Source organism: Phyllostomus discolor, chromosome 7 (assembly GCF_004126475.2).
Source record: "Phyllostomus discolor isolate MPI-MPIP mPhyDis1 chromosome 7, mPhyDis1.pri.v3, whole genome shotgun sequence".
In the NCBI taxonomy this organism is placed as follows: Eukaryota; Metazoa; Chordata; class Mammalia; order Chiroptera; family Phyllostomidae; genus Phyllostomus; species Phyllostomus discolor.
This window is the reverse complement of record NC_040909.2, coordinates 114,144,582-114,206,903: the sequence shown is the minus strand read 5'-3', so window position 1 is coordinate 114,206,903 and position 62,322 is coordinate 114,144,582. Positions and strand designations below refer to the sequence as shown.

At 43.4% G+C, this 62,322-nt stretch overlaps 2 long non-coding RNA genes and 1 other non-coding gene across 4 annotated transcripts; 2 read left to right on the top strand and 1 right to left on the bottom strand.

Annotated features, from left to right (window-relative positions):
• The first annotated feature begins 31,812 nt into the window (after positions 1 to 31,812).
• On the top strand, positions 31,813 to 33,372 carry LOC118501752. Of its 2 annotated transcripts, none has more exons than XR_004904408.1 (2): positions 31,813 to 32,487; positions 32,737 to 33,372. It is a non-coding gene; the product is annotated as an uncharacterized LOC118501752 (long non-coding RNA). The 2 variants fall into 2 exon arrangements; XR_004904407.1 differs by having other exon boundaries at positions 32,734 to 33,372.
• A 6,142-nt stretch (positions 33,373 to 39,514) lies between these two features.
• Positions 39,515 to 45,252, top strand: LOC118501753. The gene is made up of 2 exons (XR_004904409.1): positions 39,515 to 39,585; positions 44,840 to 45,252. It is a non-coding gene; the product is annotated as an uncharacterized LOC118501753 (long non-coding RNA).
• A 9,805-nt stretch (positions 45,253 to 55,057) lies between these two features.
• Positions 55,058 to 55,162, bottom strand: LOC114514931. The gene has a single exon (XR_003686150.1). It is a non-coding gene; the product is annotated as a U6 spliceosomal RNA (small nuclear RNA).
• Positions 55,163 to 62,322: the final 7,160 nt, after the last annotated feature.

Here is a 62,322-nt window from a genome sequence, read left to right as displayed (position 1 = left end):
ACTGCAAGCTATCTAGGTACAAATCCCAGAGAAAATTTCTCACTGTGCTCAAGGAGAAAATATAGGGTTATATTCATTCAAGACTTCTAATAGTAAAAAATGGAAACAACCTAAATGCTCCTCAGTAAGGGAATAGATAAATAAAATGATATATTTATAAATTAGAACGCCACAGAGTTCGTTAAAACAAGTGACATATAATATATAATTTATAACTATATATCAAATTTCAATATCAATCCCCAAACATAATATCAAGTCATTGAATAGAAAGTTTCAGGATATATATGCAGGAATACCTCATTTTATTGCACTTCACTTTTATTGCACTTTGCAGATATTTTGCTTTTTACAAGTTAGAGATTTGCGGCAACCCTGTGTCAAGCAAGTCTATCAGAGTCATTTTTCCAACAGGACTTCCTCACTTTGTGTCTCCGTATCACATTTCTTGCACTGTTTCAAACGTTTTCATTATTACTATATTTGTTATGGTGATCTCCAATCAGTGACCTTTGATGGTACTATCATAATTGTTTTGGGGCAGTACAAACCACACCCATGTAATCGATAAATGTTGTATATTCTGATTGCTTCACTGACCCGCCTTAGCCATCTCTTCCTTCTGCTAGCCCCTCCCTATTCCCTGAGACACAACAATGTTGAAATGAGTCCAATGAATAACCCTTCAGTGGCCTCTAAATGTTCAAGTACAAGGAAGCATCTCACATCTTTCACTTTAAATCAAAAGCTACAGATGATTAAGCTGAGCGAGGAAGACATGTCAAAAGCCAAAACAGACCAAAAGCTAGGGCTCTTGCACCAGTTAGGAAATGCAAATGAAAAGTTCCTGAAGAAAATAAATAAAATGAATAAAATGCGTGCGACTCACTTTATTGCGGTATTTGCGCCATTGCAGCATTCTGACATTACAACGTCTCCGAGATCTCCCTGCACTGTGTCGTTTAGCTAAATGTTGAAATAATTTAAAAACAGTACTAGTGTTAATACACATGTAGAACTTTTAGAGTATTTTTAAATAGACTGATTAGATACACAATACACTCCTTTCAAGGATTCAGGTGGTAAAGAATACAAGCAGGAAAGATTCTTTGCTCTGCCGGAAGTTTTCTCGGGTTTAAACTACTGTTCAGGCTGCATTGAGAGCCACAAAGCTCCCATTGAATCATGCCTGGTAAGTAAGCACGGCCTGATTTCTTAGCTTCCAGCCCTTTTCAGAAACCCGCAGCCCTTATTTCCTTTCCTCCAGGGCTAACCCACCTCTTCCCACTCGGATTTCTGCTTCTGGAATACAATATGTTCTCTGTGAAAGTCTGAGAGAAAGGAATGCCCCTCACAACCTAACCCTCCTATTCCCCTCAGCCCTTCCGGCCCCCAACACAATTAGATTTAGTTCTGGGGTTTCAGTCCCGTGGCAGCGAGCACTAAGACTCAGCCCTCCCCTATGTACTTGGGCAGTTTTAGGGACTCTGTCTGCCACCCCCAGACTGTATGAACAGAACAGCTGGGTGGAGGCCCACGGAATCTTTCTTATTGAACGGAGTTTAGTCAGAACGGGAGGTTCACTGAAAACCAACCTAGAGAGTGAGAAGCATGCATGTTCGTGGCTGTGCACAGCACCCATCATCTGGGTTGCCGCGCGTATTTCTCCTGTTCAGCGTGGGCTGAGCATCAAAGTCAGAGAGGAACAAGAAGATACAAGAATTTCATCTTTTCCAGTCTGGACAAGGCAAGGAAAAGCTGTCTCAATGTGCCCTTGAGAAAGCCTTCCCTTTTTGCATAAACTGCTGAGGCATGCAGCACTGTAGGAGTACCCAGAATGCCTTCCAAATTCTCCAAGACTTGGCTCAATCTGATTTATCATCCCCAAATTCCACTTCATAGTATGTAGCTCTTGCAGTTTTTATTTTATTTTACCCCCATTGTAAACCAAGTGCTATTGAGTTACCTCTCTGTTCTCATAGGTTGAAATTTTTAAGGCATCTGAGATCTTTCCAGCTGTGAGTTTGCAACCTAGGAAACAAAGAGAGGGAAGAAATATAATGTCAAAATATTTTACATATTGAAACTCAAAAGAGATTATTTGAGGTTTTTAAGACACTAATGTATTCTTTATACCAACTTCCATCAAAGAGATCACAGAGAACAGAGAAAGGTGTTTCATTATTTAGAGTAAAGATCAGCTTTATTTCACAAAACTGGGACATCTGAGAATTAAGTAGGACAAGATTTACAAAACACTGGGTAGTTGATCCAGCTCATAGTAGGTGCCTGATGAACTGTTACCATTCTGTCCAGTGTGCATCATAGTAATGCTTCAGTGCATTTTAGGAAGGTGCAAGCACTCTCTAAGACAGCCCTTCTCACATGTTGTGTACAAATAAATTACCTGGGGATTTTGTTAAATTGCAGATTCTGACTCAGTAGGTTTGGGGTGAAACCTGATAGTCTGAATTTCTAACCAGCTCCCTGGTGTTGCTGACACTGCTGGAATGAGACCCATAGTAGGAGTATCAAGGTTCTACCTGCTGGATTGAAATTATCATTCTTAGTCATCTCTGCCCCTACATTGTGTGTACAGTCATCCTTCGGTATCCTCGGGGGATTGGTTCCACCACACCCAGCAGGTATCAAAATTTTAGGATGTTCAAATCCCTTACATAAATAGCACAATATTTGCATATAACTTACACACATCCTATTGTATACTTTAAACCATCTGTAGATTACATATAATACATAATACAATGTAAATGCTATGTAAATAGATGATATTCTGAGAGAAAGGAATGCCCCTCACATTGTTTGGGAATAATGTATTTTTCCTGTATTGTTTAGGGAATAATAACAAGAAAAAAAATACCTGTACATGTTCAGTACAGGTACAACAATCATAGGCCTAGTCACATAGGACAACTCAGTAACAATGTAGCTTTTTTTTCCAAATATCTTCCATCAGTAGCTGGTTGAATCCTCAGATCCAGGGCTAAGCCTTACTCTTGATTAAACTTTCTTCCCAAATTTTTGCAGCCCTAGATGATCAATATATGAAACCCTGAATCAAATTTAATAGGGTCCCTTTTATTAAAACTGATGAGAGCCCTGGCTGGTGTGGCTTAGTGTATTAAGTTCTGGTCTGCTAACCCAAAAGTTCCTGGTTTGATTCCCAGTCAGGGCACATGCCTGGGTTGTGGTCCAGGTCCCCTATAGGGGGCCCAGAAGAGGCAACCACACAGTGATGTTTCTCTCCCTCTCTTTCTCCCTTTCTTTCCTTCTCTCTAAAAATAAATAAAATCTTTAAAATATATATTTTTTAAAAAACTTACGAGAAATTAGTTAGGTAATCTAAAGGTTAGTTCAAGTGAGAAGATCATAATTTAACATACCTACTTAGAACTTTTAATAAAAACACTTAAATGGCCATTTGTTGCTCAAATTTTTAATGAGAGGCCTAGTCCTTTGTCCTAGTAGATCTCCCTTGAGGAGGGTTCCGTGTCATCTTTCCTACACAGCCATCCTTATCGCATATTGTTTATGTGCATATATACGTTCTTCTGCAGTCTAACTTCTTTTCACAGATATTTTTTTCTGCCTCACCTAATTTGACCGTATTTTTTAAATGGCCTTACTTCATTTAATTTATTTACCACAGACAGTGCAACTCTCTTTTTGCCTGCATATTTTACTGGTTTCATAATTTTTTAATTAAATTAGCTAGTTATAAGAATAAGCACAATAACAGACCCAGAAAACACCAATTGTTGGTAAGTGTACAATTTACCTGTGGGAGAAGCAGGAGATGGAACCTGTGAGAGATTGAATAACAGCTCCCCAGAGATGTTCAAGTCCTAATCCCAGGAACCTGTGACCGTTACCTTATATGGCAAAAGGGATTTTTGCAGATGTGATTAAATAAGGATTTTGAGATGGGGAGATTATGTTGGATCACCTGGATAGACCCAACATAGTCACAAGGGGCCTCATAAGGCCAAGCCAGGAGTGTCAGAGTCAGTAGAACAACATGTAACTGTAGAAGCACGGGGTCGGAGTACCTGAGGAAGGGGCCATGAAGGAATGAAGGCAGGTGGCCTCTAGAAGTTGAAAAGGCAAGAGAACGGATGCCCTCACAGCCTCCAGAAGGAACCAGCCTGGCCAACACCTTAACTTTAGCCCCATGAGACTGACTTTGGACTTCGGCCTTCCAGAGTTGTGGGCCGTAGGAACCTAGCACAGGACCCGGGTGGAATGCTCCAGAGAAGCACTCAGAACGCTGTGGGCCAGCTGGCACCAAGGGACTGCGTCGGTCTGTCTGGCAGCTGCAGTAAGTAAAGAGTAATTAAAAGCATTTCTACTGTAATTAATTCAGAACTGCATTTTGTTCACCAGTTCTTTCGAATGTTTTGCACGACAGATGGTAAGTTTTTTGAGAGCATCAACATGTTCTTTGGCTGGCATTGCACCTTAGAGATAGCATTTGAAGTCAGCAACGAATTGTTTTATTTATATAATTAAAAAACAGTCTAAGTGGAATTTTTGAGGCTTAATCTTTAGATGAGTATATTTAAGATTTGTTTTCCCTCTCAAGAAAATCAAATTCTCTATTATGCAAAAAACCTTGAATGTAGGAACCATGAGATGGAGAAAATATGACAAAGGTTTTGGAGTCCTACTGGCTTGCTTTCTGCTGTTACCAACTCTGTGGCTTTGGACCTGTTAAAGGAACTTCTTTCAATTTAGCTTTTGCGTACGTACAATGGCAATTACAATAGTATCCACCTAATAGTCTCATTGGGAGCAAAAAACAAAGTACCCACAAAAAATTGCTTTGGCTCCAGGGTATACAAATAAGTGGTAGTAATTCTTCCCACTCTATTGTCAATTGAGACAATGCTCCGGAATGAGGCAAAGGAATGAAAGGACACTGATAACAACAGTGTAAATCATCAGACCTTTCATATTTTAAAGCTAGAGGTCTCTCCAAGACCATTTAGAATAAAGGTTGGCAAACTGTGGCCCACAGGCCAGATTGGCCTGATTTCCACTTTCATCAATAAATGTCATTGGAACACAGCCATGCCCATCCATTACCTATTATCTATGTCTGCTTTGGCACCATGATGGTAGAGCTGAGTGGTTGTGACTGTATGTGGCCTGCAGAGTCTAAAACACTATCTGGCCTTTTCAGAAAAAGTTGTTACAATACCTAATTTTACAGATAAGGAAAAGGCTCAAATAAGCATAGTAACATTGTCCACAGTCACATGGCTAGATATGGGCAGAACCAGGACCAAAATTCAGATGTCTTGAGTCACCTTCAAAGCCTGAATGAGGCAGAGGAAATAACAGTTCTCTGAGTTCAGCTCAAAACGGGGCCACTGGTGGAGTCTGGCTCCGATGTAGGCTTCTAGGAAAAAAACTGCAAAGGGCTTCGACTCGGTGCTGCCAGGTTAGTTCACACCTCCAGGTCCTGACAAATGCAGCTTGTGGACCTGCCCTACAAGAAACACTAAAAGGGGTCCTTCAAGTGAGAAGGAATGGATACTAGACAGCAACCTGAAGCCATGTGAAGAAATAAGGGGGCACTGGTAAATGAAACCACAAAGTATTATTATATTTTATTAAGTATTAAATATTATATAATATATTATGTATTATGCATACATAGGATATATGCAATATATTATACAATATGTTTATATTATGTGTAAATATCACATATATAATAAAATTATATGGCATACACTTACATATCATATGTTTACATAAACATTAATGTAACGCATTTATATTATATAATATAGCATATGTTTATATTATCTAACATATTAGGTAACATGTTTATATTATGTAATATAGCATATAATATGCTTGTATTATATAATATACAACTTATATGTGTTTATATTATATATTATTTTTTTGTATTTTTTTAGTTTGTAACTCATTTTTCTCCTATGTGATTTAAAATACAAAGGCATAAACAATCATTGAAGATCTATGTTAATGAATATAGAATGTATAAAGATATAATTTATGATGACAACAACATAAAAGGGAAATGGAATTGTATGAAAGCAAAGTTTTTTTATACAATTAAAGCTAAAGTAATAATTCAAAATAGCTTGTTACATGTTTAGGAGTTGAACGCCCTCTCTAGGGTAAGTACTAAGCATACAATTAAAAAATACAGAAGAATAAACAAGGAAGGAACCCGAACAACACATACAGAAGAGACCAAACACAGAAGAAAGCCGTGACGGAGGAGCCAAGGAGCGCTGGTTCCCTTCCCAGGTTCTTCTCCTGGTGTAAATTTCGTGTCATATTATGACTGCCAAATAAGATAAAAGGGGGGGAAAATAAAGTGAAATGCTGCCTATATAAGCTTATTTTGAAACGCTTCTCAGGAAGTCGTCACAAACAGAACCCACTGTCCTTCCTCTTCGCCTTTCGATAGCTTCCTGCTTCCCGTGACTTCTTGCAGGGCGCTCCTGGCCCGCTGGCTTCTCCAGAGCAGCTCTGCAGAGCGACACCCACCGTGATCGAACTCATTTCTTTAGGTCTTGTTACGCTGTTTGGCAAATTTTCAAGTTACTATTTTTGTATTATTTTTGACCATGGTCTTCGTGTACTTCATGTAAGAAATCAAAATTTCTGAAGATGATCAGACAGTGAGTGAATGAGGAGAAACTGCCGTGTTATGTCAGGATATAATAGCTAACGTTAACATTTGAAGTGATCGAGTCCTTTGAAATAAAATTGGGTGCTAGTAAAACAAGATTCGGAAGCTAGGATTCTTTTTGCACATGACGGAAAAGCTAACGTAGGTTCAGCCAACAAGAAAGGCTGTTGGTTCAAGGAACGGAGGATAAGTCCGAGGCTTCAGGCCTCGAACTGTGCTGTCGGGACCTCTGATGTTTCTCCAGCTCTTGGCTCTTCTGCTTCTGTGTCGGCTCTCTTCTAAGACAGACACTCCCCCGACGATAAGAAGGCTGCAGCACTGCCGACCACGCCCTTCCAGGTTCGGGTGGAAGGCAGAGTCTCTTCCTGACACAGCAGAAGCCCTGGGGTCACTCTGATTGCACTGGTCCTAGGCCCTGGGGGATTGGAGGCACCGAAGTCCCGGAGTCTGGGTCAGAGCGCCACTCAGAGCACATGGGCAGAGAGTGGGGTGACACTGGCTCCCCTGAAGGAACTCAGAATGCCTAGCCAACCAAAGGAGGCATGGATGCTGGGTGGCCTCCACACCCCTTCCTCACATAGAATGTCCACACCTGCTTCACTCAGATGCTCTAGGAGGGACAGACTGGTCAAGAAGTGAGTCAGAGACCCAGGATGTCAGAGGTGACTGCATCCAAAGAAACTGAATCCAGCAAAATTCATGACTTCCACTGGGTTATAATTTCTTTGCAGCATGGAGTGGGGGGTGGGGTGAGGAGAAGTCCAGGTACTCTGGACCCCTCATGTGGACAGTTCCACTCAGGAACCCTAGGAGAAGGGAATAACTAGTATCTTAGAATAAAAATATTTCTCAGGAATAGGCAAAAATCGTAACATATTTTCTCTACTTCCTCATATACCCAATAAGGTGTTAAAATAGATATCTGTATATTTATATATGTCTATATAGAGAGATATATTGTGTACAGTATATAGATATATGTATAGCTATAGATCAATGTGTATATATATGTGTACAGGGGAAAGTAGGTTTACAGTTGTGAGTACATGAAACTCAGAGTTTACCCCCATATTATTTTCCACATGAACAACTGTAGACCTACTTTTGCCCCACTCTGTACTCACACACACGTATATATGGCAAGAGAGAGGGATTGATTGCATTTCACACTCATGCCTGACTAACACAAAAAGGGGTTTTGCCTTTTTTCAAATGCAGAGAGTTACAGGATAATTATTGCTCAACACCAGGGAGAAGAACTAGATCATTGCAAGGCTCCCCCACGGTGTGTGGTATTTTTATTGATTTTTCTAAAGCTCATGTGCAAACATCTGAGTAAATACGCCAAGTAAATATTCTTCTTAAGTCATTGTTATTGTCGCCCTTGCATCTGCCCCCTTCCCACAAGAGTCAGTAAAGTGCCAAAGGCACAGATGGGGCATGTTCTCGGTGACACATCTGGCAGGCCTGGGTGGTGTTTGGCGACAGAGTCGGACGTGTGGCCGGGTGCTGCAGAGCACCAGAGACTAATCTAGGCACAGCTGTGTGAGGCTATTACACAGGGAACAAAAGGCCGTGAACCAAGGACATGAACATGGGATTCTCACACTTGCCACAGAGGGGTGTGTGTTTTCCTGTGATTTAGAAACACAGAGAAATCTAATCAAACGTTGGTATTAGTCCCAACATTTGACACGTTTTCCCCTCTACGTGCAAGTGATCCCACCCAAATAAGCCTTATGAAGGCCCTCTTTTGTAAGCTGGCTGCTCACCTGGCCTTTTCACTGTGGCCACTAGTGTTGACTACAGTTCTCAGGTGTGGCTCACATGCTAGGTACCAAAAGGGGCTCTCTGACTTACAGCTTTATCAATGCATGTAAGGAGATGCACTTGATACAGCCACTTTGGAAGTCAGTTTGGCAATTTCTTACAAATTAAACATGCTCTAACCACATGTTCCAGCAATAGTGCTCCTTGGTTCTTATGCAAAAGAGTTGAAAATTTACATCCACGAAAAGCCTGCACATGGATGTTTCCGGTGGCTTCATTCGCAATTGCCAAAACTCGAAAGTAAACAAGATGCCCTTCTGTAGGTGAATATATAAATAAGCCATCCAGACCATGGAATATCATTCAGCACTAAAAAAATAAGCTAGAAACCACAAAAAGATATAGAACCGTAAATGCATAATATTAATACCCAGTGAAAGAAGCCAATCTGGAAAGGCTACATATGTATGCTTCTACTACATGACACTCTGGAAAAGGCAAAATTATGGAGACAGTAAAAAGATCAGTGGTTTCAAGGTTGGGAGGGATGAATAAGAAGAACGAAGATTTTTAGAGTAGCGAAACATATCATTTAGGATATCATACTGATCATACCATAACGATGGATACACATCATTATACATCCATCCAAGCCTATATAGAACATACACCACCAAGAGTGAACCCTAAGATAAACTATGGACTGTAGGTGGACTTTAGGTGGCTGTAATGTGTCAGTGTAGGGTCACGAATTGTTACAGACATACAACTCTGGTGGGGAATGTTGATAATGGGGGAGGTTGTACAGGTGTGGGGGAACAGAGTATATGGGAAATCTCTGTATTTTCTCCTCAATTTCTCTGTCAACTTAAAACAACTAAAGAAATAAAGCCTTAACACCATAAATGAATTAACAAATAAATAAATAAGTGAGCTCTCTGCAATAGCTGCCAGTTAACTTAAGCTACTTATAGTTCTTCATTTATTCATTCTAAAAATATTTGTGAGTGCTTCCTACATTCTAGGCACTGAGCTACTGAGCCAAGGGTAGAAAGCAACAGTGCGAGTAATACACAATGTTTTCTACGTAAACCCAGCCTTCCTCTCTGGTGAACTGGTAAAAATCCTTAGACAGCCTCGTCCAGAAGTCTGTGTGGTTCGACACAGCTCCTTTCCTTCTCTGTTGTAAATTTTTTCTGCCTCCCTCTCCTCAGGAGTTTGGGCTGTTGGTGGTAATTAACCCCAATGACAGAAAATTCTAAATCTCTCCGTTTGTACATGCGCGAGTTCATCCTCTAGGTTCAGCCATCACTTTGTCAATAATATTCGTGCATATTGGTTATGGCAGAAATCCACATGATGCTGGAATTTAAGAAACTTCCTCTTTTTCAACATATATTTTTCAGTGTCCTGCCAGCCCCTTTGCTTGGAAACTCTGCTCACACCATCCACCTGCACTTCAATGGAGTATTGAGGTGCGTTTCACAATCACTCACTTGCTGAAAGAAGTAGAAAGCTTCCAAGTTTTCAAACTTCAGGAACCTTCAAGAAAACAAACTTCAGGTAGTTTAATTACTTGGAAGAGTTTCCTCTGTTCCTCAGAAGTTCTGGAACTTCCTGTTCAACACCATTAGAAACTTCCTCGGAAGCTGGCATTCCTCTTAACTCCCTGAAATGACTGTGCTCTCTTTCACAGTTGCTGCCCGAATTAAGGGGTTGCTAATATTAAATTCCTATTTAGTGCGCTGCACAGGACGTGCATGGTCCCAGGCAATGGGTAATCGAGCGAAGGTCAGTGTGTCTCATCATGAGCTTCCCGTGAATCACTTCAGGACCTGAAGCTGGTGCCCCTGCTTCCCTGGCCTGCTCAGGCAGACTGTGCAAATCCCAGCTCAAGCCCACTTGCTTGATCTCTATGGTCTATTGTGGGCCATTTCTTTTCCTTTCTGCATTTTTAAGAAAATGTTTTCTTTTCAATAGTCCTATTTAAGGTCAAGGGCACAATCTTGAAAAGTGCAAAATGTTGACAATTTTGGACGGCAGATCTGGACAATCTGAGCCAAATGATTTTCAGTCCCTGTTCTAGCAAATTATCTGAAAGCTGCTTCCTCTTTTTTTAATTAAAAAAAATTTTAAATTTATTTTTTAGAGAGGGGAAGGGAGGGAAAAAGAGAGGGAGAGAAACACCAATATGTGAGAGATACAGCGATTGATTGCCTCTCACACGCCCCCAGCGGGGGACCTGGCCGGCAACCCAGGCATGTGTCCTGATCGGGATCAAGCAGGTGCTCAGCCCACTGAGCCACTCCAGCCACGGCATGAAGCCGCCTTCTTCTGAAATTCACTCTTCGTCCTTCTAGGACTGGATCAGGTCAGCTTGCCAAAATTGACCAGGTTATTTATTTATTTAATAGAAGAAAACGGCTCAAACTATTTATCCAGTAGATATCATTATTCTCTGTTCTCATCTCAAGACCCCCAATGCCACCAAACTTAGTGTCCATCAGTGGAGGAATGGATGAGGAAAGTGGGTGAGCTGCATGCTGTGGCATCTTGTGCTGCAGATAAAAGCAACAAGTGAAATGAATAGACAACAACAATCTTAGCTCTTTAGAACATAATGCTGGATGAGAACAATGTAGTAAGAAAAAAACTATAGCACATGCACGCAAAATGATATGCTTTATTTTATAAAATAAGAGTATATATATATATTTTAAAGATTTTATTTATTTTTAGATGGAAGGGAGGGAGAAAGAGAGAGAAAGAAACATCAATGTGTGATTGCTTCTCACATACCACCCACCGGGGACCTGGCCTGCAACCCAGGCACATGCCCTGACTGGGAATTGAACCAGCAACACTTCAGTTCACATAGATCAGTATTTAATCCACTGAGCCACACCAGCCAGGGCAAGGATATTTATTTTTAATTTATTTGTAGAGAGAAAGAGAAACATCAATTTGTTGTTCCACTTATTTATGTATTCATTGGTTGATTCTCATATTGGCCCTGTCTGGGGGGTCAAACCCACAACCTTGGCATATCAGATGACACTCTAACCAACTGAGCTACCCAGCTAGAGCCTAAGATAAGGGTATATTTAAAGAGATATAATGCACACATGAAAGTGGGTACTTAAGGTGCAGAGTGGGGGTTAGGAATGGAGGGAGAAATAAAATCAAGCGAGAGAAGCCCTGGTGAAAATGTGATCATAAGTTAGTATAAACTGAGAAGATGAATTTTTTTAAAACCTCAGAAAAGGCACAAATAAATAATAGTTTCAGAAACGTCATCCTGTAAATTAATATTTCTTGTTAGCTTCCATGGAACATGAACATTCTGAAAGATACATATTCCCCCAAAGCAGATTCTATGATCTAGCACATTTGGAAAACGTAAGTGAAATAAAGCTAATCAGGATTATTCACTTCAGGTGTTCTCAGAGCCTACGGTCTAACCTTAGACCTCAGCCAGAGATGAGGATATGGAGCATTTCCCAAACTTCTTTGCTCTTCAAAGGCTTTGTGCCAAATGCTGTTTTGCAGAACACCGAGCAGGAAACGATGCTCTAAACACTTACCCCAGTTACTTTCTTCCCTCAGGGCATTCTTTATAATCCACTCCAGCCTGCGCCAGGTCTCATCTCTTCCATGAAGCCCGCTCTGCAACCCACAATAATCTTTATTTTGATTGTATTGATGCAACTCTCTGGCCTTTCTCCAAAGGCCAATAAGCAATGAGATCAAAACACTTTACTGTTGCTGCAAAATACTTATTACTGCAGCAACAACAGCAGAATACAACAGGCAGACTTTACTGCTGCTTCTGCATAGACTGTTTCTTAAGGCGGAGTGTGACATGGTTTTTAATCTACATCCTAGTTTTTGGTTGACTTGAATAAATTACACGGGTCCTTTCAGCCAATCATTTCACAGCATCTAATCAATTGAAGTTAAAGTAATTTTTACTACCTGCCTCTCTGACTAGGAGGTGAGGGTGGATGGTTCATATGTATAAAGCTTCTCAACAGCCACAGAAAATAGCTTTCTTGGCAATGTTTTGATGCTTCAGTATATTTCAGGAAAAGTGAGGTGAGGCAGGGAAAATGATAGGCTTTCGAACACAGCTTCTGGTCAGTTGGTTTCTTAGCTTTGCCTAGCCCCATTCGTTACTAATATTCTATATGGACTTGGTGATGATGATAACAATGATGATGATGGAGGAAAAGGAAAAGAAGACTATGGAGGTGGTGGCAGCTACCTTACAAAGCCCGTATTTCAGGGCAGACACCATGCTAAGTGCCTCCTCTACCCTCACGGGTTTAACAAGAGTGTTCACCAAAAGGCCCCTCTGACGAACAATGCTTCCCCACCTACCCCCTCATAGACCGAAAATGTCCACCTTTACATGCCAGTTCCTAGAGTCCCTCCTACATCTTTAAACATGCCACCACATCACACTGGCAATACTTCGCATATATGTTTATTATAGACTCTTAAAGTACCCAACAGAAAACCTTGGTAAAATATTCAGCTTTGCTGTGGTGTGAGGGGATGCTCTCCGGAAGAACAGACGGACGAAACAAGGCAATGCAGTTTTTCCTCCTGGTTTTTGCCTTATTAAAGACTGGACATTGGCTAAGATCCCACCATTTATAAACAACAAATTCCAAGGTCCCAGGGGTTTTAGGGATCCATACAGATTGCAGTCCTTGCTCTTAGCATTTACCAGGCAGACAACCACAAACACACACGCGGTACAACTGCTTCGCTGGCGGCAGGAGGATTGTGTACGTAAAGTACGCAGCCCCGAGACTTAGCACAGAGGAGTTGTTTTCTTCTCCCTGTTCTTCCGTGGGAGTCAAAGACAGCTTCACAGAGAAGCCTGCTGTCTTGGAGGATGTGTAGGCAGAGTGGGAGGCGGCAGGCAGCGAGGTGCTGGTGAATGTTTAACAACTGGCACTGCAGGGGGTAGAAAAAGAAGGAGAGCAACATTTGTCATTTCCACAGCATAAATTCTCCTGCTGTGGCAGATTTCAAGCTATCCACGTGGTGTCACGTATCAGAGTTGGGACCAGATGTGCACGAGCTAGAAAAGAGCCCGCTCCAGCACACCACTGGAGGGACCCGGTGAAAGGAACAGCCCATGCAAAGGCATGGAGGTCTGAAAGTGTCTGGTGATTGCTGGGCTCTTGTCCTGCAGAGTGAGACAGGGGCTGGAGATGAGAAGGGCTGGAGGAGCATGCTTGGTCTAAACCAGGTAATCCGCAAGAAGGCAGGTGTCCCTGTGCTGGGAGAAGCAGATCGTGAAAAAAGAATTCGGGAAGCAGTTTGGGAAGAGATTGCAAAAGACATTGAATGTTTGCAGTTTTCTCTCTTATGCAATTGGTAGTGTTCTGAACCATCAGGTTTGAGAGGAACAACTCCAGGGCCAGTGTGGAGGAATAATTGAAGGACAGGGAGACTGGGAGCAGGGCGACTGGTTCATAAATTTTCAAAACGGTCTCGAAAAGAGATGTAAACTGCTCATGCTTAGTATCTTTGGGCCTCAACTCAGTCATTTCAGTCCTACTCATATATTTTCTACCTCAGTGGGTTCTTTCACTTAGGTCTCTGGAAAACAACAAAAGGAAATAATAAAAATAATTTTAAAAGCACTATTAAATATAAACTATACAATATAGCACTTGTCTTTCTCAAACATAAATGTGCATGTGTATATTTTTATATACAGTGAATTCTTGTATATCTGTTCCTCCACAACAGGGAATAGCTTGCCTGCTTCTACTTATCCTCTTATTGCTCATTCTTATTGCCTCTTCCTGAGTATCACACTGGTCTCATTAAGCTCTCAGATTGGTTCTGTATTTGGCTTGACATTCAGTTACACAAGTGCTCACCCCCTTTAACACCAGGAAAGTTTGTTTCTGCAGCTGCAGCACTCCTGCTGCTCAGGAAGCTGAGCCAGATTTCCTTGGCATTCAGTGTTGGACCTGAACTCCACATCTACCCTGGAGATGGCACACTTTCTCAGGCCTCAGGGCCTAAGCAACACTTCTGGCCACCTGCCTGAAATGGATGGCCGTGGGTCAGTATCAGCTGACTGGGTGGACAGCACCCTGCAGAGTTCTAGAACCCTGGTCAATAGTGGTCCATAAGATGGTCAGGTAACTGTGGCCTCGGTGGTTTTGCCACAGGTTTGTGATGCATTTCCCCCCATGGGTGGGCCGGCGCTTCATAAAGGGAGGTATGAGTGTGACAATGTTTGCAGAATCCCATACCAACTTCCCCTTGCATGCTTTTATTTTTTCCTGTTTTTCTTTTCCTTCTGTATCTGTCACCAGAACTAAGCATTTGCTCCAAAGCCTGGGATGGCATTGGCCGCCTCCTTTAACTCCTGTACCACCAGCAGGTGGGGACAGCAGCAACAGCAGCAGGGGAGGGGGGAGGGGAGCTGAGCGAGGGTGGAAAAGTACACTGCAGCTTCTCACACCCCCTCAATCCAACCTCAGAGCCAAGAAGGCGAGTCTACTCACTTCTTCCCAAAAACACTGGTATTAGGCCAGCCCACGTTTCCAGCCTCACTGGAATGCCATGGTTAAGAGTGTGGGCCTGAGTCTGATCACCTGATTCCAACCTTGCTCGATCCCCTGCTAGCACGTTGACCTCGAGTGGGCCTGCCAGATTTAGCAAAAACAAACAGATGCAAACAGGATACCTATTTAAATTTATCAGATAAACAATAAATAATTTTTAGTGTATGTCCCATGCAATATTTATACTGACGTATTATTTGTTATTTACCAAGTTTGACTGGGTGTCCTGTATTTTATCCTGCAATTTTAGACAGGCAAGTTACTTAACACATTGTTTGCAGGTAGTTTTTATATCGTGCTTTACTGCCAGTCAATGTAAAATGTATAAATACGTTTCCCGCATACAATGTGTTAATTTCTGTGTCTAAGTTTCCTTATCCAGAACTTGAGGATAATAATAATGGAGTTCTCTACCAGAAAGGGTTGTTTTGAGGACTAAATGAGATAATATATGTAAAATGTAAGAAACCTGCCTCCTGGCACACACTGATCAGTGTTACGTGGATATGCAACGGAGTATGGTGAAGTACATGGACTCGGGAGTCCTTTAGACCAGGTTCAGGATGACCTTGAGCAAGTTATTTAACTTCTCTGTGCCTCAGTCTCATCATTTACAGAATGGGGACTGTTAAAGGTCTACCCATAAGATGTTGAGAAGAGTAAATAAGACAATGTATGGAAATCATTTAGTACAATGCCTGGCTCAAAGTAAATGTGACAAACAGTATTCCAGGCCATAAACAGTCATAAGAACACCCTCCTCCCCTCCCCTCCTCACCCCACCCCCTGCTCCCACGAGCCATCTTTGCTGTGCAGCTTCTCCATCCTATTTCAGTGTGCACTGGTGTTGCTTCCTTCAAATCTCTGCAGTCCTTGTTGATGTCACCAGCTGCTGAACTCTCAACTATATTCTGTCATGCACCATGTGCTACTTGTCCCATTAGCCTTAGCTTATTGGTCAGATCCTAAAGGCCTTTTCCTCCAGCTCACCCCTTTGGGGCTGGGCACAACTTTCAGTACATATCTGTTGATTGATTAGCTTTTTAGTGCCATCGTCATGGACCCGAGGACCAAGAGAACGAGTCGAGCCTGCATATCCAATGACCTCCTTTGTGAAATCAACAGGCAGGGAGGGAGTCAGTGCAGAGTTGTTGGGGCATGTGGAACCCAGAGAAAGGATACGAAGCATGAGGGCTGCCATTGTCCCGATCGTGGCCAAGCAAGGGTTTAAGGAGCTTGCCTCCTCCAAGTGTCTGTCTAGGTCTGTGTCACTGGTAGGTTCCTTCTCTGAAATCCTGCTGGTGGACTTGAGACATGAAGATGTTCAGCACACTGTTACCGAATAGATCAAGGCTAATGCATGGAAAGCACAGCCTTAGACCTTAACAAGGCACAAAACCCGAGTTTTCAGTACATCCCAAACCCAATAACAATGGTAAAAACTCTATACCAGTTCTTCTCAACATAGACTGCATATTGCAGTCAGCTGAGTGAGGAACTTGAAAAACTACCCGATTCACCTTAGCTGGTCTGGGTGGGGGTTCTGGACACCCAGAGTTTCAAAATAAAACATCCCCAGGTGATTCTTTTTAAATTTTTTTAGTTTTCAATTACAGTTTATATTCAATATTGTTTTGTATTGGTTTCAAGTGTACAGCATAGTGGTTGGACAACTATATGCTTTAGAAAGTGTTCCCTCCTCCTCAATATTTCCAGACCCACCTGGCACTGTACATCGTTATTGCAATATTATCATATTCCCAGTGCCATACTTTACATTCCCGCGGCTCTTCTGTAACTGCCACCGTGATAATAAGTCCATTGTGGACTTCCCGATCCCTTCGTGGTTTTCACCCAGTCCTAAACCCCCTCCTCTACGCAGCCACCAGTCCGCTCTCTGTATCTATGTATCTGTTTTAATTTTGTTTGCTAACTTTGTTCTTTGGATTCCACATATAAGTGAAATCACATGGTATTTGTCTTTCTCTGACTGACTTATTTCACAGAACATAACACTCTCTAAATCCATCCATGCTGTTGCAAATGGTTAAGATTTCATTCATTTTTAGGGCTAAGCAATATTCCATTGTACATATGAATCACCACTTTTTTATCCACTCATCTATTGATGGGCACTTGGGCTGCTTCCATATCTTGGCTATTGTACATAGTGCTGCCATGAGCATAGGGGTGCAAATATTCTTTCAAATTAGTGTTTTGGGTTTCTTCAGATAAATACCCAGAAGTGGAATGTCTGAATCATAAGATGGTTATATTTTTAATTTTTTGAGGAACCTCCATACTGTTTTCCACAGTGGTTACATCAATCTGCATTCCCATCAGCAGTGCAAAAGCGTTCCCCTTTCTTCACATCCTTGCCAATACTTGTCATTTATGGATTGACTGATGATAGCTATTCAGACAGGTATGAGATAGTATCTCCTTGTGGTTTTAATTTGCATTTCTCTGACAATTAGTGACACTGAGCATCTTCTCATGTCTCTGTTGGCATCTATATGTCCGTTTTAGACGAGTGCTTATTCAGGTCTTCTGCCCATTTTTTTATTGGAATTTTTTTGGCTGTTGTATAGTATGAGTTCTTTATAAATTTTGGATATTAACCCCTTATCCAATGCATCTCCCATTCAGTAGGTCGTCTTTGTGTTTTGTTGATGGTTTTCTTTGCTGTGCAAACACTTTTTAGTTTTATGTATTCCCATGTGTTTATTTTTTTCTTTTGTTTCCCTTGCCCAAGGAGATACATTAGAAAAAATATTTCTGAGGGAAATGTCAAAGATTTCCCTGCCTAGGTTTTCTTCCAGGAGTAAAAGTTCCCCAGATGATTCCAATGGTCAGTGGTGGCTGAGAAGCAAGCTCTGCTTATACTGCTTTAAATGGAAATACCTGCCTGACCTGCGATTTTTCAAAACACGGAATACTTTAAAAATTGGGTACAGGTGTAACCAAACAAAGAGAATCCATTGCTCTCAGCACAGAGCAGAACCAAACACCAAGAACAGTGGACAAATGAGTCGCTTTATTGCTAGCGCCCTGCATGGCGAACGGGAAAGCTATAGCTCACATCCCCCCGATTGGTTGACAATGGGAGAATTTTAAGGAGTTGCGGGGAACACGTATGAGGAAAAGCTGGCAGGACAAATTTAACTGGAGGAACTTGGAACGTGGCCATTAATGGTAAGGGGCTTTAGCACCAGATATTCCCGGACAACCTACCCTTCGCTTCTGAAAGAGTTCCAGTGTTCAAGTTCTGGTCCTGTCCTGATCCATCAGTTCCCTGGGAAGAGGTGAGACTTTGTCTCCCAAGGCAGCTGGATAAGAGGGTTGGCACAGGCACAGTGCCGTTTCTATAAAATAACTCCAGGATGGTAATCACCAATCTACTTTAAGAGAGCAGAACCAGTTTGAAGCTGGTCAGTGTGATTTGTGCACTGTTTCACAGGTCGAGACCTAAATACCAACTGTTTTTCCTGCTTCTGGACAGTAGATAAAGCAAGTCTAAAATGACTTGATGTTCTTCCAAATTACTGTGTAATTAACTATCACTGAACAAACTTCATGGAACGCTTTGCCAATGGCACATTCCCATATCCCGTTCAGTGAGCAAACTGAAAGCCAATTTTCTAGTGTGGGGCAAACTCTGGTTTATGGGAACTGATTACTAAAATCACCTGGTGGCCCCAAAGGCAGGAACAGAAATCACAAAACTACAGACTGTGAGAGCTGGAGGAGATGTTGGAGCAGAGCCTTCCAAATTTCAATGCGCACGCGAGTCACCTGGGGTCTTGTTATGCCCAGGTGCTGCTGGTTCGGTGGGAGTGGGGAGAAGTCTGAAGCCCACATTTCCAACAAGCTTCCAGCTGGCCCCAGGACCACGTTTTGATAGCAAGGACTTGGAGTAAGTCTGTCTTACAGAGCTTTTAAAAATTTCCAGTGCCTGCCCTGGCTGGTGTGACTCAGTGGATTAAGTGCCAGCCTACAAACCAAAGAGTCCCTGGTTCAACTCCCAGTCAGGGCACATGCCTGGGTTGTGAGCCAGGCCCCCTGTAGGGGGCGTTTGAGAGGCAACCACTCATTGATGATTCTCTCCCTTTCTCCCTCCCTTCCCCTCTCTCTAAAAATAAATAAAATCTTAAAAAAAAAAAAATCCCAGTGCCTAAGCCCCAGATCTAGTGAATTAGAATCTCTGAGGGTGGGGCCTCAGTATCAACATTTTCTCAATGTTCCCCAACTGAAACTAATGTGCCGCCAAGACTGAGAACCCCCCATCTGGCACCTGAGGAAACTGAGGCCCGGAGACGTGAAGTTGTAAAAGAGCCAGGTGAGAGTCCCACATTTTGAAACCAGCACCCAAAATGCTGGCTACAAAAACCTTCTTCCTCAATTACATAAACACAGAAAGTAGATTAGTGGTTGTCAGGGGCCAGAGAAGAAGGAAATGGGAAATGGCTCCTAGTGGACACTGGGTTTCTTTTGGGGGTGATGAAAATACTCTAAAATTAGATAGTGCTGACGGTTGCACAACCGTGTAAATGTACTAAATGGCACTGGGTGGTGCATTCTAAATGGCTGAATTCTCTGGTATGTAAATAATATCTCAAACTACATAGAAAATGTTTAAACTCCTCACTATCATTTTGCTTCATCTGACTAAAGAAATTCTAAAAGCAGTGGATGGGGTATAGATGGGAGGAGGGGTGCAGGTGTGTATAAAGAAGCTGACACCTGGTTGGATGCGGGCTAATCCAAGGGTGTTTTCAGCTGAGATTTCTTACCTCTTCAAAGCCACCCTCCCCATACCCCCTTAGCTACCAGTTTTATGGCACCCTGAGTCTCCTCCGTTCCGCGCTGGCTTTCATCTGCAGGGTGACTGTGAGAGTTGAGTCTTCAAAGTTTCAGTCACTGTCAGGTCACAAGAATTTCAAAGGCAGACCCCCTATTTTTAGGGAAAAGAAGATTTTTTCCTATGCAAATTGGGGCTACAATTGGATTATTTCCCTCAGATGGCTTTTCACTTCAGCAACAAAGAAGTAGGAAATAAAACTTTTTCCGTAGAAGTCATTACTATCATTTTAACATATTTAAGGTTTGTGCATAGTTTTTTTCACTGATTCTAAAGAGGGAGAGAGAGACATCAGTTTGTTTTCCTACTTATTTATGCATTTATTGGTTGCTTCTCATAACCTCTGAACCTGCAACCTTGGCATATCTGGACGGCACTCTAACCAACTGACTCATGCATATTTATATTTCAGAAGATTAGATCCCAATAATAATTAGGTTGAGGGTGATAAACAATCAACAATCTATAGGTCATTGACAGGCAAAAGTGTTTAACAATAAAAAAGAAAAGAGATTCCACATTGTTAATCCTCTTCATAGTAAAGTGTGGAGAAGTTAGGGGAAAATATCTTCATAGGATTTGCTATCATCTCCTTTTTCAATTTTAGCCAAAAGGGTTGGTTTCAAATGACACAGGCTGATTCAGATACCAGAGCATTCCATACCCCATAGGACATTCTGTTCCTCCTAGTTAATTCCTGAAGTTCAACCATGGCCAATCAGGGAAGTGGTTCTCCCAGTCACTGGACTTGAATTAATTGTTAATTCACACAACAATTTCAAGGCCATTAACCAACAGAGGATTTCTTTATACACACTCCTCAAAAACTTTCTCTGAGGAACGGGAGGGTGAAAGAAGAAAGCTGTAATTATTCTTTCATTGCCTGAGTGAAAATGGGAAGTCTTAATAAATTGAAGTGAAGGCAGGTATTCAAAGCCCTTTGTCCCTGGGAAAGGATCACAATCCCTTTCAGCATAGGGGGGTGGGTTTCCAGTCCACTGAGGTTGCTTAAGAAGTCTGATATAACCACATTTGTTCTGTGGCATCTTTTAACCTGCCTTTAAGAGAAGATGAAAGACACATAGACAGGTTTTCTCCTCATTCTTCTGGGAGAGGCTAGGATAGATTCCTGTTACTCAAAGTGTGGTCCTTGTGTTCGTGGTGGAAAAATGGTACCAGGCATTAAACCTCAGTTCCCCAACCTTGGTACTTGAGCTCTGGATAAGAAAAAATTCAGAGCCAAGACTCAAACTATACGAGAAAGTGAGCCTAGAAGAAATAGGCTCAGGAAATGAGTGACAGAGGCAAAAGTAGGGCCCTTGGAGCTCAGGAGAAAGAGACACAGAACAAAGAAAATGAGCCTTGAGGGAAGAAGTGGGGGAAAGATTCCCAGCACTGGGGGTGAGGAGGGAGGGAGGCAAAGAGCCCTGGGGAAAGGTTGGGGAGGGGAAAGGCACTGGCAGGCTCTGAGAGAGCCTCACAGGGTCCCTATACCAAGGGCTTTTGTCTGGAGATCTCAGGGAGAATCCCAATAGAATATTCATCACTTTCCAGGTTCTTTCCTCATGCTCTCCACTGATTGGTTCGTGCCAGGGGGTCATTAGTCAATGCAGGTGGTCGTGATGTCATCTGCGGCCTCACTTCTTTGATTTTGTTGCTTCTCTGGCCCTGGAGCTGAAACAAAGCTGAAGCCTAGATATCATCTACTAGGGGTTAGTGCTTAAGGGAGTGGTTGTACAAGGGCTTGTAGTTGTGTGCGTTGCTAAGCACCCAGGGTTCTCCACCCTGGTAACTCTCTGCACCTGGCCTATTCTAACTAATCTGCTCCTGCCTATCTAGCTGCCTACTGCACTTGGACCAGCAGCCTTGGCACCACCTGGTAGCTCGTCAAACATGCAGAATCTGCAGTCTCCCTCCCAGGAGTACAGCTGTGCCTTGCCCTTCCCCCTCTTCTTCCCCTAGAGGTCTGCATCTCCTCGACTCCAAGCGATCCCAAGAGACTTGCAACCAAAGGAGCAATGGGCAGTGGCAGCTCATCCCAGGCTAACCCCCAAACCTGTCTCCAAGGCTCCCTTTTCTCTGACTTCCCAGTGAGCTGACAGCAGCCGGCCTTGGCTCACTTCTTTCCTATAATGATTCTAGAGAGCCAACGCAGTCCACCTAGTCTCTGCCCTGCTGCTCCTTCTGTCCTAAGCCATTCCTAGTCTCACTGTCCACGGCTCTAATAAATGTACTCTCAAAATTAAAAGAAAAAAGAAAAAGCAGAATCTCAAGGCCCTCCCCAGAACTACTAATTTAAAACCTGCAATGTAACAAGCCCACAGGTGACTCAAATCACATTGACGTTTGAGCAACTAGTTTAGATCAGCTGTTGTTGAACTTATCCACACACTGTAACACTCAGAGGGCTTTTTAAAGTCCCCGTCTTTAACAAATTCATCAGAATCCCTCAGACCAGGCATCAGAACCACCAGTATTTTTTAAGTTTCCCAAATAATTCTAATGTGCAGCCAAAGTAGAAACAAATGGCCTAGAGCACGTGTTAGCAAACTTTTTCTGTGAAAAAGCAGATAGTGAATATTTTAGTTTTCACAAGCCACACCATTGCCATCACCACTACTCAACTCTTCAGAACATCCAGCGACAATATGTAAATGAATGACCGTGGCTGTCTTCCAATGAGGCTGATGCTGGACACTGATCTTTGAATCTCATATGTTACACGCAAAATTGTTTTTTATTGCCTCAACCATGTAAGCACATAAAAACTATTTTTAGCTTGAAGGCCATACAAAAACAGGTGATGACAAGGCAGGATTGGCCCTCTAGTTTTGGTTTGCCTATTCCTTAATCAAGTCACTATCTTACCAAAGGGGGAAAATCCTGAAGATTTCCACTTTAATTTAGGCTGATACATCGTAGGACTTACTCAGTGCCAGCCACCGCATTACCAGCTAGCATTCTAATGTCCTGTGCTTGATGGGAGTCTTGTCTCTCTGCAGAGCACAGTGCAGTGCTCCCAGGACGGCTCCTGGTGAATAGAGAGAGCCTAAACGGGAGTCCTCCCAATCATCTGCCGCTTCCCACTGGGTCCTGAAGGTTTGGGTCATTGCCACTTGGTATCTATCCAGACTCATTGCCCTCAGGACATTTCATTGGTTACGTCAAAGAGTTTCAAAGGAACTAGAGAAAGCTAAACTGCCCGTGGATTTTGAAAGGTAATGGATGACAAGACAAGGAAACCATTGTATAGAACAAATGTATATTACAATCAATTATGCTTGCTTATTTTTTCTTGCTGGCATTTTCATCCTAAATAGGGAAAAGGTTATGTGAGCACCCGGATCATGTTGTCTACTAGATTAGCAATGTGCTTTAATTGGGTAACTTTATGTTTGTTTTTCTAAAGAAATGATTCACAGTTACATGGCAGTCAAGTGAAATAAAGGTCATTTAATTTTCCCTTTCCATCAGCCTTGGTGGTATGGTTTTGTGCATGTTCTTGTTCTTTAGGAATGATTTAAAGCTGATATGTGTCATTTAGCATTTACTTTTCCTTTAAGATTTAGAGCTTCCCCTGTCAACATATGGAAGCATCAAAACCTACAGAGAATTTTTATAGGGGTTTATATGAGCTAAAACTGAAGATAATTGTCGTGGAGCCAGATCTTAAATGCTCGGGGGAATAACAGTTTTTCGATTTCTCTTATACATTTGAAATTAAGGAGGAAACATAAGGAAGATTACATGGAGGTGGGAGAAAAGCAAGGAGGGGATCGGAATACAGGATGGTTAAGATTACATGCTCTCTTGAGGGTTAATACTTCCGGGACAATATTTCAAATGCACGTTAACCTAGAAGCACAAGAACCGTGGACAGGGTTGGCTTCAAACTTTTCACTGAAGAAGTTACAGAGCTGCAGCATGACTGCCCACCCTGACCTGCCCAGGAATTTCTGGTCAGGTCACCCTGTGAGGTTACTTTTCAAAGAGCCCCTGTTTTTTGTCCCCATCCAATCTGTACACTGCCTTCAGGAGCCCTTTTTTAAATTTCCTATTAGCATTTTTCTGATAACTTCTAAAAGGAAGTCTCAATTCAGTTCTATGCAGTTGCAATGAAGACTTCTCTAACACTTGCTACTCTTCTTTTTTTGGACAACAGTCTTGGGGCTCAGGGCCCATAATCAACAATGGTATCTAGCTGGAATTTAATGACATTATTTTATCTTTACTGTACTAATATTCACAGTTAGCTATAACCGTATTATCCATTTAGAGCAGTGATGTAAAGTTTTCAAAGTAAATATTTTATACGAATAAAATACAAGCAAAATGAACTGATGTAATAATAGCACAAATGTACTTAAGCTTATGAAAGTAAACTGATTTAAATGAAAACATTATGTCCCACCCTCCAAAAAAGAAATATTAATTATGTGACGAGATAGGGGTGTGAGCTAACACAGCAGGTGGTAATCATAGCAACATATAAATGTAGCGAATCAACACACACACACTTTGGACAATGTTATTTGTCAATTATATCTCAATAAAATAAAATACGTAAATAAAACATTATGTAAATATTCTGTATCTGTGTACAGAAGGTACATACTTACCACGAATTGTGACACAGTATGACAATAACTGAAACAGGGAAAACGACCTTTGGGAAGAAGGAACTGGCAGCTCCTGGGCCCGGAGTCGAAGAACTGGGAGAGCCCAGGATGCCAGCACGCCAGCAGCCTGTGGGGGAGGGAGTGGGAAGACGAAGCTGAAGAAGCGGGCCTGGGCCTGGAGTGGTGGCGGGGCAGGGCTGAGAGGTCAGTACTATTTTCTCCCAGACACCATTAGAAGGCCACCAAAATTTAACTCTTTAATTGCCCATGAGAAGTATTAAGCTTTTAAAAGCCTCTTTGGTAGTGACGATTTCAAAAGAGAAGGAAAATACAGAGTAGCAAAGGAAAATGTGTTTTCGTTTCTTTTCAAATCAGTAAGAGGAAGGCAATTTATACTCAAGGAATAAAATATGTGTTGTAAAGTATTTTTAAAATCAATAGTTAAGTACTTATTAAGAGATTATTAATACAATAGCTACTGCATTAACTATTAGTAAACTAGCATTTATCAGTTTACAAATAGTTTTTTACATTCATTCTCCAAATTTGCTTTATAATTGTTACGTAAAAATAACTGTTAGTAGTTTTCTTTTTTTATCTCTGTTACGTATTAAGCAACTCATGACCCAGAGAGATCATGTTTCTTTCCCAATATTGGCTAAAATTTGAGTCCAACTCTACTGATTCCAAATTACACACCTTCTTTTGGTTCTGCGTGCAACAAAACATCCACTATTTGGCCCAAAAGGTGAAGTTTTAGGCATGTTTTGATAAGAGGCAGGGACATGTTGTTTTTTGTGGGTTTTTTTTTTTTACCATTTTAGTAACTATTCAACAAATATTTCTTGAGGTCTTATTATGTTCCAACAGCTAGGAGAAATACACGCCAGGGAGTATGATGCAATTTTACAAACATAAGAAAAATCAAAAAAACGATAAAGAGGATGCTCTGGGGGCCCTGTGAACGGCCGTGGGGCTCCGCATCCCGTCTTTGGCGCCACTCCAGGCAGCCCAGCACTTGGAGGGGAAAGGACGTTCTCAGGTGGGAACCACAAAGGCTTTCAGAAAGCAATCTAGCAGTTCTGTTAAAATTTACAATACGTAGATACATAGATACAGAATGTGCCCTTTCAAAGTCTGCCACTTTGGCATACGGATGATTTTGAGCTGAAAACAAGGAAGACTCAGCAGATCAAAGAAAAAATATGAACCTCTCCTTTAACTACCTAAAAGCATTTAGAAAGAGGACCTGGCCTAGAGGTAAGTTTGTAGCTGAATGGCCTCTCTGCATGGCAGGGCAAACATCTACTGACCAAACGTACTCTCCTTACTGTCCCGTTAAGTACCCTTCTCTCTTATGAAGCCTCAGGACTCTATCCCATTCCTAAGTTCCAGAAAGCCCATGAGCCTCAACTGCCCGACTTGGCCTTGGGTCTCATATTCTTATACCCCCATCCCATGTACTGATTAAGTTTGTTTTTCTCCTGCTAATCTGTCTTGTGTTGACATGGTTAGACCAGCCAAAGACCCTAGCAGGGCAGAAGAAAACGTTTCCTTCTCCAATAATCCTTTCCACATGAGAGGAGCGTTTACAGTCTTGGCCATGCTCTGTTTCTTGCTCGAGGTGTTGGTTACACTGGGGTATTCAGTTGGTAAAATTTCATCAAGATGTACAACTTATGTGTTTTATATTTTAATGTATCTCCTTTCTATAAGACTATTTAATAAGTTAAACAATAAAAATATGTACTCAATCCAGTAGTCCTTTTTCCAAGGGAGATATTCCCTAGAAACACGATGTTCCTTGCATCATTCATAGCAGCAAAAATTTGGAAACAACATGAATACCCACTAATACAGTAATTGACGTACACCCATGTGAGAAAAAATATTCATTTATTAAAAAGAATGGAATAGGTGGATGCACCGTATCTCCTCGCACAACCAAGAACAGAACAACAATAATTTACAACAATGATTTGCAGTCATAATATCAGAACTGTCAGAGGATTTATCTAAATGGAAGTTGGACAGCCAAGAAGTTGAAGTAGACCCGTACATCCAGACTGGTAGGGGACGACTAGCCGAGCGGGCGCGGGGCTGGCGCTGGTGGCAGGCGCGCGTAGGTCGGGGGAAATTTGGCGCAAAATCGGCGACAGCCATCCAGGGCGCGGGAGCGCAGCGGTGCAGCGGTGATCCCTGAGTGCGCAAGCAGCGGCTGGGGGAATCAATGGGGCAGCAATTGTGGACCAGGGCAGAGCTCACGGCCCAGAAGCCCAGGGAAGTGTCTGACTCCAGGAGTACGGAACAGTCACCATTGATCCCTCCTGTCCCCGCTCCCGCCCCTGCCCCCACATCTAACCTCACAATCTAGCGACTGGGGCGCCCAGCCCCGGTGAACACCTAAGGCTCCGCCCCCCACCATAACAAGAGCGACCAGACCGGAGAAAAAATAAATAAATAAATAAAATAATAGGAGAGATAGGGAAAGACAGAAGATATGTTTCCAGCAGAACAGATCAGTCCCCCAGGACTCATCCTTTTGAGCGACCAAGAAATAGCCAATCTATCAGACGCACAGTTCAAAACACTGGTGATCAGGAAGCTCACGGAACTGGTTGATTTTGGATGCAAATTACATGAAAAAATGCAGATTACCATAAAAGGGATGCAGGAAGATATACGGAGGAGAGCCAATAGTGAAAGGAAGGAATCTGAGTCTCAAAATAACACAGTGGACCAGAAGGAAGATAGAATCAACCAAGCAGGAAAGCATGATGAAATAAGAATTCAAAAAATCAAAGAAAAGCTTAAGACCATCGAGGACACCTTTAAACGTTCCAACATCCGAATTATAGGGGTACCAGAAGGGGAAGACCAACAAGTGGAAAAGTTATTTGAACAAATAATAAAGGAGAACTTCCCCAAACTGGCAAAGGGAACAGTCTTCCAAGAAATCCAAGGAGCGCAGAGAGCCCCAAAGAAGTTGGACCCAAGAAGAAACACACCAAGGCACATCATAATTACTTTAGCCAAGGTAAAAACAAAGGAGAGAATCCTAGAAGCAGCAAGAGATAAGGGGACAGTCACCTACAAAGGAGTTCCCATCATACTGTCAGCTGATTTTTCAAAAGAGACCTTACAGGCAAGAAGGGGCTGGAAAGAAATATTCCAAGTCATGAAAGACAAAGACCTACATCCCAGATTGCTCTATCCAGCAAAGCTCTCATTTAGAATGGAAGAGAAGATAAAGTGCTTTTCAGATAAGGTCAAATTAAAGGAGTTCATCATCACCAAGCCCTTACTTTATGAAATGCTAAAGGGACTTATCTAAGAAAAGAAGATAAAGAAAAGACATGTATAGTAAAAGGACAACAAACTCACAATTATTAACAACCACACCTAAAGCAAAACCAAAAGAAACTAAGCAAACAACTAGAATAGGAACAGAACCACAGAAATGGAGGGCACATGGGGGGCTAGCAGTAGGGGTGGGAGGAGGAGAGAGGGGGAAAAGGTATAGAGAATAAGTAGCATAGAATGTAGGTTGAAAATAGATAGGGGGAGGGCAAGAATAGTATGGGAAAAGTAGAAGCTAAAGAACTCCTAAGTATGACATATGGACATGGACTAAAGGGGGGGAACGTGGGTGGGAGAGGGGGTACAGGGTGGAGGGGAGTGAAGGGGGAAATGGGACAACTGTAATAGCATAATCAATAAAATATATTTAAAAAATTAAAAAAAAAAGAAAAGAAAAGAAAAGAAAAAAAAAAAGAATGAATTACACTGACTTGGAAAGATTTCCATGTTGTTGAATGAAACCTAGAGAAGTGGATAAAATATAATTTCATTTAAAAAATAACATAAAATTTACCAGTATAAATATATAAATAAGCCTACATCATATTTTGAGTACTGAGAAATGAGTGGTGGATATATGAAACTGGAGAAGTCAGAGTTCATGCTGCCTGCTGCTATCAGACCCAATAAGTAGGGACAAGGATTGAATCTTTATGGACACTATATTCAGATGCTGGCGATCTCAAAGTACATTAGCTTCCAAAAGCTTCTCATCACAAGCTGAGTTTTTTTATAAGAAGAAGAAAGGGTAGGTAAGAGGTTTGGAAAAAAGGTTAATTGGATAAGAGTTGCAATTTTCCTAGTATTTCTTTATCTGTTGATCAACAAATTCTTTATCTGTATCACAAACATTCCCTCCCTGGAACACTTGGGCTCAGATACCATCTCCATCCCTTGCAGACCCCCTGGGGCACAAGGTTGAATTGCTTGTTGACCTCCTGGAGTCCTGGGGTCTTGCATTCCAGTTCCTGGAACAGCAGCTTCCCACAAGCATAAATCACTTAAGCCTATCAACTATGACTGCAGCTAAAATCTTTAACTCTTGAGTTCCCCTATCATATACACAAAGCTGTTAACATTGATTTGTGGGCAAGTAGAGAGGGCATAAACTTAAATCTTATATCCAAAATGAAGCAAGAGTCATCATGGAATTTCTTGAAAAAAAAAATAGACTTTATTTTTAAAAATGATTTTAGATTACAGAAAAATCTATCGATTACAGAAAAATTGAGCAGTTAGTACAGATTTCCTGTGTATCTCAGCCCTATTAGTAAGTAAACTGTTTCATTAGTATGGTACATGTGTTACAAATAATCAGCCAATATTAACACATTGTTATTAACTCAAGTCCATAGTTTATTTAGATTTTCTTACGCCCTGTTTCTGTTTCAGAATACTGTACTATACTTAGTTGTCATGTCTCTCTAGGCTCCTCTGGGACATTCTCTCAGGCTTCCCTTGTTTTTGATGACTTTGACAGTCTTGAAGAGTCATTGTCAGCCATATTGCAGGATGTAGCTCTGCTGGAATTTATTTGATGTTATTCTCATAAGCAGACCAGGGTAATGGATTTTGGGGAAGAAGCTCACAGACGTAGTGTCATTTCACATATCCCATCAGGAGGACATACGACAAACAGGATTTCTGACTGTTGATGTCGACACTGATGACCAGGCTGAAGTAGTGTTTGTTGGGTTTCTCCACTGGACTCTTCCCCCCACTTTCCAAACTATAGTTGAAACCGGAAAAGCTGGTGTTCATGCTGCCTGTCACTATCAGACCCAATAAGCAGAGACAGGAATTGAATCTTTGTGTGTGCTTTATTCAGATGGCCGGTGATCTGAGAAGACAGCAGGTTTATGCCCTAACAGACAGTCTTCAAGTCCATTTTAAAATGGCCCTTTTTATAAGGAGAACAAAGTGTAGGTAAGAGGTTTGGAATTCAGGGAAAAGTTAATTGGATTAAGAAAAATGCAGCATTCTCGCCCCAGGCGGTGGTCTTTAGCTGTGTCCTGGGCCGGTGGGCCTCTCACCCTGGAGCACAATATCTCAGATTCCATCTTGAATGACTCACAGGCCTCCTGGGGCTCACAGGTGGAACTGCTTATGGTCTCCTGGAGTCAGGGTGGGTCACATCTTCAGTTCCCGGAACAACAGCTTTTACATGCATTGATTACTAAGATTATTAGCTATTACCTAAACTAAAATTTTCCAACTTTTGAGTCCCCCATCATAGCCTTTGGAAGACAGTTACTATGTACAGCCTGCACTCTTCCTTTAGGGCAGAATGGCTATGTAAATTAGTTGAAATTCTTCTGCACAGGACAATTATAATGGAATTTTAAGTGTGGAGACCATCAGTGCATTACCCAAAGGTCACAGTTAAATTTCACCAGGGTTTCAACTCTTTGCTTCCGGCAAAGAAATACAAAGGTCAAAACACCTTTCTCCTCTCTCTGAAGTAGTAAGATTTGCTGCAAGTTCCCAGGGCCAACCGCTTGGGTGTAAATCAGGAGCCAACAATGCCCTGGAGGGCTGAGACAGAGCACTGCAAGCCCGAGGGGTGGAATCTAAAGTTTTAGCCTTAGCTTTGAATAGGGGAAAAAAAAAAAAAAAACCTGTGTAACTTGGATCACTGTTGTCTGATGATCTGATCAAAGGGCGAGGTGATTGGGAAAGGGGAAGTACCTCTAATTTGGGTATTTCCCAAAAAACTGTAACAAAAAGGGCCATTTTTGGCAAGGTTTCTTCAACTGGATTTCAGGGGGAAAAGCCTGCAGGGCATTGAGCTGGGTTACTCCAAGCAGAACAGGATAATTGTCTGAGGGAGTATGGTGGCCGTGAAAATAGAAAACCATAATTGTACGTCAGATACTGCTATCTATCACTTTAGATGCTGCATTAGATAGCTACTGTGATTGTTAGCAATGTGGCCAACTCTTCTCCTTGTCTGATAAGGATAGAGCTAGGTTTGAACCAGAGTGACTTTGGCTCCTAGGTCTGTTCTCTGTGTCAGTCTGCCCCACAGAATTACCATATTTTTAAAAGTATAAGGCACACCCACCCTCAAATTTGGGAGGAAAAGGGGTGGATCTTATACTTTGAATGTAGCTTACCTGGCTTACTGTGGGGGTGGAAAGAGACGGCGGCCTATGTTATTTATATTATTAAATATTTTACCACATTTTTTGCTTCAAAATTTTTTTCCTTGCTTTCCTCCTCTAAAACCTAGCTGCATCTTATGGTCCGGCACGTCTTATAATCTGAACAAGTTGGGATGTATAGTTCTGTAGTATAGATGTGTTGTACTTTTAACATCACATTTACCATGTATTTCTTGCATATTCCCGTCTCTTGTTGGAACAAATTAGGGTTCTAGAAATGTCTATGTTCCATAGCAAGAAAAAGATCTGAATTTTAACCCAATATATATTCTCACATAAATATGAGAAATTTTCACACAGCAGTAGTATCCTGCCTGTGTGTTAGTATACTCTGATTATTTTTCTTCTTTTATTAAAATAACAATAGTAAGCAACCTATTGGAATTGGTGTCACAGACCACAAACAAGTAGCCCCCAAATTTAAAAAGCATTTGTACTAAAGGAATGCCCAACTTTATGTATGAATTCCAATTCAATCAAGCAACCTTCTGTTTACTAATTCAGGAAAGGGGTAGCCTGGTTAGAAGACTCTAGTCCAGGATTAAAACCTCAAGTGCCTTCAAGGGACAGGTGTAACTTAAATGTTTGTAAGTCATTTGTCCTATGTCATTGGAATATTGAAAATGAAGAAGACTTGTTTTTTTGAAAGTAGTTTCTTTTTTTAAAAAAAAAAACAACTGAGGTTCTTTGTGAGAGATATATTTAGGTTCACAAACTGTGAGGTTTCTTCTTTTTTTTTTAGCAAGAATAAATTCCTACCATCCTATCTAAAGTTATCTTCTCTACTCCCCTTTATTTTCTGCTTCAACCTCTTATTTGTTTCCTTCCCTGCAGATGAAAGGTTGCCAATTAATTTGTCCACTTGCTTTACGACTGTCTCCCCAACAGCATGTAAGCCACACAAGGTAATAACCCCGATTCTCCTGTTCACTGTTGCATCCCCAGTACCAAGCAGTGCATGGCGCACACTAGATGCTCACTAAACATTTGTTGAATGGCTATTTGGGTGGATTCGTAGGTGACACATGAATAGATGAAGAAAGACAAAAATCAAGTTTCTGAATCTGCCGACCTGAGGATCCTACCTGGCAAAGCCTGGTGACCCTACCAGGTAATAACTACACCGCATTAAGACCTATTCTGAAATAGCTGCTATACACCTTTGCCTCTAAATTCATTCACTTGTAAAATGTCCCATCCATTAAAATTATATATTCCTTGTTAATATACTGCATCAGCCTACAGACTTAAGAATATTTCCTAAACATGGAATATTATCTCTCATTTGAAGGAGTGGTCTGCCTAGTCTCCTGATGTAAAACACAGCAAGCGAGGCTGGTCCTTTAGCCACACAAAGTAAATGTGCCACACTAGAAAGAAGCTTTCCTCTGCATCGGAAAATCGCATTTGTGTTTAGGTGAAGTATCTACATAATTAGGTTAATTCCTGCTGCTGGGTTTTTAGGGTTACCCGTTGCTGTTTGTACCTTAATATATGAGAAAATCAAACCTTGTGTGATTGATTACACATGGTTTTCTCTCTCACATTTCATGATCGTATTCCTTGGGACCGGTGGAAGGGGATTAATCCAAACCGTGAGGTACACTTAGAGATGTAACCAGTTCCTAATTTGGCCCTGATATACCCTTTTAATTTTTTTTAGTAGAACCCCCATTCGTGAAAGACCGGATGGGCAGCAGGGATCCTCCTACCAATCCAAAAGCTGGAGGTTGAGCATGTGATGCAAATCAGCCAATCGGGTGCTCGCAGCAGGACTCCCGCATTTCAAACGACTGACGCTATAGTTCAAGGACATTGTTTGGTGTGGCTACAGCAGGGCTGGGAGTACCTTAGACGGTGAAAAGGTTGTGCGATCTGCCGAAACAATTCGGATTGTTCCTGCAGTGTGACCTGGGCTTGGTTTTCCTGCTGCTCAGCTCTCCTGCCTATTTTCTGGGCCTGATTCCCCAGCCTCCCCGTTGGTTCTGTGAACACAATATCCTTCCAGTACATTCCAATAAATAAGTAATCAAGACTCTGTTTCTGTAGTCGACACTGTGATGAGCTCTCCAAATTCCCTTTCAAGTCTGAAGGATTTATTTTCTCAGCTGTTGAGTGGGCTGCTGGCAGGCAGGCCATGGCTGACAGCCCTCTGCAGGACCGCCTCAGCTGAAGAGAGTCTCATTACCCAAGATCACTACCGGGAAGTCTGGATCAGAGACTGGCCAACATAGGATAGGGTGGTCTGGCCCCTTATCCCACATGGTTGCCAGTAAAATTAACAATGCTCAGATAATTTCAGTGAAAACCTCTTTCCAGTATAAGTACGTTGCAAGTGTTATAGGAGACGTATTTATCTTAAAAATCATTCATTGTTTATCTGAAATTCAAATTTAGCTGGTCATCCTGTATTTTTATTTGCTAAATCTGGCAACATTAAACTCCAGCAATTGCGAAGCTCCATGCCACCCTTAGAGCCCTCTGTGGGGTTGGCTGAGGCCCACAATGAGACTGAATTTTAGCCCATCTTTTACCTCTGCCCACCCCTGCTTCTGAAGTCCCTTCTCTTCCCCTCCTTAGGTGGTGATCCCAAGGCCATTCCTGATAAAGTAGTACTTGGAGCTGATCTCTGTCTCAGAGCCTGACCCCCAGGCAACCCAACCTGTGACAGTTTCTCCCCTTTGCAAAAGGGTAACCAACTGTCCTAATTTTCCCAGGACTGAAGTGTGTCCTGAGATGAGTTGATCACCCTACCTTGTAACCAGGAATTATGACAGCTATAACAACTTTCAATAGCTTGGGTGACCAGAAAGTGCCACTGCTCCTTGCCCTTTGATTTGGCTAACAGACAGTGTGTGGGCCTGGACTTTTGCCTTATTATCTGTGCCCAGCGCTCCCAGGCCGTGCCAGAACCAAATCTTTGTTCCATTGAGGCCCTGAAATCCTGCCTTCTCCCACAGATCAGAGACTGTGCCGCCTGCAGCTGTTACTTCCTGAGCTGGGCAACTGTCTGGTGGCTGGACTTGCCCTGTTCTAACCGCAAGACTGGTCTATCCATTCCCCACCTCACTCCTCTTACTTGCTTCCAACTATACTTGAAATTTCTATTTAATAGCTCAGATGTCTTCTCCAGGGCTAGTCTTCTCTTTCCAGAGCTGACTTTTCCTCTTTCTTAATAGCCCATGTTTCTGAGGCCTTATGCCTCTCTTCTGACTGGAAACCTAAGAATAGTATGAGAAAGACTCATGTTGTTAACAATACCATTAACTGAACCTTCCCTATATGCCACACGCTGCACTAGGAGCCTTATTCATTCATTCATTCATTCAAAAAGTGTATTGATTGCCAGCAATATGGCAAGTATGATGCAAATAACATTAAGAGTTCTAACAGTGAACGAGAAGATAAGGTATCTGCCCAGGTTTGGAGTGTGGGGTGGGGCTTCCTGTCTAATGTGGGATGCAGTCAAGAAGCAGGTGTAGCCAGTGCACTTGCCCACACCTTACACTTTCCAGCAACCTGCCCTGGAGCACCTGGAACTGGAAGTGTTTGGAAGCTGACCCCCGCCCCCCACACCCGCCCCAGTGGCCCTTAGCCAAGGACTGACTGGTGCAAGAGTATGAACACATAGTTCATTTACGTCTTGTTGGAGTAACTCAGGCAGAATTCACACTGCAGAGCTGCCCATTGAAATGACCTTGAGGCTGGGGCTCTACCTGAAATCTCACCCTTATCTGCCTTCTCACCCACAGCTGTCCTGCTTGCCCCACATCCTTACCCTTCCCTGGGGACTTTTTCCTCAATAAATCACTTGCACTTGAATCCTTGTCTCGGGTTCTATTCCTAGAGAGCCTGACTCAAGGCAGCAGTAAGTAAATAAGTCATGATAAGCTGTGACCAGTCTATGAGGAAAGTATTGTGACAGAGAACAATGGCGAGATCTATTTTAGACAAGGAGGACAGGAAAGGCCACCCAAAGAGGGGACATTTCAGCCAAGAAGGACTCAGATATATGATTAGCCAGGGGAACAGTATTTCAGGCAAAGGAAATAGAAAGGACAATGATCCCAAGGCATGAGGGAGCGTGGCACTTTGCATGTTCTAGAAATTGTCCAAACACTGCTGGGGATGGCTTGCAAGTAGTGATGGGGACAGGGGCACAGGAAGGCAGAGGACAACTCCTATGGCATCTTGCAGGCCATGATAAGGACCTTGAAGTTTACTGGGAATGAGATGGCCTACCACTGGAGAGATTTCAGCTGAGGCGTGTTACCATCTGATTAACACCTTCAAGTGATCGCGCTGGCCGCCTTGCGGAGGTTGTAAGTGGACGAGAAGGAGCTGAGACACTGCAGCGATCGCCCGGGAGTGAAACGAGAGGTGGTGTCAACTGGGGCCGAGGACATGGAAGTGGACAGAGAAAAAGTACATTTTGGAGGTAAAATTGACAGAACCTGCTAATGGGAATTAGCAAGAGGGATGAGTTAAGAATGATGCTCAGCTTCCTTATTGCGGTAATTGGGTGAACACCGGCACATTTCATCAAGAGAGGGATTGCAACAGTGGGAAATTGTAATAGCGGGGAATTGTCACCCCCCCCACCGTCCTTTCGACATTGTTTCTACGAGTGCTGACTCTGACTAAAATGCAGTTTGTAGATAAAAACACATCTGTAAAAGAATCCTAGGAAGTAACTCCAAAATGTAAAGACTCTGATCTTCGGGCACCCCAGCTCCGGGAGACTTGCTGCCCTTCAACTGTGAAGCCAGGATGACATGAGCCAGGGTAACTAACTGGGATGACGCACACCGGACCAACACCTGCCTTATCGGAGTGGACTGTGCTCGTCTGCACTGAGAGGACTTTGGAAGGCCCTCCCTTGATACCTTTGTTCTGTTTCCCCTCTCCCTCCTGATAAAAACCTCTGCCTGCGCTGAGAGGGAGATGGGCTTTGAGACATGAGTCCCCCGTCTTCCCATGGAGATGCACTTTGAGTTGTGAGTCCCCCGTCTTCCCATGGAGATGCACTTTGAGTTGTGAGTCCCCCGTCTTCCCATGGAGATGCACTTTGAGTTGTGAGTCCCCCGTCTTCCAGAGGTCTGGCATCTGAAATCAACCACTTTCCTTTGCATCAGCACCTGCCTCTCAAGTCCTGCATTTGGTTACAGGATCACTGGGAAAGAATAAAAGTTTGGGAACAGAGAAGCCCACATATAATCTAATTACATTCTCACCAAAGCCCATTAACTACTGCGGAAACCGAGGCGGGGGAAGTAGCTGACTCCAGCTTACAGCTAGTACATAGCAGATCAGAACTGCAACCCTGATCTGAATACTGACCCTGGTGAGTCTGTGCTGTCACAGCAGGCCACCAGTCTTATTTTCAGAAAAGGCCCTCTGCCCCAGAGAGGAAGTGGAAGGAGAGTTCTCACTGGATGCTGAGGTTGAAAGAGATGGGGGAGAAGAAGGTGCCCTAACCCCTCAGGAGACTGATCGGGGAGCTTACCTTGAACATTATTTTAACTCCTGTCAAAGTTTGGCTGAAAGAGCATCTAACAAAGTCCCCTCCCATTTGGGACAAGAAAGTGATTCCTCTTTACAGCCTCATGGGGAACAGTGGGCGGTCAGGGTTTGCAGGGTGGCACGGCCAGGACTCGAGTGCCCCCTCCCCAGCCTTGTGGCCCTCACTCCAGCCAGGACCGACTGCCTGCTGTTCCCCAGCGCAGCAAGCTCTTTCATGCCTTTGTCAAAGGCACAGGCCGTTCCCTCTGGGGGTGGGTTGGGCAAGGGGACAGGGAGTGGATGTTCCTTCCCAACCCTTTACCTTGAGACAACACCTCCTTTACCTTCAGGACTCAGCTCTAAAATTGGCTTCTTTGGGAAGTCGCCTCTACCTCCCCAGGCAGTGTTAGTCACCTCTGTGCTCTGTTAAGGCCTGTGTTGCGCACAAAACCGCCCCCATTTCGCAGGTGGGGAAAATCTGAACTATACAGCCACTGGAAGGTGTGGTGCTGGGAGCGAGCACTAGAAAATCCTGTATCCCATGAACCATGGGGCAAGAGAGTTTCCAGGTGACCCCTCCAGGCCTGGCTGGGTGAGGACAGGGATCCAGGAATGATGGCAGTGAAGGTAGAATAAGAGAAGGCCCTTTGAGAGGCAATAACATGGGCCACTTTATTCTATTTCTGAAACCCTTTCCCACTGACATTCACAAGCTGAAGCCATTCCTTGACAGGCCATGTGGCCGTGAGCACGTGCCTCCGTTTGTCTGCCTTGCTCAAGAAGATCCCAGGTGCAGCTCTCCACTCAGTGCCCTGAACTCGTCCTGCCTGCTCATGGCACTGTGCAAAACCACTTAAAGAAAACTAGTCCCGTTTTATATCTATCGCTGGGTTCCTACTAAAGTTTGCATTAGTAGCATCTTCCATTTCTGCGGCACTTGACAGTTCACAAACAGCCATATCATTTCATTTTAACGTTCACACAAAATCAGGGTGACTCTGCTGTAAATCCATGTCACCGATGAAGAAGTTGAGGCTCCAAGTGGTCAAGCACCCTGGCAGGAAGTAGCAGCTGGGACTAGAAACCAGGTGCCCCACTCGTGAGGGCAGTATGCACCAACGATGCTCCCTGAGGAAAGGCCTTGTTTCCTCTCTTCTAACAACCTCAGAGTTTTAATTGCTTGACCTTCAGAACTCAGGAAGAACTTGCAGACTGTGGTTTGTGTCCTGGCCAACAAAAGCATTATTAGAGGGACTAGCACTGACAGGGGCAGCTTGCAGTGTGCTCTAACCGAACCAGGAAGAGCTCCATCATAGGCTGGTGAATAGCGCTGCCTCCATAAAGGAGAGATGGTGCCAGAGAAAATAAACATACAGCAAATTGCTCCTTGTAGTAGGCATGCTCCCATTGCGGGGATAAGAAGAAGCATTTTACAAGAAAGGAAGAAAATGGTGTTGAAGGGTGGGAGTAAGAGGTATTGTAAACTGAGAAGGAATACCAAAGAGTAAAAATCAGGATGGAAACACTGGGGGGACAAAAAACAAAAGAAACATAGAATATGGTCCAAGAGAGAGGCCCCAAGAGGTCAAAGATGAACCTTCATTAACAATCCAGAAGTAAAAATGAAAGAAGTGTGAGGTTCTGGATTGAATCAATGTGTATGGAATCCCACAGGGTGATTATGCCGTGAGAGACATCAATGACAAGAGAGGGGAGTGTCCTAACAGCTGTATTTATTGAGCTCTCACTCCATGCCAGCTGCTGTCCTAGAGCATTAAAGATATAACCTCATTTAATGGGCACCTTGACCCTCTAATCATTTTGCAAACTGTATAGATGATAAGCTAAGGCATGAACAATATGCTGTATTTTGCCATGTATAATGTGCACCTACATGTGCGGCCCAAATTTTCAGGAAAAAAATCTTTCATCTTAATTTTTTAATTCAATTTTTAATTTACTTATATTTAGATACTCATTTTTTCATATTATAAGGGAATTTTAACATTTATTTCTTAACACACAGATATTGTTATTGCTTTCTAGAATTATACTTTTAATGAAGAAGCATAAAAAGAATTTAAAAACATTTAATATAGATACAGAATTAGTACTACCCATGTATAATGTGCATCCTTATTTTTCCCCTCAAAAATCTGGGCACAAAGTGCATATTACACATGGCAAAGTATGGTACGAACCTTACCCAAGGTCACTTAGCTAGTTGGTGATGAAGGTGGGGTGTGAACCCGAGACTCTTGAACACTTGCCTTTAAACCCTATGCTGTTCCCTCATGCGGGTGGCCTGCCTGGACAAGTCAAAGTCTACAAGGCAGTGCTTGGACTAATGTTTAAATCCTCTGAATTCTACACAGTGATTCTAGTAAATGTGTACATGGTGAGAGGACTTCGTAGAGGAAGTGATAGAAACGGCTAACACTAGCTCAAGCTGAAAAGATCTTCGGCAACAAACTAAGATGGCTATCAGAATGAAACAGGAACTTGACAGTTAAGCCTTGGGAGGAGTTCAGGAGACAGAATTTATGAGACTTCAGCTCCTAGAATCAGGGTTTAAAGGCTCTCAGGACTCTTCCACTTCTCATCCTGTTTCTTTCCTTGAATTGAATTCATTATCTTCTAATGCAGGAGGATTGCTTCATGGGGTAGGGAATGACCTCTGGTAGCCCTGTGTTCCCAGTCTAGTAAGCAACTCCGCAGAGAGAGAGAGAGAGAGAGAGAGAGAGAGAGAGAGAGAGAAACTGTCTTCTTTCCCAGCTTCTTGATCTCTTTTTTTTTCTCAAAGTAAAAGTTCCCAGAGAAGAACTATGATTGGTCCAGCTTGGGTCATGTGCTCAACCATGGGCCAATCACTGTTGTTCTGAGGCAGGGTTCTATAATTGTCAGCCCTCATCCACTAGGATCACTGGGGCTTTGACAGAGCTTGTCCCAGAAGAAGAGAGCTGCTATTCTGGAGAGTAAAAATAATAATCGTCCATGAGAAATTGGATTACTGGTGAGAACATTACAAAACATCAGAAGAGATGCAAAAATAGTCAAGACCAAGCAGCTTGATAGCAGGGATAAAATCCTTAATAAATTTTGGAAACACTATAATAAGAACAGGTTTTAGGTATGATGAGAAGAGATTTATCTAATAAAACAGAGGGTCTAAAAAGCAATTTAAGTGAAGAATTAGGATTCCAGCTCTGAAACTTTTAAACATTTCTATTTTTAAAGCAGATGCATTCTGGGAGAGGTGACTAATGCAGGGTCATGCTCCTAGTTTGTGCCCACTAAATATTAATTCATTTCGATGACACTTTTTATTAGAAATTATTGCTTGAAGCACTTACATATTTATAACAAATATTTTTAGCAGAATAATGTGCATATATAAAATTCTGCATAAATGTAACCAATAATAAATTATTACAGAGTCATTGGGCTTGTGTTTACTCCTTCATGCATGCATTTATTCTTTCATCCAGTAGTTACTAATTGAGTAGTGCTATATTTCAGGTATTCTGTTAGGCACACCTGGTTGCTACCCTCAAGGTGCATAGAATACAGGTGGGGAGACAGAGCTATAAATAAATTGTGCCTGAAGAGTAGACACGGCAGTGCACAGCCGGATTCCAATTTAAAAACTAAGACCCTTTGTTTGCCTCTATAGGGAATGTGTTATTGTTAAACCTCACAGATAAATCCATTTTCAGGAATTGCCTTTGGCCAGTGGAAGATGGCTTCCCCAAGGTTATGACCTCTAGGGCTCACTGTCAGCATCTAGTGACAGGCCAATGACTGGTTGCTGAGAGGCTACAAGGCTGGCCTTCTTGCCTCCAATGGAGAAAATAATGAAGGGTCTTCTCAGCCCCAGAGCTGAGGCCTCTGCTGCATTTACAGCACAGTTCAACACCTCCCTTGGCCCAGTCTTCTCTCTCTCTTCTCTAGGTGTTGTTCCTAAGAATAGTCTCCAAAAAAAAAGTCTGCACACAAATCTCCATTTCTGATTCTGTTCGATGGGGTGTGCCACCTAAGACAATGTGCAATTTAGAAAATGCTTATCAGGAAGAGCTGTCATGGTCACAAGTTGCCAGAGCCTGCTTTCCGGCTAGAAAAGGCTGGTCTCCTTGGAGCATGACTTTGCGGAAGAATCGCCTGGATAGTCCCTCCACACTGTGTGAACGTGGGAAAGAAGGTAGCCTTTGCCCTGAAGGAAGAGAGTGATAGAATATTCTTTGTGGTAGGAGAAAGCCTGGCTCCCCCAGTCATCCCAGTGTACAGAGCTGGTCTGCTGGGGAGAAAGGAGGTATTTTGCGAAGGAGATCAGCAGGTCCCAGGGAAGGGCGAAATAGAGACTTGGACCCTCTCCCCTGGGAGGGTCAATGTTATTATAACCTCTCTGATCAGTGGGGTGGTCCCAACCGTGGTCTCCTGGGGACAGAGGAAGAAAAGGCTCCAGAGAGGAAATTACAGGGAGCAAAGGGAAAGTCCCCGGGAAGGCCCTCCAGTCCAGCCAGCCTGGTATGGAGGAGGGGCTTTGAGAAAAAGCCTGCGTACAAGGTTATAATTTAACGAGCCAAAGAGAAACATTTCCAACTAAGGATAATTCTGAAGAAATGGTCGTCTTCCCTCAGAGGATCATTTGACTCGTGAGGAATATTTACTTGACTACCATCTCAGTACTAGACAAACACACACTGTTTCCCAACACCAATATCAGCCCCCGAGGGTAGTAACAGAATCCACCACAGCAGAAAATGAGGGCCTACTAGGGGACGGCTGAGGTTTTCCTGTTCTCTTACTCAAATGGGAGCCACTGGAGTTCCCACTAGCTGTTGAAAGGAGCCTGTGAGCAATTTACTCACCGCTCAGAACAGACATGATTGCATCGGTGCTTTAATCTGGTGAAAGAAAGGGGTTGTGCAGGTTACAGACAATCCCAAAGCAACGTGAGTGAGCGGTGCTGTAGGAACGATGCTGCCCGGGAGGAAGAATTCCCAGAGGAGGTGAACCACGCTAAGCCTTGCAGGCTGAGTAGGAGTCTGAGGGCGGACCGTGAGGTGTGGAAGTCGGGCCGGGACAAAAGCACAGATGCAGGAAGGTGGGCTGCCTCCTGGAAATAACCTAAGTGGGTCTGGAGCCCGAGAGGCACTGAAGGAGTGACTGTAGGCAGGGTGAGACACGGCAGGCCCTGGAAGTGAAGACAAGAAAGATATTTCAACCTGATTTCCTGGAGCCCCAAGCTCAGATGTCCTCAGGGCGCCCCCCATGAGAAAGGGAGCAAAGAGGGCGCAGATGGAACCTGGGCAAACGGCCTGTTCCCACTAAAGGGAGTGACAGCCACTCAGCTCTGGCCAGTTGCCATGGAGAGATGCAGGCCCTGGGTTACCAAATCTTTGAAGGTGTCAAGGAAAGCTGGGATTCCTGGTTTTTATCAGGCAGACCCAGATGTTTTCAGTTGGCAATTATTGCAAATTCAATATATATATGCTGAGGAGAACATCTTTAGATGTGGCCACGGGCCTCCAGTTAGCTCTGCTGCAGGACCGAGAGGTCTTTTAGACAAAGAAGTGAAAACATCAGATTTGCATGTTAAAACCTCACTCTTGGCAGTAGGATTAGGAGAAGAAACCGGACAGGAAGACAGGTTAATTCAACAACGAATATGTTGAGACTTTCTTGTGTGACAAGAGCCGAAGTCACAATAGCAGGCGGTGGGCACCTAAGCTTAGCTTGGGAGATGAGTTTACTCAACATCACATAAACGTACAATTATACACTTGGAGTATACTCCAGGGAGGAAAAGGGGAGAACCTAAATTATGGGGAATGATGGAAGAGAACAGATTAAAGAGATATTTGGAAAGTTTGGTAACAATTTAGATGGGGAGAAAAAAGAGGGGGAGTTTCAAGGTCTTGCTTGGGTGAGGGGTGGTTGCTGTTTCAGAAAGAAGCATAAAAATGATCGCGCGGAACTTTGCCACGCGAAGTTACAGAAACAGGGTGAGCATGGTTTAAGCAGCCAGTGCAAAAAATGACAGCTAAAACCTACTTTTTAATTGTTGCCCTCTTACTACGACTTCCATCAGTCACACTTCTTTCTGGAGATAATACCTGCTGTGCCTATCTCAGAGGGCACTTGGATTGGTCAGGATTCTCCAAAGAAACAGAACCAGTAGGATGTATAAATGTGTGCAAGGAGAGAGAGAGAGATTTGTCATAGGGAACGGACTCACAGAATTATGGAGGCTGACAAGCCCGCTGGTCTGCAGTCAGCAAGCCGGGGACGGAGAGATCCATCTGTGTGTTTCTAGTCTGAAGGCCAGCAGGCTCTAGACCCAAGAGCCAATGTTTCAGGTCAAGTGCAAATGAAGAAAAAGGACTGATGTACTATCTTGAACACACTCAGGCAAGAGGAGTTCCCTCTTAACTGAGAGAGGGTCAGGCCTATTCAGGCTTTGAACAGGTTAGAGGAGGCCCAGCCACACTAGGGAAGGCAATCTGCTTTACTGGGCCTAAGGATTCAGATGTTAATTGCACCCAGAAACCCCCTCACGGAAGCACCCAGAATAACGTTTGGCCAAATGTCTTGGCACCCTGTGACCCAGTCAAGTTAACACAAAATTAACCATACAGCATTTTTGAGTATTAAATGAAAGAATTGATTTGAAACAATCTTAGATAGTTTAAGAGCTATACAAATATTAACTATAGTAAGTAAGTAGACAAAAAATTATTGCCTGTATCACATACGTCGGATGTTCTGTTTACTCCTCTAGATCCATTGTCCCTTCTGCTGTGTGCCCAACAGGCTGGTATCTCCCCCACAGAATACCCAGACTCCACGACCCTCTGGTTTCTGGCTGGGGGATACAGCGGGAGATGGAGAGTTAGAGGAGAGAAAGGCAGGTAGGGCACCACTCCCCACACCTCTCTGTGTGCCCCCCCACCCTTGTGGCTTAGCTCCATGGGTGTCCCCTCTTTCTTGATGCAGCTCCCTCCCGGGCCCCATCAGGCCTAAGGGTGCTAAGGGCTTCCCTTGGCTTGAGTCTCTGGGTGCTTCTCCAACCCTTGTTGGGTTCTCACTCCTGCCAAGGAGCAGCTGTCTAGTAGCTGTATTGATAATGCTAATAACAATTCATAGCTCAGCTCTCAGAGGAAGTTCTTCTTAACTCTACCTCTAGTCTCAAATCAATATCTTACGGTATTTTTTCTATTAACTTTATTTCATTTTATTTTTTAGATTTAAAGATTTTATTTATTTAGAGAGAGGGGAAGGGAGGGAGAAAGAGGGGGAGATGTGCGAGAGATACACCCATCAGTTGCCTCTCGCACACCCCCAACCAGGGGCCTGGCCCACAACCCAGGCATGTGCCCTGACTGGGAATGGAACTGGCGACTTTTGATTAGCAGGCTGGTGCTCAGTCTACTGGGCCACCCCAGCCAGGGCTCTACTAAGTTTCACAATGACAACTTTAATGTGAGCATGTGTTTGACCCTCAAGAAACTGTCCTAATGTAAAGGTGGAAGTAGGCTGCTGTCATCAAAACAAGTGATGATGCTTAAGGACAAGTGACATGTTGGGTCTGGATCCAGCCAATCTTCATAACTGATAATAGTAATCATTTGAGCAATCAGAACGTCTTCAAATACTGGGTTACTTCTTCCTTCGTGCAGGGCCCGAGTGCAATGCAAGGGGTGGTGTTCTCCAGTTGCTGCAGCCACAGTACGTGGTCGATGTCATGTTCAGCCAGGAACTTGAGGGAGGTCTCCTCAGGGTGGTGGAGTGCACCACCCTGTCTGTGCGCTCCATTCCCGGGTGGAGAGGGGTGGAGGAGGGTAGTTGGCCATGTGGGGTGGTTGCAGGGGCTGTGTGACAGATGCCCACCGGTCAGGAGAACAGACAGTTCCCCTCATGACACCAAGTACTGCACAGGAACTGTGGCTTGGTGCCAGAGGCTGCCATCTTCCTGACCCATTTCTCGCCCCCTTCGCTGCTGGTACCCTAGACCATACCATCCTTTTCTCTCCGCTGATGGCAGTGGCTCCTGGCTGGACCTGACGGCCCTGAGCTGGTACTCACCTGTGGTCTCTCAGACACCCTTCTCTGTTGTATGTGGTTGGGATGATGCAAACTGAATCTCCCTTCCTCCCAGCTACCTGGGTTCTTATTAGGCTCTGCATAGAAGGAGAAAGAAAAGTGGAAGGAAGGGAGAAGGGATTTCTTTCCTGTTTTTCACTTCCCGTTTTTCTGTGTTGCTCCAGTAGCAGCACACAATGGCTCCAGCTTCCAGAAACTTTGAGCACCCCCAGCACCCCCAGGAGCCAGCAGCAGCCTTGTCACACTGCCTCACCTGCTGAGCTGTGCCCCTGGGACCAGAGAAGCTGCAGAGCCACACCCCTTTGGGGGAAGCACCAGCCGAATAGCACCCCCTCCTCAGAGGTCCTAGCTGGGCACAGCCTCCCTCCGAGATGCAAGCTCTAGCCCCGTGGGGCCCCTCCTCCAGGCTCTTGGGTACAGGCGACACCACCTGTATGCTCCAGCCTCAGGAGGTAGGAGCTGCTCTCTTGCAGTTCCTAATCCCTGAGTGACAACCCTCTTCCCTTTTCCTTTTATACTTTGAGCCTCCTAATGCCTGTGAAAGCAATTCTTTCTATTAAAGCCCTTCTATTGGAAATGTTTAGTGTGATTTCTGTTTCTGACTGGCCCCTGGCCAATTCCCCCGTTTAATTCATTTCCCACTTAGCAGCCAGTTATTTTTTGAAAATGTGCCTCAGATTGTATCACTCCTCTGCTGAACTAGTCACGCTCCTTGGTTTCAAACAACAGAAACGAGTACTAGTGCTCGTTTGAACAGAAAAGAAATGTATCGAAAGTAACTGTGGAACTCAGAGAATCAAGGGGAAAATGGGAGAACAGGAGACAGAGGGAGGTCTGCACAGTGAAGCTCCAGGTTTGCTGAGGACACATCCCCCGATTCCTTCCCACAGGACACTTATGGGCAGCCAGCGTCAGTGGACATTGGTCAGCATATGCTGGACCCTGCTGCCCTTGCACACTTATCCCTGTGCACACCAGACTACACCACAACCACTGTAGTCATTCCTTACTGACCTTGCATCCTGGAGACACACCCTCATGTTTCAGAGTCCCAGGTAGGGGCACCTGGTTGGCTTTATTCTAAATGCCACAGGAGAGGAGAGACAATGCCTTCTCTTGTCCCTTCTAAGCCTTGGCTTCTATGATGAGAACCAGGACCCTGCCTCCCGTTAGTTCTATGATTCCCTAAAATAAGAAGGGCTTTTGAATGCTGAGTGACACATTTCTGCCATTCCAGCAGCTTCCCCCGTCACTACAAGTGAAATTCCCCGGTCTGGCTCTCACAGCCACCACAATCCGGCGCATCACACTTCTGACCTCATGCCACTGCCCCTTTCTTATGTTCCTGTCACATGCTCCTTTCTCACGTTTCTGCTCGTCCCTCGAACATGGGGCACTCATTCCGACCTCAGGGCATCGCTGTTCCCTCAGCCTGGAAGTCCCTTCCCTGCTCCTCTCAAGGCATTTCCTTCTCACTTCCAAGTTTCAGCTTGACTCTTTCCTCCTCAGGGAAACCTTCCCGAAGGAGCCTCCACCACACACTTCTTTTCTTTGCAGCATTCATCTGTCCCTGGTGTTTCCTGTGCTTGTTCATTACCTGCCTGCCCTTGCCCAGAATGTGAACTCCACCGTGTCTGTCCATTGCTGCAGCCGGCCAGCACCCGGGAGACGCAGAGCGGGGGCTGAATGTTTGTTGGATGACTGGACCCATGGACAGGTGGACGGATGTTTGGAGGGCTGGCTGGCTCATTTCTGTTTATTACAACACTCAACATGATACAAGAAACAAAACAATTTTGTCATGGAAGCAATGACAAACGGGATTCCATGAATGCTTTTTTAAATATTAATTAACTTCCTGGAATCCATCTGTGAGATTTCTTTTGGAGGTTTTACTCAGGAGTTTTGTCTCTAAGGTGGGCCCTGAGAAGGCTGCTGTGATCTTCTGGAGAAACCATTGCTTTCCTTTGAATGGCCACCGTTTTGTGAATTAAAGCAGAAGGTAAAGTGCAGGTAAAAAAAAACAAAAAACAAAATTACACACTCATACCGAGTATGACAGAAGCCATGTGGCATAAATGTTGTAAATGTGGACTTGGGTATCGGGCAGACCTGAGTTCCACGGCCATGTCCGTTTCTTATTAGTTATGTGTTGCTGGCTCTGCCACGTCCAGCTGTGTGACCTTGGGCAAGTCACTGGACCTCTCTTTGCTTCAATTTCCACACTTGCACAATGGGAATAATAACAGCGCATACACTGCAGGGTGCTTGTAGGGACAAAGTGACTCAATATACAGACACCACTCAGAAAAGTGTCTGGCATATAGTTAGCTTTGATAAAGCGTAAGATAAGTATAACCTCTTATTATGGTTAGGGTCGTATTAGTCTATTGATGAGGGAAACTTCAACAAGGTAGAAGTTTATCTTTCAAATAACTCAGAGGTAGGCAGCACAGGGTGGGTACAGCAACTGCTGTGCTCCCCACAGTCAGTAGGGACCTAAGTTCCTTCTTTCTCCACCGCCATTTGATACATGGTTTATATCCTCAAAGTCTAAAACGGCTACTCAAGTTCCCATCACCATTCAGAAAGAAAGGATGGAGAAGGACCTCAGGACAGAGTTAATACCCCTCAAAGAACACACCCAGATGGCTCACAGAGTTCTTTTATTTGCATCTCCTGGACCAAAACCAGCCACAGAGCCACAACTAGCTGCAAGGTGTATTGGGAAATGTAGTTTTTTTTCACTGTGTGTGCTGCCACCCCCAATAAAATTGGCATTGTGTCACTAAAGATGAAATAGAAAATGGATATTGCTCCTTAGGCAAGTCATTTAACTTCAAGTTTTAGTTTTTCCATTTGTAACGTGGGAACAGTCGTTTACACCTCGTACAGCTGCCTGGGAGCTGACGCGAACCGAAGTCCAACCGCTGCTAGCGTGGTGCCCACCGCTGGCAACACAAACGTCAGCTGTCTTCACGAGCAGGAAAGCTGTCTGTGCACATGTTTAAAAATAAGTTAGACAAAGCCACATGGGACAAAAAGAAGAAAAATATCTCTGCAAACATGGACTGATAACTTCAGAAAGAACCTGCTCTATCTGCAGGTTTTTCCAATGCTTTGGCTCTCTTTAGCTTGATGGATTCTCAGCTGACAGCGTTCCAGTTTTAAATACCACATCATCCTGCTTTGCTGCTAACAAAGGGCCACTGTGTACCTGGGTGAGGCTGCCTCAGACTCACTGTTCTGAGTCTTTCTGGCCTCACCCACCATCCAACTTCTGTCCCAAGTTCTAGACCAATGGCTCGTGAACCCGGCTGATCCTAAAGTTCACTCACCTGGAGAGTTCTGTAAAAATACAAACACTCCCTCCCCCCAAAATACAGACTCCCAGTCCTCATCCCAGGAATCAAGCCCAAAAAACTTCTACATCTGCCTCAGCTGTGTCGAACTAACTCTGGGTTTTTTGGACTAAGTGACTCAGCAACTTGAATGTTTACATAATACAGAGGAATGTATTTTGAAACACAAACAGGGATTGAATGTTGCTAGGCGTCAGGCATGGCTCTAAGCACTTTACATGGTCTCGCATCTAGGTACTACTACTCTCCTTTATACAGATCAGGAAACAGAGGCACAGAGAGGCTAAGCAACTTGTTCAAGGTCACATAGCTAATAAATGGGGGAACTGGGAGCTGGGATTCAAACCTAGGCAGTCTGGCTTCTGAGAGCCTAACTGCAATCCTCTACCACCCTTCTGTCTGTATTGAACAATTAGGGCACTTCAAAACAAGTTATTTAAAAATTTGAACAGACTTCCTCCTAACATCTATTAAGTAAAATGCAAGATAATCTTGTTCATGATCATTGATCTTCCCAAGCATGTTGTGGCATAAGTAAGTCTTTTATAAAACCTCTTTTTTAAGAAAAAATTGATTTTAGAGAGAGAGAGAGAGGAAGAGAGAAAAAGAGAAAGAGAGAGAGAGAGAGAGAGAGAGAGAAGGAAGCATCAATTTACTGTTCCATTCATTTATGCATTCACTGGTTGAATCTTGCATGTGCCTTGATTGGGGACTGAACCTACAAACTTAATGTATGCAGGACGATGCTCTAACCAACTGAGCTACCTGGCCAGGGTCCAGATAAGTCTATTATAAAATAATATTTTGAGGCAGCCATCAAAAATAGTGTGGAAACTATATTTTCATGTGTACGTGTTCACTACAATGCTCTTTATGTAAAGAAATATACCCACATCCACATATACATATACACACATACACACTAATGCCTAGAGAAAGTCTGAAAGAAAACAGAGCAAAGTGTGACAGTTATTCTTGTGTGGTAACATCATCCTTTTTTTATATGAAATAAACATGTGAATTTTGTCTAATTAAAAAATCCTTAAATTTTAAAAATAAGCAAAACCAAAGTAAAACAACAACGATATTCTCTCTGTTTCCTTGGAGAGCCTTTTAAGAGTTCTTTACTTAAAATTCCACCTACAAGACCCTTGACGATGAAATCTGATGGAACTATTGGGTTGCAGGTGTGTTTGTGCAGTGGCCGAGCTACAGGTTTTAGTCTAACAGGTGTGGGTGTAAATCTCGGCCATGAAGTATCCCGGCTGAGACACATGTCAGACAGGTCACTCAGTGACCCTGCCTCACTCACCTACCTGTGGAAAGCTCAAGGGGCATTGGGGGGCTGAACACACATACACAGGTGTTTGATACTAGGTAATCTGCGGTTAGCAAGGAGCTGTCATCCTTGGAATATAATGCAAAATTTGTTAAGTGCCAAAACCGGCACTTCTTTGGCTAATAAGAAAGATTGTAAATAATTTACTGATTAGAGGTAAGCATCCATTCCCATGAAGAGATCTGGGGAACAGAAAAGGTCAGTCTGCTCCTGAGGAACCAGCTGAGGTTTAAGGTATTGATTGTTTATAGTTCAATATATGCATGTTACCCAGGACAGGCAGTCACCCTAAGCCCTGACCCACAGCTTCACATGCAGTCACACCCTCGGGTCCCTTTCTTCTGTCCTGGGGTCCAGCTGGTTCCCACCCTGCCCACAACCATTTCCTGGGCTCTAATGGGGCTCTTAAGCCTTTGCCCTCCTCACCCCACTTCCCTCTGCTTCCTCTCACACCGGGTTGCTGAACCTGCTGTCTCAGAGGCCACCGGTGATGTTCTTATTGCCAAATCCAGGGTTCAGCTTTATCTTCTTGTACCTTGCTCTATTAATCATCACTTTCTCCATGTCTCCAAGAGCCTTTCTTTTGGTCTGTAAACATGCTCCAATCCCTGGTAGCCTGACAATACAATAAAAATATAATAACCTTAGCCTCATGTAATTCTGCGTCATTGGCTCAAGTCCTACCAAATCCTGAAATACTGCTTTGTAAAGGTTACCAATGACCTATCGCTTCTTGGTTGGTGGCCCTCTGTTGCTTTTGACCTTCTTGGTTACTTCCTCCTTCCTGAAACTCTCCATCCCCTCACTTGCTGCCACTTCCTACTGCGCATGTCATCATGCCCTCTTGAAATGAGAGGTTTGTTCTTACCCTCAAGTCTTTGCTTTTGCACCACCACCATCACCACGAGGCCCCTCCGCACACTAGTCCTCACACCCGACACCCAACCTCAACTTGTAGCCCTCCAGCCCCCCTCCTCCCCGGGGTTAGCTTCCACTTACCCTGTAAGACCCCGCTCAAGCCCCACGTCCCCAGGAATCCCTCCTTAGCACCCCTCTTAGTACCCATCCCGACAAAAGCTGAGCTGGGTGCCCCTTCCTGGTGGCTACATAACACTCATGTATGAACTTCTCACACTATGTTCTAATTATGTCTCCCTGAAATGACCATGAGCTCCCTGATATAATTTTTAGAGTCATTTCTTATTCTTCTCTGGGTTTCTAGCACTTGATGCAGTGCTAGATACATAGTAAGAACTTAATAAATGTTTATAGAAGTAAATAACCAATTCACTAATGTCAACCTCTGTCTATATCCCCTGAGTCTCTAGTAGCAGGGTACAGGGCAAATAAACTCACAGGGAGTCGAGGGTTTGGAAAGAAATCAGAAGCAAGGGAGGGGGGGAAGCTTGAGGTTTAATAATGTGTGTAGTAAGGAAGTTGGGGGAGACAGGCAGAGTCTGGCAGCGGTCAGGGGCGGTCAGGAAAAGGGACTCTTAAAGTGGAGGGGCAGCGCCCCTGGGGGACTAACTTCACCTTCCTCTAAGTTCTTCTTTCTTAGGCTTCCTCACAACATTGCCAGCTAAAAGGAATGCAGAAGAAATGTAAAGAAAATTTTATTATTCACTTTCCTTCTTGCTTCTTTCTAAAAGAGCACGGTTGCAATCATATTGCTAGAAAACTTCCAGATAATGCTATTCATTCCTTCCAGATACATGCTATTTGTCTATATGCTAGAAAAATTCAGAAAGAGAAAAAATGTTTTCAGAAACTTAGAAGAAACCTGGACCATCCTCTTCAGGGTGCCATTGATAACCACGGGTATAGTTTATTATCTGCTTGTGGGCATCTCCTTTGTAAGCCAGCTATTACAGCGTTGAGAGCAGCAGCCAGGAATTCTGAGAGTCTTTGACTCTCAAATTAGTAATTATGAAGAGAGATGTAACGTTCCTAGATCCAGTCATCAAATAACGAGAGGCATTGTACATTCATACTAACGATTAAGTTTTAAAAAACAGAATATACATTTTAAAGTAGATAATGCATACACACAGTTCAAAATTCAAAAGACACAAAAGGGTATAATAAAAATTATGTCTTCTACTCTGTTCTTTCAGAGATCTTCCGGTTACACAAAATGGCACATACACATATACATTTTCTTTTCCTCCACTGCCTGCTTTTTGCTGTATCCTACTGTACATCTGATCTTGTACCTTGCTTTTTTCACCAATCTATATTATTTTATTTTTTCTCCAATCAACTTTAGTGTTCCACATCAATACATAAAGAAACTTTCTCATTTTATCTGTTACGTTATATAGATATACCATGACTTCTTTAACCAGTTCCCTACTAATGGATATCAATGTTGCTTCCGATATTTTGATACTCAAACAGTGCTGTAATGAATAACCTTCCTATATATAATTTGTACATGCACCAGAATATCTGCAGCACAAATTCCTAGGAGTGGATTAGCTGAGCCGAAGTGTGTGTTCATCCGGAATTTTGTTAGCTATTGCCAATGTTCTCTGCAGGGGCGTGGGGGAGGTTGTACCATTGACCCTCCCACCAGCTTTCTTAAATTACCACCAACAGTGTCAGCTGACTTTCTAGGTTTTGCCAATTTGGAAGGTGATGAACGAGATGTTGGTGTACTTCTAACATGCATTTTTCTAATTATGCATGTTACCTTTTATTTTTGAACCCTCAGTGTTATTCATACTTTCAGTATGTAATAATAACAACAGCAATAATAATAACTGACATTTATAGGATGGCTTACCATCTGCCAAGTATATTAGAGATATCTAGTTTAAGACTCTGGCCCTGGCTGGTGTGGCTTAGTGGACTGAGTGCCGGCCTGCAAACCAAAAGGTTACCGCTTTGATTCCCAGTCAGGGCACATGCCTGGGTTGCAGGCTGTGTCCCCAGTTGAGGGTGTGCAAGAGGCAACCACACACTGATGTTTCTCTCCCTCTTTCTCCCTCACTTCCTTCCCCTTTCTCTAAAAATAAATAAAATCTTAAATAAAAAGGCTCTCAATAGTTCTGGGTTGTAGGTAGGTACTGTTATTCCCCACCTGCAAATGGGGAAACTGAGGCTTGCACAGTGTCAGGAGCTTGCCCAAGGTCTCAAAGCAGTAAATGGCAGAGCCAGCGTTTGAACCCAGACTTCTCCAACCACAAAACTCAGGATCTTAAAAACTAGGCAACTTCACCTACTAGTCAACAACTGTACAACAGAGGCCCTCAGGCACCAACGTTCAGATTTCCTCTCTGGAATTCCCAGGAAGTAGCCTGCTGCTGTCCTCTCACATTCTCACACCGTTCTGAGGGTAACTTCTTCTTGGGTTCTTGCTTCCTTCTGAGATGTGCTCTACAGGGCCCACACTATCACGTGGACCCAAGCCCGCAGAAACGAGGCGCTGACTGCAGGACCCTAGAAATGCAGCCACATGAGAGGAGTGAGTGGGCATCTGAGCAGACACTCATTCTCCAATAGCAACCTCAGGCCTACAAGTAAGGAAGAAGTAAAGTTCATTGGGTAAATATTTATTGAACATCTACTATGTGCCAGGCACCATTCCAAGTATTTGGACACAGCAGTGAACAAGACAAACCATGTCCCTATTCTCATAACATTTAGATATATTGGTCAATAAGTGAGCAAGAACAAATTTCAAATTGATGGTAATAAGTACCACGCAGAGGGTTACAACCATGTACTTTGGTGAGGAGGGGCTACTTTGGATTGGTTAGTTGATGAAGACCTCTCTAAAGGAGGTGCCGCTTACAATGAGAAGTAATTGGCATAAAGAAACCAGCTTTTAAAGTTCAGGGGGAAAGCATTTCTGGCAGAGGAGCAGCCAGTACAAAAGTCCCAAGTCAGTGTGTCTGGTGCACCTGTGGAAGGGAAGGGCCCACTCACCTGGAGTCTGGAGAAAGTGGGAAGGGAGGCGCTGGCAGACGCTGGAGTGGTGGGTGTGGCCCGAGCTCACCCTGGGGCTCTGTGGACCAGGAAAGAGAACTTGGATTGCACGATGTTGAGTGGAAAGCCGTGGGAGGTTGTAAACTGATGGTGGGGGAAGGGAGGGTGTGTGTGTGTGACATAATCTGATTTAATTGTTTTGTTTGGTTTTGTTTGAAACAATGACTCTGGCTGCTAGGAGGAGAACAGATGGGAGTGAGGATAGACAGTGAGCGCGGAGGCCGGTGGCAGGCTACTGAGGCGGCGAGGACAGGGATCACAAGGGCTCGCACCAGAGCAGTGCCTCTCGAGCCTCAGAGGGCTTCAGGATCCTCTGAGCGTCCCCATCCCCAGTGTCTTACTCTAGAAAAATTTTTACATTTTATTTTTTGAAATACTTTTTCTACCTTATTTTTTATTGTTTATTCTATTACAGTTGTTGCATTTTTTCCCCCTTCTCCCCCCTCCAGCCAGCCCACCCCTCTGGGCCACAGTCAATCCCCTCTCCATTGTCCACGTCCGTGAGTCACTCACATGTGTTCTTTGACTAATCCCATCTCCTCCCCTCCACCTTTCCCACCCCCTACACTCCCCTCCTACAGCTATTAGTCTGTTCCATGTTTCCATGTCTCTGGTTCTATTTTTCTCATTAGTTTACTTTGTTCATTTGATTCCAGTTATAAGTGAGATCATATGGTATTTGTATTTCACAGACTCGCATGTTGCACTTAGCATAATGCTCTCCAGTTCCATCCATGCTGTCACAAAAGATAGAAATTTCCTCTTTCTTTCTGCTGCGTAGTATTCCATTGTATAAATGTGCCACCGTTTTTTAATCCACTCCTCTACTGGTGGGCGCTTAGGCTGTTTCCAGCACTTGGCTATTGTAAATAGTGCTGCTATGAACACTGGGGTGCATAGGTTCTTTTGAATTGATGTTTCAGGATTCTTAGGGTATAATCCTAGTGGTGAAATTGCTGGGTCAAAAGGCAGTTCTATTATTAGTTTTCTGAGGAAATTCCAGATTGTGTTTCCTCAAAACAGTGGCTTTCCAGTGGCTGCACCAGTCTGCATTCCCACCAACAGTGCACTAGCATTCCCTTTTTTCCACATCCTTGCCAGCACTTGTTGTTTGTTGGTTTATTTACGATAGTTATCTGACAAGTATGAGGGGATATCTCATTGTGGTTTTAATTTTCGTCTCTCTGATGGCTAGTGATTCCGAGCATCTTTTCATATGCCTATGGGCCCTCTGTATGTCCTCCTTGGAAAAGTGTCTGTTCAGATCCTTTGCCCATTTTTTAATTTGGCCATTTGTCTCCCTGGTGTTGAATCATTTGAGTTCTTTGTATATCTTGGGGATTAAACCTTGTCCAATGTTTCACTGGCAAATACGTTCTCCCACACAGTCAGTCCTCTTTTCATTTGATGATGGTTTCTTTAGCCACACAGAAGCTCTCTAATTTGAGTAATCCCATTTGTTTATTTTTCGTTTTATTTCCCTTGTCCTAGGAGATGTATCAGTAAAAATATTGCTATGTAGGATGTCTAAAATTTTATTGCCTATATTTTCCACTAGGACTTTTATGGTATCAGGACTTATATTTAAGTCCTTTATCCATTTTGAGTTTATTCTGGTGTATGGTATAAGTTGGTGGCGGTCTAGTTTCTTTTCTTTGCATGTGCCAGTCCTGTTCTCCCAACACCATTTAAAAAATATGAAATGCTTCATGAATTTGTGTGTCATCCTTGTGCAGGGGCCATGCTAATCTTCCCTGTATTGTTCCAATTTTAGAACGTGTTGCTGAAACAAGCACAGATTTTTGCATTTGAAACAAGCTCGCCAGGTGATGCTGATGCTGATGCTCTGCAAACCATTTTCCCCCCCAAAGATTTTATTTATCTTTAGACAGAGGGGAAGGCAGGGAGAAAGAGAGGGAGAGAAACATCAATGTGTGGTTGCCTCTTGTATACCCCCTGCTGGGGACCTGGCCTGCAACCCAGGCATGTGCCCTGACTGGGAATCGAACCTAGGGCCCTTTGGTTCACAGACTGGTGCTCAATCCATTGAACCATGTCAGCCAGGGCTGCAAACCTCTTTTTGGGTAGCACTGACTAGACTGGAGACGGAGGATATGGACAGATGTCAATATACAGGGCCTGGCAGAAGTAATGCCTGCTTGAGTGTGGTTGATAGGATAATAATATGGATGTAATAATTTATAGTTTTACTTTGAACATTTCACCTATAATGTCATATGGTGTGCTTGAGTGTGATATTGTTATGTTACAGAATGCTTATGGATTTGTAATAAAAGATGTTGTAATAAAAACAGGTGTTATTTGTGCCAGACCCTGTATTTTGGAAGTAGAGTCAAAGGATCTGCTGATGGGTTGCATTTGGGAGGCAAGTGAAAGAGGAACATCAAGGATGACTCGGGTTTTGGTTAAGCAGCTGAGGAGCAATTACTCGCATGTGTTGAGAGTTGAAATAGAGGGAGGGGCAGATGGAGGGGCAGAAAATTGGGGCATGTTAAGATTCGGAGGCCTATGAGACATTCACATGGAAATGCCAGTCACAAGTTGGGGTGCTGGAGTGAGAGGTCAGGACTGGGGAGACCTCAGGATAGAGATGTGGATGAAAAGGGGGCTCTGTGGACAGTAACCTCAAGGGGTGACCTGATCATAAATTCATACCTGTGCAGGTCATGGGGGTAGTCCAGCCCCAGGCCTACAACTTCTTCAGTGAAAGGTTTTAAGCCAGCCCTGTCCATTGTTCTTGTGCATCTAGGTTAACACAGCTTTGAAATACCAGAAGATATACCCCTTAAAGTCATAACCACCCTTGAGAGAGCATATAATCTTTATCCTATAATCCAATCCCTGCTTTGCTTTTTCCCATCTTCCTGTGCAATACCTTGCATTCCCTCCTTAATCCAAATGCATAAATGAAACTGCAAAAATGGTATCTTCCAGAGCATTTGAGATCTTGCCATTGTCATCATTTGGCTCAAATAAACTCGTAAAAACCCTCTATAGGTTTAGACGTTTCTTCTATCAGCAGAGATAAGAGTTAAAGAGATGGGATTGGATGAGATGACCCTTGGAGGGGGTATATTTGGGGAAGAGAAGAGCATGGGACAGAGCCCTGGACCGCCAACATCTAGAGGTCAGGAAAAGCAGGGGAATCAGTGGGCAGGAGGACAGCCAGGAGACACAGTGCCATTCATGGCAGGAGGAAGGAGGGAAGGGTCAGAAGGCACCTGGCAGCGAGTGCCATGCGAGAGATGCAGAGAGCAGAGTGGGGCACCCTCTTGAAAAGGAAAAAGGTACCAGAGGAAGTTACAGAGGGACTGTGAGAATCTATAAGTCTTTTTTTAAAGATTTTATTTATTTAATTTTAGAGAGAGGGGAAGAGAGAGAGAAAGAGGGAGAGAAACGATACCCAGTGGTTGCCTCTCGTATGCACCCCATCCAAGGAGGGAACCCTGGTGTGTGTCCTGACCAAGAATCAGGCCAGCGACCTTTTGCTTTGCAGGATGATGCCCAATCAATTGAGCCACACTGGTCAGGGCATGGAATCTGCAACTCTTGTAACTTCAACTGCTTTCTCCCCACATGGCGATTAACTATCAACTGCAAACAGAAAGGCCTGTGCTTTTCTTTTGGAACTGTGAAGACGGTGGAAACTTCAGCTATGGCAGCTCACTCTCCAGCCAGCCTCAAGGCCGGGAGTGGTGGCAGCATTTGAGGAGGGGAAGAGACAGACTGATTTCTGTGAACTGGAATTGGAAAGGAGAGTATAGTGTAGGTAAGAAGTTGCCTTGGGATACAGGAATGACCTTGGATGGCTTCTCAGACAGAGGGACTGTACTGTTCTAGAAACTCCTTTTCTTTTACCTAAAAGAAACAATATCCCTACTGTTATCCAACAGCAATTCTTCTCCCAGTGTTTGTGAGCCCTGGCTCCAGGGGCTGTCTCCTCCCTCATTTGTATTTTTGATGGTTTCCTCCAGCCTGGCTCCTTCCCCTCAGACTACAATAACGCCACTCCAACCTAGAAGAAAAGCTCTGATTCTCCACCCTTCCTCCCATGCAGCTACTGTTTTCATTGCTTTTGCCCCAAACTTCCTACACTGATGCTCATGCTTCCTCACTTTCTTCTTGTCTGCACCCTCTGGAATTTGGCTTCTGTCCCTGCCACTGTCTCCAAAGCCATGGCCACCTCCTAAGTATCAAGCTCAGGGCCTGCTCGTCCAGATCTTCACCTCAGGCTGCCTCTCTGTTGTATTTTACACAATGGCCACCCACCTACTCCTTCTGGAAACTTTTGCCTCCTTCTCTCATGGTCCTCACCATCCCATGCCAATGCTCTTCTCTTCCTCAGTGTTGCCTCAGGAGTCCCTGCCCCTCCGAGTGCCATAACTGGTGGTCTTGTCTCCTCTATCCTCCCAAACAATCTCATCCACATCCTTCTACAACCACGTGGCCATGAACCAATGGCCAATGACTACTTGCACTGGTATTTTGCAGCTGCCTATATGACATTTCCATGTTCTGCAGTCATGTCAAAAGTGCCCAAAATAAATCTAAACCCACGGTTTACACTTAATAAATGTATACAGATGCTCCTTGATTTATGATTGGATATGTAACCAATAAACACAGTATAAGCTGAAAATACCATCAGTTAAAAATGCATTGACTATACCTAACCTGGCAAATACCATGGCTTAGCTTAATTTAAACATGCTTAGAGCACTTACATTAGCCTACATTTGGGCAGTCATTGAACACAAAGCCAATTTTATAATACAGTGTTGAATATCTCATGTAATTTATTATGTATATTGCTTCCACACCATTGGAAAAAGGAAAAGTTGTAAGTCAAACCACTGTAAGTCAGGACTGTCTATATTAAGTATATGTTTGTTGAATAAAATTTTTCTTCCCAACTCTTGCCTCCTACACATTAAAGAGAAAGCAATAAGTAATAAAATGTAAGCACCTCCTCCCCTTCTGTCTGGGTGAATGGGATGACCTCATACCCTCTTCTCTCACTACATCTAGTGAGTCACACAGACTTACTGATTCTATCCCCAAGATCTTTCTGGAACCTGTCAACCAATGGTCATTGGTGCTAATAAACACCAACAGTAATCCCCAATTTGGGGTGGGTGAAGGAAACTATTCAGAGCAAACAGCTCCACTGTGATACGCATGATTGTAGAACAACAAGGCTGTGAGACAGCGCAATAGTTAGTCAATTAGGACACAGCACGGTTGTGGAGCAGCATAGCTGTGAGGCAGCCCTCTCCAGCAGACAGCTCTGCGGGACTCTGCTGGGCTTTGCTTAGTTCTGGTCCAGCCCACTCTGCCTATGCTGCTCTGCTGAACCATCTTCAGTATTTCAACTCCAGCCTGGGAACACAATCCTTACTGTTCAGAGGAAAGGGAAAGTGTGCTCCCCCAAAGCCCAGGGGAGCTTACTTATATAGCCAAAAGTACCTTCCTCTGGTCCCTGATTGGTCTGTCCTCATGCAGATGAGGACTCCAAATCCTCACAGTTTGATTGGTACAAAAAGCACTGTCCTGATTGGTCAGAATGGAGTTGCTCTGATTGGTCAGTACAGCTCCAATGCAATGGAAAAAGACTCAGTCCTATTGATTGAAACATGACTCAGGAACCCCTTCCTAAGAACTGGCTCATCTGGCAGGAATGCAGTGCACACAGGCAGTTCAGTGTGGGTGGCAGATAGCTTAGGGCAGGCTTCTCCCTGAAGCATGGTTTGCGTGAGTCCCCTGTTTGGAAATGGCTTCTATGCTCTGGTTTTACATTTTGAGCACACTTAGGCACCAAGAACCCTTCTTGGTAGGTATTTTCTTTCTCAGGGCTAACAGGTCTTTCCTCTTTTTTCCTTTCCATCCTCACTGCCTTCTTTCCATTCCTACTCTGCTGTTCTCCTCTCTCAGGCTGACTCACATTGAACCTAAATCAGTGGTTCTCAAAGCTGGCTACTCATTAGAAGCACCTGAAAGGTTTTTCAATCCTGATGCCTGGCCTTACCCCAGGCCAATTAAATCAAAATATCTGGGGAGTAAAGCTGAAGCAGATGAATATAACGTGTAGTCAGATTTGAGAACCACAGATAGTTTCTGTCCCCTGAATCCAGATTCTGCTCTCTCCCACAAAAGTCAAATATGGGCGTAACACTCTTCTGCTTTAAAATTTCAGATCCTTCCCTATATCTTACAGCAGGGTTCTTAACTTGGCATCCAGTGTGTGTGTGTGTTGGGGGGCAGTCTGTGAACCCCATTGAATTATACGCAAAATGTTGTGTGTAGGAAGAAGCTTCATCCATTTTCAAAGGAATCTGATTCAGAGAAGGTAAAGAAATATTAGCAAGGTGCAGGTAATAGCTATTGAATACTTGCTGTGTTCTAGACACTGTAGTAAGCACTTTCCATTCACTAGCTCATTAACATTCAAAACTAACCCACAAGCATGAGTGTTACCCCCATTTTACAGATGATGGTGAAGTAACTTCCCCAAGTCAACAAGCCCTTGGAGTCTGAACTGACATCCAACTAGATCTACTCTTTACTACCTTCCTGGCTTGGCTAAAGGATTCAAAAACTGTAGTGTAGCAAACAAAGCCCTCCACCATCCACCTAACTGAAGGCATCCCTCCTCCCCTACCCATGCTCTAGCCTAGCCACACCCTTCCCTCAGTTCTCTGAGTAGCCCATGCCTCTATCCCCACTACATGCTGTGACCACTCAGTAATGTCCTCTCTACATGTTCCTGCCAGGCCAAATCCTGCTTATACTTCAAGGCTCAGCACAACTATCCCCTACAATCTCTGATTTTTAAAGATTTTATTTATTTTGTTTTTAGAAAAGGGAAGAAGGAAAGAGAGGGAGAAAAATATCAATGTGTGAGAGAATCATCAACTGGTTGCCTCTCACAGACCCCAACTGGGGACCTGACCCACAACCCAGGCATCTGCCCTGACCAGGAATTGAACCAGTGACTTTTCGGTTCATAGGCCTATGCTCAATCCACTAGGCCACAGCCAGGGCCATGGCACTTTTAGCATCTGATTATAGATAGTGGTACTCACATCTCCCTCCCCCACCCCACCAGCAGACAGAGTTCCTTGAAGGAAGCAACAGTCCCTTGTTCATCTGTGGCTCCCCAACATCTTGCAACACCCTGGCCATAGGAGAAACTCAATGAACATTTGTTGAAAATACTGTAATTTCTTTGGCTGAGTAGCTCAGTTAATTAGAGTGCTGTCCCAATATGACAAGGTTGCAGGTTCAATCCCCCATCAGGGCACATGTAAGAAGCAACCAATGAATGCATGAATAACTGGAACACCAAATAGCTGTTTCTCTTTCTCTAAAAATCAATAGATACAATTTTTTTAACCTTTAAAAATAAGAGTCAGAGATAATATAAGTGTGCATAAGTTAAACCCACAATAAGTATGCTCCCTACTTACTAGGAGTACCAAGGTTATTAAGTACAGGGAGTAGGACTTTGTCTTGTGAGAATGACGTTTAGGATGTCCTCATGTTGCCAGTCTGTCCCTACTGATCTCGGAGTTATTGTTAAGACTCGATGAAATAATTATTTAAAAGCACTTTGCATTGTTAAACGCACTATGAAAAGTAAGAGTTATTAACTAACTCTCTGCTCACGTCCAGTGGCTAACAGACCATTATGAATGTCAGGAAATGCAGATTTAACAGCCCCCAGCTACATGCCTTAAAAAAAGTGCCTGTCATCACATTGGCATCTCCTGCTCTGAAACAAACAATTCCCTCATTGCTGTGGCATTCTGTGCAGCTGAAAGAGCCACGCCAGGAATGCTCAATTGAATTAATACATACTTAAAATTAGTTTTGTAAAACGTGTCTCAAGTGTCTTCAGAGGTCCAAACAGAATTGCTTTTATAGCAGTGAGAGAAAAGCATCAGGAAAAGAGGCATCAGGAATGTTGTACATACATGGGCCACTATGACGCTTCCTGATTGGGATGGTACCCTACTGAGCTAAAATAGAGCACTTGGCAATGAATGAGATAAAATTGGTCTTTTAATAAAAATTATCAAATCAAAGCAAATTAATGAAGTTTGATACTGGCTTTGAATGCTTTCTTATAAGTACTTTTGAAGTACTCTTAAAGGTTGCCCTAGCTTTCCCCACTTGTTAAAGAAAGATTGGGTAATTACATTGGTGAACAGCAATTTCCAAGCCCAATCGTACAGTCTGGTGGCAGAGAAAACTGCTAAAACTGATAATGGCATGATGCATTTAGCATCATAATGTGTGAGGCATTTGGAAACTTAAGGGAGGGAGGGAGGGAGGGAGAGAAGGAAGGAAGGAAGGAAGGAAGGAAGGAAGGAAGGAAGGAAGGAAGGAAGGAAGGAAGGAAGGAAAAAATAAAAAAGAAAAAGAAAAGTTGGAAGTCTATAAGGAAAGGATGATATGAAACATTAACTAGTTCCTCATCAATGGACAACTGTATCTAAAAACTTTTACACTAAAAGAGTTACAGGCTATATATTTCTTGCATGTATACTCAAAGTACAATATTAAAAGAAAGTCTCAAACTGTTGGGAGGGATCAGAAAGACCCTACCAACTCCTGGACTCATTCAGTTCTTCTTGGACAACAGTAAAAGTCAAATTGCTGGGTTTGAAAGCCAGTTCTTCTTCTGACTTTGGCAGAGATCACTGTTTGTTTTCCAGTATCCACTCTCCCCTTCCTCCCCAAATTGTAACCAGGCATGGGATCAGAATAAAGACTATGCACATCGATGTTTCTCTCCCTCTCTTTCTCCCTCTCTCTAAAAAAAACAAAACAAAACAATAATATCACACTTCTTAGCCTCCTTTGCAAGTAGATATGACCATGTAACCACAGTCTGGTCAATAAAATGTGAATACAACTTTCAGGTTATGCTCTT